At 39.8% G+C, this 60,948-nt stretch overlaps 1 protein-coding gene and 1 long non-coding RNA gene across 2 annotated transcripts; both read left to right on the top strand.

Annotated features, from left to right (window-relative positions):
* Positions 1-9,715: 9,715 nt before the first annotated feature.
* Positions 9,716-12,033, top strand: LOC111948992 (uncharacterized). Its single transcript, XR_002874992.2, has 4 exons — positions 9,716-9,849; positions 11,180-11,244; positions 11,349-11,504; positions 11,611-12,033. It is a non-coding gene; the product is annotated as an uncharacterized LOC111948992 (long non-coding RNA).
* Positions 12,034-34,911: 22,878 nt separating this feature from the next.
* Positions 34,912-39,035, top strand: LOC101172928 (5-hydroxytryptamine receptor 1B). Its single transcript, XM_004078460.5, has 2 exons — positions 34,912-35,050; positions 37,698-39,035. Exon 2 carries the CDS (start codon positions 37,732-37,734, stop codon positions 38,788-38,790), a length of 1,059 nt encoding a protein of 352 aa, XP_004078508.1. The 5' UTR covers positions 34,912-35,050; positions 37,698-37,731; the 3' UTR covers positions 38,791-39,035.
* Positions 39,036-60,948: the final 21,913 nt, after the last annotated feature.

Below are 60,948 nucleotides of genomic sequence, written 5' to 3'. Positions count from 1 at the left end.
TCACTGCACGGCCAAACGTGACTCAAAGCTGTGGTGCCTGCAGATCCTCCCATCTGTCCCCTGAAATTCACAGTGTCGGCCCCAAGCGAAGCTCCTTCAGCCTTACATGGAGTGAACCAGAGAGGTCAAGGGTGTCCTGAGAGTAAGTTGTGAAGGAAGCCTTTAAGACAGGGGGGTTGTAGTGTAAAGAGATGGAAGGAAAGGAAGGGAGGGGGGGCTTATCTTTCCAGACAAGCAAGCATATCTTCGTCAAAGTGAATTAATTCAGCGTTCTGAAGTGGCGTGCTGCTCTGGAATGGGCGCTTCTGCCTGAAGATGGGCTGTGTCATCTTCCCCCACTTGAATTGATATCCATCTCTTTGTAAGATTTTCTCCCCGCTTCCTGTCTTCAGCTTTTGCTCTCAAGCCCTGCCTCAGCGTGGATCTTTTTGAAGTCTGGAAACAGCAGAACACCACAGATACTGAACCTTATCTTGTGTATTTCATAAAAATAAATTCGTTTATCAGATTTTGTATGTTATCTTGGCGTCCTGTAATGAAGGAACTTTAACTTTAAAAAAACATTTTTGTAAAGTATCTATGAGAAAACAATTAAATAAAAAACTGAAAAAGACAAAAAGTAGAAATTGCTTTTTTTTCAACCAAAAAAAATATAAAAAAAATAGAAAATGCATTGGAAATCAAAAATCCTTTATGTAAAAAAAAGTTCATTTTAAATAGTTAAATAAGCTTCACTTCTCAAAAGGCAATCTTTTTAATGAAACACCCAAACGTTCCTGTTCTTTTTCTTTTGTCAGCTATCAGCTTTCAATGTAAACGACAGGGTTCTGTGATTTTTTTTTTTTAACCCAGGTGATTTTTTTTGTTTGGTCCACAAGATTCAAGGCTTCATCTTCTCCTTGTTCCTGCAGCTGCCACTCGTAAGCAAAACACTTGTGTTGTGAGGTTTGACCTTTACAGAGAATGATCTGGTCATAATGAAATGAATGAAATGCTTAAATAAAAGATAAGGAGTGATGAATTTAACATTTTTGGAAAGATTATTTATAGTTTCCTGCATTTTGCCATAAAAATATCTCCATGAGCATGAATTGGACATATTCAAGCAATTTTCTTTGCCTTTTTGGAGTGGATGAAGGGGGACAACAATTAACTGCATTGGAAGGGACATATTTTGATGAGCAAAGAAGAAGAAACCAATTTGCATAGAGTTGATCAGAGAGACCAGTCCTGAGGCACACCAATGCATTTTGCCGAAATCTTTTTGTTCTTGTAGCTTGAAGAATTCTCTGTGTAAAATGTTTTTCATTCATCTTCTGCCGTTTTATCCCTTTCGGGGTCACGGGGCTGCCAAAGCCTATCCTACCCACCTGTCGGCGAAAGCAGGGTACACCCTGGACAGTTCTCTGTGTAAAATACAACATTTAATAAAATAACATCTCGTAAAGATTTTAAGTTCCCAATGGAAGACAAAAAACTCAAGTAGATCGGTGTTTATTCATTTACCAGCGAGCAAGGCCAAGTTGGCTCCATATGGTTTAAAAGTGGGCAGAAAATGTGGGCCCCGAATGGGTTTGTCCGCAGTTTCTGTGGTGGTCCCGTGTTTGCCCACATTGGCAATGCCTGGTGGACAGCATAGCCAGCTTTACCCACTGAGTGCCCTTTAAGCCAATGTGGGCAAACACAGGTGGGACCACCACAACTGCAGACAAACCCATTCAAGGCCCACATTTTTCTGTGCACTCATAACCAAATGGGACCAACTTCTCCTCTTAGAGCCCACTTCTCTACTTGGCTTTGTTGTCTGGTTGGTTGGCTGGTTGGCTGGATGGCTGGCTGGCTGGTTGGTTGGTTGGTTGGTTTATTTATGCCAATGGGTTGAGGCCCAATAAAATATAAAATAAATAGATGTAGTCACCCACTAAAATCACAAAATCTTCATATAAACATACACAATAAAATACAAAAGAGGGATGTGCATCATTCCAAAGTTTTACAAACCTTCGATAAATGCTAAAAGTAAAAATTGAAAAGGGCAGAAGTCAGCAGGGAGGAAGTCATTATAAGGACAAGAAAAAGAGTTTGTTTAAATACAAATGTCACAAAATGTTCCAAATGTAACTGTTAAAACACGAGCAAATGGAACAGCTTGCCGTGTGGTTTGCTGTGGCACACGGATAATTGTAATGCGAAGCATGGTAGTTACATAAAGAGGTTGTCTCTGTGGTTGCTCATTACCCTTTTTGATGTCGGGGATTTAGTTTGGTGACAATTCAAGCTTGCAATCGAATTATGAAGTTATTCAAGGTTTTACATTCTTTATAATTCACCTGAACAGAGGCTTTTATGAGTATGAATTAGTGTGGGTCTGTGTGGGGGTGTGAAATGCAAGATCTTTCCTGAATGATCTTTTTCTTTACAAACATGTTTGCTGCATTCAATCAATGGGAGAAAGAATGCAAAGAATAGGAAGGAAAATCTATAAATTCATCAGTATACAGTCAGAATGGAGGAGGCGTTAAAGGTCAGAAATTCACCAAGAGTGGGATTAAGAAAACACTCAGCAGACTGTGCTGAAGAAAAAAATGTTAGGTCAACTAAAAAAGATTTTCTGTCGATGAGCCTGAAATAATAATCAGAAGGAAGAGGTAACTGAGGGGATGAGTTTGATGAGGGAAAATAAATTTGGATTTTACAAAAAATGTATTAGTGTAGATTATAAAAAAGCTAAAGTTTTAAATGCAAAGAACTAAGAAAAAGTGATATATTAATTCAGATTTTCAAGAAAATAGTATGCATCTATGAGAAAAATGCATGTCAAAATGATTTCTCTCAACATGATGTATTTTAAAGGAAAATTACAGGCAAAATGGGAATGCCTATAAGCTAAGGTTTTGCTTTATGCATTTAATTGTCGTTATTTTTTTTTATTTAGGCATAGGTTTGGCTTTGTGTAAAATATCTTGAATTCAGGTAATTAGGAAACCTGCAAAAACAGCAATACATTTCAGATCTGGCAACATTTTGTGCTGCCAGTCCAACAGCTATTGATATATTTCCGTCTGAACGCAGGTGGAGGCCAAACCCACCAACTGACTGATAGACATCCCTTAGGCTGTGCTGCCCTAATGCTGTTGCTGCTAATGAACTTGCTAAGCATCTCATGTCCTGCTAGTTTTAGAGTTTCTCTGTGAGGTTTCACACTTTATCTTCTGCTTTGTGGTTTCAGGCAGAAAGCTTAATTACTGAATTCTTAAGAAAGATGGCCTTTTTGTTTTTGCAGGAAACTAATTAAGGGGAAATTTGATCCCTAAAGATGTAGACAAAGACAAAAAACAAAGTGAGAAGAAAGGAAATCTGCTGCTTCCTGTTCCTTTCAGGAGGAAGTCCGACCCAGACAGACAGCGAGTAAAAGGTAAAAAGTCTCACACTTTGTTCCACAAAGAGGCTGATTGCTTGTATTTTTCAGACACAATACTTTGGAGTGTGGTAACTTTCTTGAACTAAAGGACAGTCCAATAAAGAAACACTTGATGTCAGTTATTTTTCTCAAACATGCCGCCTCAGCTGGAGCTTTTTACATTGTCCATTTTTCAGTCCATAAATTGATCCAGAAAAGAAAATCACATACTTTAAAGAGAATGTGGTGCTTTTTTCTTTTGGGCTAAAAAATGCTTTTATCCAGAAAGTGCCAGTATTAGACATGAAACAGAAAGTAGTTCGACTGTGTACCCATGTAAAGAGAACATTGGAATACTGCTCTGTTTTACCCAAGAAATACTCATAGGAAATTAAAACCACAATTAACTGAATATAAACAAAAAAACTCAGACATTGCTTTTGAACTTTGGCCTAAGATAATAATTTTAGTAAATACGTTAACGTCCATGTCTGCACATTTGAAGGAAATTATTCTTTTGTTTGTTTTGCTACCTGAGGTTTAGCATTGGAATAGATCATTAAGAGGAAGTATGTGAACTTAAGTGATCAGTCTAACCTTAAATATCAGGCAGAAAAAAAAGAGCCACGAAAGGTCAGAATTGAAAATTAGTATATCATGTCATTTAGCATTTAAAAAACCACAGCCTCAATCTAAAATTGCTTAATGAACATTTTTCTGAATATTTTAAGCTCAGTCCTTGTTTATGACCTAAATACATTTACTCCACCTAACTTTGATATCAGTTTAGAGCCAAGTGACAAAGACTAAGGCTTAATGCTATGCAGTAAATGATCACTAGGTTCAATTAGAACATTTTTAATCACCACTGAGTTATGACTGACTTTTGTGTTGTCTTCATTTGCAAAATGTCTTTACTGTTTTGTACTTAACATCACTGCACACATCTGCCAGTCTCACATACAGTGTTCATATTTAGAATATTATCAACAAATAAACTAACTAGAATGGCAAATTTAATCTCTTAAATTGCAACACACAATATTAACCTTTTTGGAAACAAACATCATAAAAGATGGCAAACAGCACTTCATGAGCGCAAACGCCACCAAAGGTGTGAGGGGTGTGTGCAGAACTCCTGCCTAAAGACATGCCACTGAGGCTTTAGATAGGAGCTAGAAGAAAAGGGATTTGCGCCTTGCAGCTGCAGTTCTCTGAAAAACACATTTTCTCTATTTGGTTTTATGTGGGCATATGCAGTCAGAGAATTTTCACATTCTTTTTTTCATAGCCAACATTTGACTGGAATTCAATAGTTAAAATTGACTTTATTTGTATTTTAAATTTTAAAAATATTTAGGTGCTTCCAAAAGAGGCTTGAATCTGAAAATAACAGGACTACCAGAACATTGCATAGGTTTTAAACACGGTTCAGTAAACTGAAGCTTTTGAGTAGAATTCAGGAAAGGATCTAAAGTGTTTCATTCATGGGACAGAAAAAATTAGAGCTTTCTTTTGCCAAAAAGACTAAATCACACTGGCCTTTAACACACCCCTAGCTCCCAGCCAGCAATGTCACGTGGGCCCCAACTGGGAAAGAGGTGGGCTATGTGGGTACTGACTGGGCATGGGTTTATTTTGGGTAAACTTTGAAGGCCCCATTAGGTTTTGCCTACATTGGCCCCACATTGGCCCCCCACATGGGTTACCTGTTAGGGCCCTACAAAGGAACCATGTGGGCTAGAACCCATGAAGGTCAGCCAAGTAAGGCCCATATGGGTTGCATCTGGGCCATAAAGACTTGGGCTGTAACTGGGACACTGTATGTGGGACCCATATGGTTTGGCCTACATGAGTCCAACGTGTGGAGCCCTCATGGGCTAACCATATAGGCCCGCTAAAGGATCTAGGTGGGCAAAGAAAACCTGGTCTGTAACTGGGCCACTGCATGTAAGACCCATGTGGAATAACTTACATGGGTCCCACATGAGGAGCCCTCATGGGCTAACCATATATGCCTGATAAAGAGCCCGGGTGGGCAAAGAAGACCTGGTCTGTAACTGGGACACTGTATGTGGGACCCATATGGTTTGGCCCACATGAGTCCCAGGTGTGGAGCCCTCATGGGCTAACCATATAGGCCCGCTAAATGATCTAGGTGGTAAAGAAGACCTGGTCTGTAACTGGGCCACTGTATGTAGGACCCATGTGGTATAACTTACATGGGTCCCACATGAGGAGCCCTCATGGGCTAACCATATATGCCTGATAAAGAGCCCGGGTGGGCAAAGAAAACCTGGTCTGTAACTGGGCCACTGTATGTAGGGCCCATGTGGTATAACTTACATGGGTCCCACATGAGGAGCCCTCATGGGCTAACCATATATGCCTGATAAAGAGCCCGGGTGGGCAAAGAAGACCTGGTCTGTAACTGGGACACTGTATGTGGGACCCATATGGTTTGGCCCACATGAGTCCCAGGTGTGGAGCCCTCATGGGCTAACCATATAGGCCCGCTAAATGATCTAGGTGGTAAAGAAGACCTGGTCTGTAACTGGGCCACTGTATGTAGGACCCATGTGGTATAACTTACATGGGTCCCACATGAGGAGCCGTCATGGGCTAACCAAATAGGCCCAATAAAGGGTCTATGTGGGCGAAGAAGACCTACTCTGTAACTGGGCCACTGTATGTAGGGCCCATGTGGTATAAGTTACATGGGTCCTATATGAGGAGCCCTCATGTGCTAACCATATAGGCCTGATAAAGAGCCCGGGTGGGCAAAGAAGACCTGGTCTGTAACTGGGCCACTGTATGTAGGGCCCATGTGGTATAACATACATGGGTCCCACATGAGGAGCCCTCATGGGCTAACCATATAGGCCTGCTAAAGGATCTAGGTGGGGGAAGAAGACCTGGTCTGTAACTGGGCCACTGTATGTAGGACCCATGTGGAATAAGTTACATTGGTCCCACATGAGGAGCCCTCATGGGCTAACCATATAGGCCTGATAAAGAGCCCGGGTGGGCAAAGAAGACCTGCTCTGTAACTGGGACACTGTATGTGGGACCCATATGGTTTGGCCCACATGAGTCCCAGGTGTGGAGCCCTCATGGGCTAACCATATAGGCCCGCTAAAGGATCTAGGTGGGCAAAGAAGACCTGGTCTGTAACTGGGCCACTGTATGTAGGACCAATGTGGTATAACTTACATGGGTCCCACATGAGGAGCCCTCATGGGCTAACCATATATGCCTGATAAAGAGCCCGGGTGGGCAAAGAAAACCTGGTCTGTAACTGGGCCACTGTATGTAGGGCCCATGTGGTATAACTTACATGGGTCCCACATGAGGAGCCCTCATGGGCTAACCATATAGGCCTGATAAAGAGCCCGGGTGGGCAAAGAAGACCTGGTCTGTAACTGGGACACAGTATGTGGGACCCATATGGTTTGGCCCACATGAGTCCCACGTGTGGAGCCCTCATGGACTAACCATATAGGCCCGCTAAAGGATCTAGGTGGGCAAAGAAGACCTGGTCTGTAACTGGGACACTGTATGTGGGACCCATATGGTTTTGCCCACATGAGTCCCAGGTGTGGAGCCCTCATGGGCTAACCATATAGGCCCGCTAAAGGATCTAGGTGGGCAAAGAAGACCTGGTCTGTAACTGGGCCACTGTATGTAGGACCCATGTGGTATAACTTACATGGGTCCCACATGAGGAGCCCTCATGGGCTAACCATATATGCCTGATAAAGAGCCCGGGTGGGCAAAGAAAACCTGGTCTGTAACTGGGCCACTGTATGTAGGGCCCATGTGGTATAACTTACATGGGTCCCACATGAGGAGCCCTCATGGGCTAACCATATAGGCCTGATAAAGAGCCCGGGTGGGCAAAGAAGACCTGGTCTGTAACTGGGCCACTGTATGTAGGGTCCATGTGGTATAACTTACATGGGTCCCACATGAGGAGCCCTCATGGGCTAACCATATAGGCTGAATAAAGGATCTAGGTGGGCGAAGAAGACCTGGTCTGTAAGTGGGCCACTGTATGTAGGACCCACATGGTTTGCTACAAATGAGTACCACAGTAAGAGTGCTAATGGGTTAACCATATAGGCAGGTATTTTAAAAGGTTGTTTTGTATTCTGTTACTAGACATATGCTTAAAATCCAAGAAGATGAGTAAAATGACAGAACCCCTGAAGACTCTTTCCAAATTGAATATGAATCACAGCTTTTCTAATTCTCATCAGTCCAGCTGTTAACACTGGCTAAATTGATGAACCACAAATAGACATACATTTTAATATTTTACCATGTTTTACCCAGACCAACCTGCATTTGCAATATTGGACAATTATGACATTTATTTTTTCCTGTCCAGAGTTTTGGTAGTTTGTAGAGGAAGTGCTGAGATTTTGAGGATGTAGCAGTAAGCAATTAGATACAAGTAGGTTGACCACTTGTCCCAATTTTGGCACCATACAACCATCTAGTCTTCTGTCTGGCTTTCCTATTTATTAAAAATATTTACTTTTTTCATTGGTGCTCAGTGGATCCAACACAGATTCAAGTTTTTAACGACACAGTTTAAGATGAAGTGGTAACTTTGTTTGAACATAACACATTTGTTGTGTTGCTGTCCTATTCAGAACAAGCCTGGCTTCAAGGTTCAAGGTTTTTTTATTGGCCATGTATGCATATGCAGTCAATGCTTAGGGGTGCAAAGGTCTCAAGGTAACGTTTTGAAAAAGAGGAATCATTGTGCTCCGCTCATGTGTCGAAGTGTCCTTGGGCAAGACACTGAACCCCACCTTAACTCTGTTTTTTAAGGTTGACGCAAGTGTTCGGCAGCGGAGCCACCACCAGTCTGTGAATGTGTGTGTGAAAGGGTGAATGGAATTATGACTGTAAAGCACTTTGGGCCTTCAAGGAAGGTAGAAAAGCTCTGTATCCGTGTACGACATTTACCATTTACCAGTATTGTAATTTGTCCTATCACAATCTGACACGTCACCGGACCAACGGACAGCCATTAAAAAAAATGTGACGTCAGCATTAGTCCCAGGACCCTGAAGGACCTCCAACGGTAATTGCAGGCTGAATAGTTTTGGTACCTACACCTACTATACCCTAACTTAAATTCTAAAACACAGAAAACTAATGCTATATACAGTATGTTTTGTGAAACACAGCAGTTTTTAACCTTTTTCAATCCACCCAGTTTTAGTGCATACAAAATGAACCAAGACTTTTATTCCCTGTAACTTGCAATCAACAAACAACACAGATTTAATCTCAGGGCCCTGCAGAAGGGCACTTGCAACCCATCAGTGGGCTCAGGCCAGCTGAATAAGAATTGCAGGCAATTAGATTGCAGATTACAAGTTATTAGACATTTATTTGGATGGTGGTCTTTGGTTGCATTTCAGTTATTAATTTTTGACATTATTTTAACTGTGGCAGTCTAGCTGTGGGAAAGGTGAATGTGTCGTGATGCTGTCCTCTGCGCTGTGTCTCACGCTTTGCAGTGTTTCTGTTTTAACAGAGTGAGCTGGGTGAGGTGAATATCTAATAATTCCCTTAGTTCATCTAATTTAGTGCATGCAATTTTAATTAATGTTTTTTGGAATTATGTTGGAAGTATTTAAATGTGAAATTGGTTGGAACACAGCAGAATATTCCCCTTCGTAGTAACACCATTGCACTAATATGGGGCGGCAGTGGTGCAGCGGTAGGGCAGTCGACCCATGATCGTAAGATTGCAGGTATGATTCCCGCCTTGCATGCCCATGTGTCGCAGTGTCCTTGGGCAAGACCCTGAACCCCACCTTGCCTCTGGTGGGAGGTTGGCGCCAGTGTTTGGCAGCGGAGCCGCCATGTGTGTGTGCATGGGTGAATGGACCTGTGACTGTAAAGCGCTTTGGGCCTTCGAAAGAAGGTAAAAAGTGCTATATAAGTATACGCCATTTACCATTTAATCACAATGAGCATAAAGAGCAATTTGCTATTTTTTCTTTTACTTGTGTTAGCTTACAAAAATAGTTTAACATCTGTCATGCAAACTTACCTGACACTACTACTGAAATAAAATGTGTTCATATGCTGGATTGGTTTAGTCTAGTTTTTATAGAAAATTTTAATATGTAAATAAAATGACTTTTTTATTGGAGTAGAAACCTGCCTTATTACAAAAACCCATTTTGACTGTTGAAAAGTAAAAAAAAAAAATAGAATTAAAGTTTTAATTTTTCTCAAAGGGCAAGCAGGGTGGTTTAAGGAGTTCAAAGTGGTAAGCAGGCGTTGCTGATTGGACGGTTGCTGCGTTTTGAATCTCCCGCTCATTTCCTGATACGGATTCAGTCAGTCGTCCTGGTCCGTCAACGCAAGGAGATTCTGCACTTCTGTCGCACCATTCATCCAGGCCATTTATTGATATCAAGGTAAGATACCTTTTTGGTTTTGTGTTTTGTTTACAGCTCTAACTGGCGATGATAAATGTGGTTCATAAAAGCATGCGCAGCTCGGGAGTGTTGTTCTGTCCTGCAGTTGAATCCATCCACGTTACAGCGGCTTTTGCATTTGAAAGAAGCCGGTGTCACAAACGGGCAGACAACTAGTTTCCACGTGCAGAAGGTTTATTTCCAGACATGATGACAAGTATAGGGTCGCGTCACCGATCATCCAGCCAGTGTGTGTCGGCGTTTCACCGAGGCGTCAAACAAGGAAGCGCATCCTAGTATTACTAGTAGTAACAGAGTTGCCAGATTCGGCGGGTTTCCGTCCAATTTAGTGGTTTCTATTTGGATCTTGCGGGGATAACTTTTTTTGGCCATATATAATTTGGCCAGGTTTTGTGTGAAATGTTTTTTTTAGTTCGTTTTATTATGAGTCTGAATGATCTTATTTTGAAAAATGACCGGAATTTCTCGGTAAAAATGAATGAATACTAATCAGTCCAGCGGCGAGTTTAGATCCATAAAATGCAAAATCTTTTTTGTTTTAGCTTTTTAGTGTATTATAATGTTGATTCCTCACAAAATGACACCTAAGCGGTATTTCGACCCATTCGCGAGTATTCCTCTAAAATCGAGCGGGTTCTTCTCATGAGCTGACGTGAAGAACACATTATTGAGAACGGTCCCGTTCATGAGAGTCTGCGCTGCCGGCACCGCCCACAGACACACACCCACTTTCTCCGCAGAGCAAAAATGTTTGTCAAAAGCGCTTTATTTTTATATGCACAATATGCACATCCATCTTTGCAGAAGTTTGAATGTTTTTTTGTTTTCCTGGGAGAAACGCAGACACGCTGCCGAGGCCGACTCCATCTGCCGAGATTGACGTCACACACACAGAGCGAAAGCCGGTGACTCAGAGGATGAGTCCTGTTATTTCCAGTTTGGAAAAAAACGCAGGATAATAACCAATATTTAATCAAAAAAATCCTTTTGTGTGTGTGCCAAAGGTAATATTATCATATATATGGATGTTGCTTACTATTAAGGGCTTAGAAATAACAGGGTATAGGCCCCTGTATTGAGTTTCTGGAAGTATTTAATAGTTTTAATTATGCTTAATATATATATATATATATATATATATATATATATATATATATATATATATATATATATATATATATATATATATATATATATATATATATATATATAGAGTAAACGTAATTTTATTATCCTAGAGTTACTTGAACACTTGCTTCAGGGAATGGTTATTTCAGAGTTTAGTTGTTTTGTCCCTTGTGTTGGTCAGGTCACCTGCAGCTTCACTCAAGTTGTCGTGACAGACTCGCCGATATAGATTTCATGTCAGCAGTTGTAAGTTTATACTTAAAGTTTTATTTTATTATTTATATATGTAATTAAGCTGTTAACGTTTAACTGCATCTTTCTATCTTGTGATATTTTCTCTATTTAAAAAGGTTGCTGTGGTTGGAGTAATTGGGGACTCTTGGACGATGCAACCAGAAGAATGATGGGCTTCCTCATGTCCAATGAGTTGGCTCTGCAATATAACCTGTTTGGACGTCATGGAGAGAATAAATTCTGCTAACTGCGTCTTTTTGATGTCTTCTATGGTAATTAGAGTTGAATTTATTAATTTATATTCATCACTGACAAATGATTTAGTAAGTTTAATCCCAGGCTAAAATGAATACTTTGTTTTTTGTGATTTCTTTTTAGGGGCAGTGAAGAAAAAATGACATCACCCAACCAGTCCCACTAAAGGAAGTGGAGAAGGGCCTCTCCAAATGGTTTGTTGGAGCTCGTGACAGGGGAGGAAACCGAGCTATAAGGACTCAAAGAGAGCTTGAATATCAAGCCGATGGAGCTTGTTCTCAGGAACCGTCAAGGATGCTATGAGTATTTTGTTTTACTGGATTTATTTATTTTTTCGTCACATAATTGGCACACATTAAGGTTGTTCATATTGTACTGTACCAAGTGAAGTAGTTCTTTATTTTATTAAGTAACTGTTGTATGTTAGATCCTGTGTGTTATCTGTTAAACCTTTGGGTGACCTTGCCATGGTCTTGTATCTCGTTTTCACAATGCAGGATCAGGATAATTTATTTTCTTTTATTAAATTGAAACATTTTAAAAGCATTTTGTTGACGTCATTTGGAAAATTATGTTGTGAAACAGTGGGATTTTACAGAATCTTCTCATTTGGGTTTTAGGAAAGCTAGATGGAAAAGAAGACCCTATAATGGTTCACTGGTATATAGCACTGTAGGAAAACACAGGTGGGACCTCAATGGCAACACTGCACAAACCCACTCATGGCCCACATGGTGGCTTATTTAGGTCCCACATTAACCCAATATGCAATACTAATTGATGCTTAAGTGGGGCCAAAATGGGTCATGGATGATTACCTGATTGGGGCCCATCTTTGCCCTGTTTCAATCATACTTCCAGCCCACAGATGAAGAACTACGAGTTATGGTTAACTATGAGTATGGTTCTAATGCTACTTACCCACTAGGGGCCTACAGGAAACCCACTGACCACCCACTTCAAGCCCATGTGGGCACACACAGTTGGGGCCACCATGGAAACTGCGGACAAACCCACTCATAGCCCACATTATAGCCCATTTAGGTCCCACATAAAACCCATATGCAATACTGATAGACATATTAGTGGGGCCAACGTGGGTCTTGTGTACTTTTCCCAGTTGGGACCCATATGGGTCCTGTTTTAATCCCACTTCTAACCCACAGGGGTGAAAATATGGGCCCAATGTCAGTTCTAATGCTACTTACCCACTTGTGACCTACAGGAAATACACTCAGCACCCACTTCAAGCCCATGTGGGCATACACAGTTGGGGCCACCACGGAAACTGCGGACAAACCCACTTATAGCCCACATTATAGCCCATTTAGGTCCCACATAAAACCCATATAAGATACTGATAGACACATTATTGGGGCCAAAGTGGGTCTTGGGTAGTTTACCCAGTTGGGACCCATATAGGCCCTGTTTCAATCCCACTTCCAGCCCACATGGGCAAAAATATGGGCCCTACATGGGTTCTAATATTATTTACCAACTTGGGGCCTATCTGACACCCACTCAGCACCCACTTCAAGCCTACGTGGGCATACACAGTTGGGGCCACCACGGAAACTGCGGACAAACCCACTTATAGCCCACATTAAAACCCATTTAGGTCCCACATACAACCCATATGTGATACTGATAGACACATTAGTGGGGCCAAAGTGGGTCTTGGGTAGTTTACCCAGTTGGGACCCACATGGGCCCTGTTTTTATCCCACTTCCAGCCCACATGGGCAAATATATGGGCCCTACATGGGTTCTAATATTATTTACCCACTTGGGGCCTAACTGACACCCACTCAGCACCCACTTCAAGCCTATGCGGGCAGACACAGTTGGGGCCACCATGGAAACTGCGGACAAAACCATTTGGGGCCCACATTTTCTGCCCATCTTTAAACCATATGGGGCCCACTTGGCTTTGCTGGCTGGGTATGGCTTAGAATTGAAGAATATAAAGGCTTTTTTTGAGGAGCCTATCTTTTCTGAGAGAATGAAGCACAAGTGTGCAAAGACACTTAAGTTATATGTGCTTTTTGAGTGTCATCATAAATAAAGTATGATGAAACACATCTATTTGTGGTCAACCTGTTGTTGACTTCAAGATCTCTTGTAATTCAATGTCTTTTATTCCTTTAGAAAGGGTGGTGATTTTACAGCTCTTCAAGTTTCTTTCTGCAGGTATTCAAAATGAATTCTGGATTCTGATTCTGAAGAAAGGATCTGTATAAAAGTGGAAAATGATTGAGAATATTAGCATTTCACAATAAAAGCTCCAAAGAAATATCAGCTGAGTCAGTGGGACTTCTTTAACACAGCCTTGATTGTTTGTGAGCCAAGACACTGCCTAAAAGCTATTGTTGGGTTATTGGTTTCCTAGAATGTTTGTGCTCTAAACATTAATGCAAAAATACACACAAAAATAGGTAAATATATAGAACAGAATCAAAATAGATAACATGCCAAGTTCAGTCTTTTGTGACACCTACTTCTCTGCAGATCAAACTGCAACCCAGTCTCATCCCAAAACGTGTAATAGCTATGTTTGCCCCAGTTCCAAAAAAACTCTCTTGAAATTGTGGGATGGCAACCTCTTTTTTTCCCTATTCCTTTTCCCCGAGCCTAGTCAGGATCCCGTGACTAAGCTGAACAAAAAACATGGCAGGTATTTGCAATTTTTTGGTTGGAAAATCCCACAAAGTAAGATATTTTGTGGACTAATCTTTATTTTGATAAGATTTCTAGCAACAAATATACATTTTTAAATTTTTTTATAACATGCAATGAATAAGAAAATGAAACGTAGCCATCCCACAATTTAAAGCCCGTTTTTGTAAATCTGCTATGTTTGTCCCGGTGGACAAGCATAGCTACTACACATTTTGGGATGAGTTTGGGTTGCAAACCAATAACCAGCCAACACTTTGTTCAGTCTCTCTGCCTTTGACCCTCCGGGCCTCATTTCTGTTTCTTGGAATCAAGACAGCATTGCTGCAAATCCAGGGTAGCTTTGCCGGTAGAATCCTCCATCCGGTGTCTGATATTTCAAGATTAAGCTTTCATTGCCTTCTACCGAAGGCGTTCTCAGGGCTAAAAGAGAAAAAGCTTTACTCCAAAAATGTAAAAACACCCAACTAAATGTTGGTTCTGGGAAAATAGATTTAATTCCCATGTATGCAGATTTTTTTTCTTCTCAAACCCAGACTGTGGGCTATTTCTGTGTAATTTCTGCTTAAATTAAAATTATTTTTTGAGATTTTTTTGTATTCTTTAGGAGGCAACAAGTGACTTACTGTATGTGGTTAGATCTCCATCACCAGCTCTGTCTTTATCTCACTCTTTCCAGATTCAAACCAAAACAGAGAATCAAATTGGCCCTTCAATAGTAAGGAGATGTAATCCATCACAGGCAATTTTCAAAATCACACATAATTTCTGGACACTTAAGGTATATTCAGCTGTACTACCAACCTTGTGAAGCCAGGATTTGGTTGAATGAATTTCGGAATTCCTGTAAATGTTTACTACATAACCAATAATAAAAATGCATGTTTTGATAGGAAAACCTGACTAGAAAATCAGTTTTAACTCCCCATTAAAAACACTTGGGATAGGACACTTACAAAGAAGCAGCATTTGGCTAATTTGAATGATTTGAATGATCATATTCTTCTTGAACAAGAAGAATATGAGCTCCATTGAAAAACTCATCTAAAAACCTCTCAAAACATAATTCTGAAACATTTTGTCAAATTTGTTATTTGTATTTTAGGTGTTGCTGGAGAAGTCTGGAACACTGTGAGCTGATTCATAAATCACTCCTTAACTGTGTCTGCATCAGTACTAATACACCCAGGTGAGTTCATGTGATCAGTTTTGGACAAGGGCGGGGTGCAGCTTAGACAAGTTGCCAGTTTCTTTACAAACTGGCAAACGCTGATTTGATGATTACACCCCTAACCTACACAATTGGTGCAACAGAATTACAATATTGGCGATATCCAGCCATCGGTTTGAGCCAGATGCCAGCTCACATGAGAAAAATGAAGACGTACATGGATCTAGTCGTCTGCCAGTGGATGCATCAGAATGGAGTGGAGCAGGGAGCTTGTGGCCCACCCATTATTTTTATCAGTTTATGATGCAACAAATACAATCTTTTTGAAACGACATTGATTTCGACTGCTCCTGATTCAAAGCAATTTATATAAAAATACAAAGAAATGTAAAGTTGAACTTAATTTTTTTTTCATATGTCCTCCATGATGAGAAAAATGTAATAAGACCACATTAAAAGCACTAAAAACACAATTTTCAACAGAAAAAACCTTTAACAAACACTCCCAGTCTCACTAGTTGGTGATAAAAATACAAATGGTTTTTGATGTAACACCTTTCTCTGTGCCTCAAACAGCTCCAAATTCGCAGTAGTGCTAAAGGAGAAAAAACAGCTGACCAAAGATGGTTTTTGATGCAGAAAGCCCAACCTTGATTGCATAAGATGATGGGGTAAAGAAATAAATGGAAAAACCAACAAAGTCATGAAAATAGCTTTCCCCATAGCCTTTCAACTTAAATCACATTTGTTGCACAAAATTCCATTAACTTAAAGCATGAATGGACAGATAAGTTATATTTCGTAATGTCTGTGAAAGATTTTAGGTTTGCAGATTTTTGCCATAGTTTATTTCTTTTTCTTAAGGATGAAAAAAATAAACAAACACTTGCTCTTTTTTATTTTAATCCTTTTGCCTTGAAGACCTCTAGAATCCCTTTATAAGCACTTGTTTACTCTGCTAGTTACAAGTCAGTCTTATTTCACTTGTCCAAAATTCTGTTCAGACTTTTTATGGACATCATTTTCTCAGCACAGATGAGTTACATTTTGGTTTGGGAACTTCAGAATCCTGTCTCAGCTTTTTCCTGGAAAACATACTTCTTCTACTTTGCTAAAGCCATAACCTCCAACTTTTGTGGGAGTCAGGGCAAAAACGTCGCCTCCCAAGTCCAAAGCCACTGTCCTTGGAAAAAGATGGACTTTCCACATTTGGGTATAGGGAATGAGTCACATCTCCTGCTGGAGGTGTAATTTGGACCATTGTGCTTTTTCATAGCATTCACCTTTCTAATTTTAAAAACTTCTATTTCAGCATTGAGCAGAAATTTAAGAAAATTGCTGCTTCTAACTAAACCTGAATGAAGTCCTTGAGTTCTGTGGAAAAACATACCCCAAAAAATGTCATTGTTTTATTGTTGTGGTCTCATGTTTACAACAATGACTGAGAGACAACCCACTCATCAAAAAGCAAAGCTGAAAATAATAGTAATATGCAATTTTAATCAGACAAATTGTTAAAACCACTGTGGCCAGAGTTTGAGCGTTTTTGTTATTGAAAGGGACTACATTTGCTTTTTCTTTCTGAAATGGGTATATTATGTAGTTGGAGGGTCTCACGAAGAATGACAAAAAAAGTCTACTACTGTGTGGAGGCTGCAAGGAATCCCTGAAACCTTTTTATGAAGCAAAAACCAACAATTCTGTGAGTAGAGTCACCCCATCCACTCGTTTTCAACTCTGTCTGCACAATTAAACAACAACCACACTTTTTAATGATGTCTGTGACAAAAATGAAAATATGAAATCAACCTTGCAGAGGGAAGGCGAACAAGATGATTACCCTGGTTCCTATGGAAGTTTCTTTTATATAACTTTTATTTTGTCACCACTTTTGGTTCTTCTGTTAAACTACCTGTCATCCAACCGATTCTGGGCATTTATGATTTGTTCATATGTTGTTCGACTTCTGTGCTCATCATGGTTTTTCCATAACACCATGTTCGAGTCCATCAATATACGTGGCATCAGGACACCCTAGGCAGCTGATGGATGATCGACTTTGTAGTTGTTTCAGGCGATCTTTGGAAGTGTGTCTTGGACAATTGGGTAAAAAGAGGTGCAGAGCTGTCCACCGATGACAGTACTAAATGTAGAAGGGAAGCTAGAATGCTCCTTCTTCCTGCACAGAATCTATATGACAGGCAGCTGGTGGAGAGCAGGAGGGCCCAGGAACATGGAGAGCAACCCCGCACCACCTCCAGAGGCAGTCCAAGGCCACCTTGAAGGCATCAGCATTTCTGCTTCCATAGACTGTGAGATTACAATCAAATGTCTTCAAGTTTGTTAATATTTAATTTGTGATCTATCAACAGTGAAAATATGGGATGGCACTAGATTTCTACTCAGTTCTTTCCTATGGTATTTACAAAATACTGTTGCCTCCTTGGTTGGAGTGGGACAAAAGTGTCTCAACTCAGATGGTTTTCACATACATGAATCCCTCTGAGCTGCTGGAGGTTTAACAAACCACGTCTTTGTGGATTGGCAGGTGATGGGAGTCACTCCATAGAACAACTGTGAGGTTCTCCTTAAGTGCAGTTATTCTCAAAATGTCTGCTTGTTCCCCAAATTCAAACTCCCAACACAGTTCTTTTTTGTTTTTCATTGCCAGTGCTTTCAAATAATCAGACAAAGGTAAGTTATATTAAACGTTTTCAAAACCCCTACTGAGTGTTACATCAGCTGTTTTTTTTTCCAATCATCTTGTGATCCATTTTAAGAGCATTCCCAGTGGTCTTTTAATTATGATTATACCATTTTTAGTCAAAATCTAATAACCTGTGTTGTTTTTTGGTAAACAGTTTCTGCAAAGCAGCAGTAGATCATTAGAAATTAGAAAGTTGGTGCGAAGAAACCCCACCCCCCTTCTCCTCCTTGTTGCTGACAGCTCTCTGTTTGCATGCTCTCTTGCTAGATTACAGACCCTCACACCCCTAACCTGACATTACCAGTGCAACTAAAATTCAGAGCTATCCATTTGTACAGTTTTCAGCCAGATTCCAGCTCAGAGGAGGAAAACCAAGACCCACGTACATGAGTCTAGTCGTCTACAAGTGGCTCCATCAGAAAGCAGCCGAGCAAGGAGCTTGTGGCCCGCTCAGCATATTTTCGACATAACAAATGCACTCGTTTTCCAACAGCATGTTTCATGTATCTCCACTTGATTCACAATGATTTGAATAAAGAAATACTCAGAAATTCAATTTTAAGCTTATTTTCTTCATATATGTCCTCCATCATCAGGAAAATGCTACGATATCATGTTAAAAAAACAACAACTGTAATTTCATCTGAGTGTGGGTCTGTAATATTAGCCCTGATTTTTTCTTCCTTAGTGTAACAATCAAATATGTCCCTGACTTTTAGAGCTTTTCTAATTTTTTTTTTTTTTTTTTGTATTCCAGAGTAATTAAAGTTAACCCAACTGATCACAAATGGTAACACGTCATTGCTTACATTGAAATCAACCCTCTCGAACCGTTCGTGTGCAAAGTTTTTCTTTTCTAGTTTACCTTTGAACCATCAACAAAACAAATGAAAATGACTCAGTGGAGCATAAAGGAAGCCTCCCACTGAAATCCATTATGATGAAAGTCGTGATCTGTGTCATAAAAATAATGGGGCATTCATGTCCGTCTGTCAGAAGGAAATCATTTCCACTACTGGTCCTCAGCTCAACGTGCCGACGAACAGAGTTCAGTTCAAAGCCGTGCTGCTATTACCATACACGGAGCAACTTGGCTAAATTGTCAATGGATACTTTTACATCACAACAGGTCTCTGCTTTTTCTTTGCGCAATTTTGATGCAAGTCTGATGTTAAAGTGAGAATTTTGCTTGAAGAAACCCTGCTGACGGTACACAGCCTTTCTCATGTAGTTAAATACAATTTTTTGGTATGCAGAAGTTACAAAAATGATGACCTGGAAATCTTTGAACACCAGTGAAACAAGCTTTTTATTGGGATACAAACAAACAAACATTTAAGCTCAGCATCCGGGTGAACAAGGATGCTGTTTATCAGCGTGCCCACTCTAGTTTAAATTCAAACGTCTAACAAGCTGATAGAGGAAAGCCTTCTCCATCTGTGTCTGATGAGCCAGCTGGGATGTAGAATTTATTGGCTCGAGGCTTTTCTCGTTTGGAAATGATTAAAGCTACATCAGCTTCAATGTTTGACACACCACAAATTAAGGGAATAAAAAACTTGGCTTGAGGGCAATAGTGGAATAAGTTTTTCTGGTTTGAGGAGAGTGGTTTTTCCTCAACTTGAAGAAGTTGGGGAAAAAAGGGAAAAAAAAAGAAAGACAGAAAATGGTCAGTTAGCAGATTTTTGTTGTTGAAGACATGCAATTTACTAATGAGACTACAAACTGTTCTCAAGTTCACTCATAAGTAGTCAGTGTTTAACTGGGGGGACCCATGGTGTTCCTCCATTCACAATAATTAGACGACTGGGAAGATTTATGAACAAGATTGAAGTCTTTGGATCATGACTGTTTAAACCTTTTGCACAATTTGATGTAGTGAAAATGGAAGAAGCAGCACAGTTTTTACATATCATTCCGACAACTTTGTTCAATACATTTATTTGAAATGATTTTAATTTCTCTATGTTTTACACAAATGTAAACAATTCTGGACACAACCGGGCAATGTTAATTTAAAAATAAATTCAGTCCACTCACAGGTTCATCCACCTGCCAATCAGCAAAAGTGCCTCCAGAAAGCATATATTAGCATGAAAAATGAAAAAGGCCTGTCAGTTGACAAAACAGCCTGTAAAAAAGACGAATCTATCAGTCTAGCTTGACAATAGAAAAGTTTTTTCAACAGCAGCAAAATAACTATTTTGCTTTATCAGCTCCAACTCTTCTCTTCTCACTTGTGGTTTGAAGTCCTGTAGGAGGCAAGGTGTGAAACAAAGTTAGCGAAGAGCAAAAACACATGAGCAAAGAATAAGCTCTAGTGACCAGACTAAGCACCATTAGGGGCAACGAACTGGCGATGAATGCTGGAACTGGATCTCCTTAACCCTTGTGCTATCTTAGGTGATCCCACCCTTACATTGACGTGTTATTCCTTCCATTACAAAGGTGGACAAAGGTGGAAAGATTTCTTGTAATCCATGGACACCAGTGAAGATCACAAATCATTGAAGAAAAAAGGTTCAGCGCACTGTCTACTTGGTCTAGATGACCCAACTCCCAACGTTAAAGTGCCTAGGATAGCACAAGGGTTAGGCAGGGCTGGTGGTTGATGAGGTGAGCGTTCACAGCTGGTTCGAGTCAGGAAGCAGAGCAGAGAGGGGAGGGGGAGGAGAGACTGCCAGATGTAATCTTGACCATTATCATGCGGGCTGCAGTGGCGCAGCGGTCGACCCATGATCTTAATAATGCAGGTTCGACCCCCGTGGGTGTCTTTGACACCCATGTGTCAAAGTGTCCTTGGGCAAGACACTGAACCCCACCTTGCCTCTGGTGGAAGGTTGGCGCCAGTGTTCAGCAGCGGAGCCACCACCAGTGTGTGAATGTGTGTGTGACTGGGTGAATAGGTCTGTGACTGTAAAGCGCTTTGGGCCTTGTAGGTAGAAAAGCGCTGTATAAGTATATGCCATTTACCAATTATCATGATAAAGTATGAGAGCACTGAGTTCTGAATTATACTACTAATATATATATTATATTACTAAAAGAAATATGCTTTGCATCCAAGTAAAGGGAAATACCAAGAGGTTTTTAGGCTTTTTGCCTTCATATCTGTGTTGTGCTGAGTTGTGACTCTCCCATGAAAAAGATACAGTGGTGTGCAAATGTTCACCTGTCTGAAAGGAAAAAATCAAATAATTATATAAAAATGACTGTTTTGAATATGTATCTCTTTGCGATGCCCGGTTATTCCTTTTTTTACTCATGCCATCACAATTCTTTTCATTCTTGGGTGATTTTATTCAAAGAACATGACTTTTTTCTTAGAAGGTTGCTAGATGAATCAAAGTTCATATGTTTTTGTTTTTTAAAGATCAACCTAGTTTAAAGTCTTTTGCATTAAAGCTGTTTCTGCCTTTACTGAGGGTCAATGCTTCTTGGAAATAAACTGAATTTCGCAGCAATTAGCTCATGTAACATTGCCATGACAACATCAACACGTTTTCTACACAAAAAGCAAAGAGTTAGAGGTCAACTGAGCACGAAAATGTCTATTGTACTATTTGTTGGGTTATTTTGTCCTCAAAGCTTAGAATTGACTGCATCAAAAAAACACCTTAAATTACAAAGAATACAGTAAAATCAGAACCACCACTTGTGGTTCTGGATTGCATCTAACAAGACTAAGATCACATCACAGATTTACAAAATGTTTCCTTTAACTGCATCTTCAGCTGTATGATTGTTCAGCTCTTGAACATGATCTCAGACACTGATTTGTAGCTGTAATCCTTTGAGCTCAACCCATTTCATTTGGCTTAAAAAATCATGTGAGCTTCTTCTTCTGTTTGCACGGTATAGTCGATGTCTTGATGATAGCAGGAATTCAAACAATCGCACAAGGACAGAATGCATCAAAAGGGAAAGATCTTTAATTATCACCAAAGTTTTGTCTTTTTTTTCCTTTTTTTCTATTTTTTAAATAAAGCTCAGGAGACAGAGCAGTTCAAATCAGGTCAGAATTGCCCTCCTTGACAGTTAAGTGTTCTGACGTTTTTATTTTTGGCATGAAATAAAGAAAAAATGTGGCATCAACGACGTTCAAAATAACAGAGTAAATGAGCAACTGTCACTAAAACTAGAAGGAATTTATTTCCTGTTCTTTCAAACCTATACTTCCAATACAATAATTAAAATTGAATCCAACCGAAGAGAAAGAATTACTAATTTAGATACAGTATAGCTCGTGAGGATGATCTGGATCAGTGCAAAGACAGTAAAAATGAAGCAGCTGGCAGTTTTCATGAGAAGCTCCTGAGCAAACCCCCATGGTTGTGATCTAAAGCATCGAGCTGAAGCCTCCCGCTGTGACCACTGGATTAAAGATTACCAACAAACCAGAGAAACAGCAGATTACGCTTTTGTTCTGTTGTGTCCTCTGGAGACAGATAGATGATATCGCTGCAGCATGCAGGTGGTGCTTGCTTCTGTGCAGATGGCTGTGTCAGAGGGTTTCTGCTGCTTCCTGAAAGGCAGAATCATTAAAAGCCATTTTGAAGAGTCAGGAGAAAAAGGACTCCAGAGAAAAGAAATGTGAAGCCCAACTATTAAGTCATCTGATGGAGTGGAGTTCACTTTATCAAAACCTCTGATTACGATAAAAAAAATATATAAATATATATTTTAATATTGACTTTTTTTACAACTATAGATTCAAAAAATCTTGATTGCACTGCAGTTTATAGTTAAATTTTAAGGATGTAATCCTAAAGTTCAAAAAACAAGTGACAAGTTAAGATAAGATAAGATATTCCTTTATTAGTCCCACGATGGGGAAATTTCCTTATTACGGCAGCAGTACAGGAACAGAGAGCAGTATATAAAAGAAAAGACTATGGAGTAAGTATAAACACCTATATACACAATATACACATACATTCCAAAATATTGCACAGGATGATCATATGATCGGTTATTGCACAGGGTAGATAAGACAGAGCCGATGATGTTGTTTGAAGTGGTTCACTGGGAGCAGCTAAGGTTGTAAAGTCTGATGGAAGAAGGTAGAAATGACCTGCGGTGTCGCTCCTTCAGACACTTAGGATGTCTCAGTCTGACGCTGAAGGAGCTGCACAGTGAGGACACAGACTCATACATGGGGTGGGCGTCGTTCTCCATCAAGGATGATAGCTTAGCTACCATCCTCCTCTCTCCCACCTCCTGGTATTGAGTCCAAAGGCAGCCCCAGAACGGAGCTGGCCTTCTTCACCAGCTTCTCCAGCCGCTTCCTGTCTGCTGCCGAGATGCCGCTGCACCAGCAGACCGCTCCATAAAAGATGGCTGATGCCACCACAGAGTCGTAAAAGGTCTTTAGGAGTGATCCCTGTACTCCAAAAGACCTCAGTCTCCTCAGCAGATAAAGCCTGCTCTGTCCTTTTTTGTACAGTGCTTCTGTATTGTGTGACCAGTCCAGTTTATTGTTGAGGTGAACACCCAAGTACTTGTATGAATCCACTCTCTCAATGTCCCTTCCTTGGATGTTCACCGGTGCTAATGTAGAGTGAGTGTTACGTTCACAAACGAACAGGTCTAGGGCGGAGGTGTACGTAACATAAACACACACAATGAGGAACTTTTAAAGATTTTATTGGACGTGGAGTTGGGGAGGTAGGGACAAAGGTTGGGCCAAAGGAATGAAATTAATAGAACAAAACTCAGCCTGGCTATCAAAGCGCTAAAACTAAAACAAGAAAAGAAAAGACTCACTGCCTTATCTATAAAGTGATGATAAAACATACAAGGGGTGGCACCAACCAACTTACTTAGTGTGTCTAACAGAACGCAAGCTGCATGAGGTGTACAGGGTACCCTGTCTTACCTGTCCACAAACCTCCCACAATCTCCAACACAGCAAGCTCAAAACATTCATCTGGTAGTGATCCAGGAAGAGCTTCCTCCTCCAGTGGTTCACAGGAGCTTATATGCAGGCCTGGTGGCTGGCTTTGGGGCCTGATTGTGCAGCTGGTCAGGTCTCCACCAGGTGTCTTCACTCAGCTCGTTAAGCACATGCAGAGGAAAGAAACAAAAGAAAGACTTGAAAAACCCCTGCATGTAACACCCCCACCCATACAAGACCAAACATGTTTGGTACAATGCAAGAGGGAAAAAAAAAAAAAAAAAATTCTCATTCCAGGACTGCTCTGGACAAAGCATCAGCCATCACATTTTCAGAGCCCTTTTTATGTTGTATGTCCAAGTTGTAGTCTTGAAAAATTAGGGACCACCTCATAAGACGCTGGTTGTTGTTGTACATTTGGGAGAGAAAAACTAAAGGGTTGTGGTCTGTAAACACCTTTATCGGTACACAACTAGAGCCTAAATACACTTCGAAGTGTTGCAGGGCTAACAACAGTGCAAGTGTCTCCTTTTCTATAGTTGAATAGTGTAGTTGGTGTTTGTTGAACTTGCGGGAGAAGTACGCAACAGGATGGTCAATGTTGTCCTCATCTTCTTGCAATAGGACCGCACCTGCTCCCACAGAACTAGCGTCAACTTCAAGCTTGAAAGGCCTGGAAGAGTCGGGAGCAGACAAGACAGGATTGCAGCACAGGATGCCTTTGAGGTTGTTGAAAGCCTGCTGGCATTCGTTAGACCACACAAAAGGCACAGAAGGACTAGTCATCGATGTTAAGGGTGCAGCAACAGAAGAAAAGTTCCTACAGAACCGACGATAATAACCAGCCATCCCCAGAAAGCGACGGAGTTCTCTCCTGGTGGTAGGTATTGGAAAGTCCTTGATGGCCAGCACCTTAGTATTAGCTGGACATATCTTCCCACTGCCAACCTGTTGTCCAAGGTAAAGGACTGTGCCTTTCCCAAACTCACATTTTGCGAGGTTCAACGTTAATGAGGCTGCTGACAAACGCGTGAAGACTTTCCTCAGAGATGACACATGGCTGTTCCAGTCATCCGAGTACACCACAATGTCATCAAGATATGACCTACAATTTCTAACATCCCCCAGTACTTTACTCACCAGCCTTTGGAAGGTTGCAGGTGCATTGCACATCCCGAAAGGCATGACCGTATACTGGAGAAAGTAGTCAGGTGTAACAAAAGCTGAAATATCAGAAGCACGCTTAGTCAGAGGAACCTGCCAATACCCTTTTAGCATATCCAGCTTGGTCACAAATTTTGCGGGACCGATCTCATCTATACAGTCATCAATAAGTGGTAACGGATGGGCATCTGGTACTGTAATCGCGTTCACTTTACGATAATCGGTACAGAACCGAGGGCTTCCATTTTTTTTAACCTCCAAAAGACAAGGGGAGCTCCAAGGACTACTACTTGGAATGGCTAAACCATGCTGCAAGAGGTACTCCACCTCTTTCCTCATCAGGCTTCTCTTTACCGGGTTAATCCGGTATGCATTCTGCTTGATTGGGGAAGCGGTAGTAAGAACAATGTCATGTTCAATATATGTTGTCTGAGAGGGTACATCACCAAAAAGACATTGAAAGTCCCTAATCAATGCCTCTAAATCTCTAAACTGACTTTCTGATAGGTGAGCTAGGTGGAAAGGCAAGTTAGACATTATGTCACTATTACACAATTTAATCCCCTGAGTTCCAATGTCGGACAACAAAAAGTCATTGTCTTCAGGTGGAGATGCAGTCAAGGCTAAAGCCACAGGCAAACTATCTGTGTTGGCATCTTGAGATTGCTCCTGATTTTGCATCTCACGAGTGTAGTACGGTTTGAGCATGTTAACATGACACACTCTTGTACTGCGACGCCTTTCAGGGGTTCGAATGAGGTAATCTGTTGCACTTAACTTCTTCTCCACAATGTAAGGTCCAGAAAACTTGGTAGACAAGGCTGATCCAGGTTTGGGCAAAAAAACCAATACCTTGTCACCGCACTCAAATGACCTTACTATGGCCTGCCGATCGTAATGTCGCTTCATCTTCTCCTGAGAGAAAACTAAGTTGTTCCTTGCCAGAGAACAAGCCTGCTGGAGTCTGGCCCTTAGTTTGGCAACATACTCTGGAACGCTCTTAAGTTCCTTTGTCTGAGAAACAAGAGTTTCTTTTAACATTTTAAGTGGACCCCTGACGTCATGTCCAAACACCAACTCTGAAGGACTGAATCCAAGAGAGTCTTGTACAGCCTCACGAGCAGCAAACAAAACAAAGGGAATGCTTTCATCCCATGTCTTCTCAGAGTCATAACAGTGCTTCCGTAACATAGCCTTAAGAGTCTGATGAAACCGCTCCAGAGCTCCCTGACTCTCAGGGTGATATGGGCTGGAAGTCACGTGTTTGATCCCAAGACACTCTAATGCTCGGGCAAAGGTTCTTGATTTAAAATTCGTTCCTTGATCCGATTGGATTTCTGTTGGGAGTCCGAACACTGTAAAAAATTTCACCAACGCTTTGGTGATTACTGGGGCTGTAATCTTTCTCAAAGGGATGGCCTCAGGAAACCTAGTAGCAGCACACATTATAGTTAATAGGAATTGGTTCCCCATCTTTGTTTTTGGCAATGGCCCCACACAATCTATTATTACTCTTCCGAATGGCTCTCCTATTGCAGGGATGGGATGGAGTGGAGCAGGTCGTATCACCTGATTTGGTTTACCTGCCACCTGACATTTATGACATGTTTTACAAAACCTTACAACATCTGCCCTGAGGCCAGGCCAGAAAAAATGCCTCAGGATCCTGTTATAGGTCTTGTTAACCCCCAAGTGTCCAGACCAGGGGTGGTCATGGGCCAAGGACAGAACCTTGTTACGGTAATCTGTGGGCACCACAACCTGATACACATCCCTGCCTCCGGTTTCCAATCCATCTGACCATCGTCGCATCAGCAGATTATTGTCAAGGAAGTAAGCAGTTGTTTTTCTCCTAGCCTCCTCCTTCAAGACAACAGAAGACAAACACCTGGAAAGGGTTACATCATATCTTTGAGCCATGATAAAGTCTTTACGACTAGCAGGATTTGGATCGGCAATGCTGGTGAGAGGAGGCACAACTTGTTTCACTTCCTTTGTGCGCTCTTCTCCGTCAGACGACTCATCTGTGGCAAGAAATGAGTCAGACAGGTCAATTTCACCCTTCTTGGATCGGGCCCTGGTCACAACGCATGATGGAAAAAGAACATCATCCATCAATTTATCTGGCACATCATCCATGCTAGGGCTGTCGAGTAACTCAGGGACTGGGGTGACTTTCCCCCCAGCCAAATCATTACCTAAAATGAGGTCAACGCCGTCGATAGGCAGAGCTGAAAGAACTGCTACTTTAACCATTCCGGTTACAAGTGATGACTTCAGGTAGATCGTGTGCAAAGGAGCAGAAACCAGGTTTGCTCCAATTCCCTGAATCATGACAAAGGAACCACACGATGACGCCTCTGTTAAGGGCAGAACACCGTCACGGACTATAGATTGTGACCCTCCAGTGTCTCTTAAGATTCTTACAGGACACTGGACAGCCGTGTCATCAGTAAGAGACACAACACCAGTTGAGACAAATGGCTTGAAACAGGGGTCCATGTTGATACCCTCCTGTTGACGTGGGAGATCAGAACATGTAGCCTGCATCAATCCCATTCCCTTTGGTTGACTAGAAGAGGTTGACTTCTTCTTCAGGGCATAGCAGTCAGCAATAAGATGTCCCCTTTTGTGGCAGTAAAAACATGAGCGAGGGGGTGACAATGGTGGCTTTGGTTTATCTGAATGGCTAAGGCGAGTTAATAGAGGATCAGAGTGGCTTTGAGAGTGAAGTGCCCCAAATACATTTTTGTGTGTCAACACAAACTCGTCAGCTAGGACAGCCGCCTTAGACAGAGAAGACACTTTTTGTTCATTTAAGAACACCACAAGCTTTTCTGGCAAAGCTCTCTTGAAGTCTTCTAGCAAGACCAGCTGACGTAGTGCTTCAAAGTCATCTTTGACATTGCTAGAAGCACACCACTTGTCAAAGAGATTCCCCTTTTCACGTGCAAACTCCACAAAAGTCTGCTCACTGGACTTTTTGTGGTTCCGATACCTCTGCCTGTATGCCTCAGGCACTAGTTCATATGCACGTAGTATAGCTTCTTTGAGGACACTGTAATCCAAGCTTTCCTGTAAAGACAAAGCAGACACAACTTCTTGGGCCTTTCCAACCAATTTGCAATGGAGCAAAATAGGCCACATGTCTTTTGGCCAGTCTAGTGCACTAGCAACCCTTTCAAATGCATTGAAATACGAATCAACTTCTGACTCCCTGAATGCTGGTACAAGTGCAATATTTCTACTGACATCAAAACTGTGCTTTGTTAAAACGTCCCCCGATTTTTCAGATAGTGAGGGTTGAAACTGTCCTGAGGAAATTTTCATGGCTTCGAGTTCTATCTGGCGGAGCCTGATCTCTTTTTCGGCTTCAATTTCTAATTTTTTCACCTGGAGACGTAGGTCGTACTCTGCTTTTCTCACCCTCTCCCTCTCTTCTGCTTCCAAATGGAGTCGAGTTAGCCGTACTTTTAGTTTGGCACCGGAACCAGAAACATGAGGAGAGGATGCATCAAAGCGGGGCAAGGTGACAGGCATTGCAGGAACACCCTCTGGTGGACGAATGGGTGTGATATGGTCCTTCACATCTGAAACAGAAACACCAGGAGAAACAGCCTCTCCCAGAACAGCATGGCCAGCATCCATAGGCTCTCCCAGAACACCAATCTGAATTAACTTCCCCACCACATGGTTTTTAATTTCTCTTTTCAGGCTTTGCTTAGAAACACTAATGCCAAAATGAGCAGCAATAAGCAAAAGATCATCCTTGCGACACAAGTCAACTTTAAGATGACTAGGGTGATCCAGAAAGTCCTGTAAATCAAACATTGTGTGAAAACAAACGTAAATGTCAAACACAGGTTAACAGTATCCCGGACGAGCCCCCAATTATGTTACGTTCACAAACGAACAGGTCTAGGGCGGAGGTGTACGTAACATAAACACACACAATGAGGAACTTTTAAAGATTTTATTGGACGTGGAGTTGGGGAGGTAGGGACAAAGGTTGGGCCAAAGGAATGAAATTAATAGAACAAAACTCAGCCTGGCTATCAAAGCGCTAAAACTAAAACAAGAAAAGAAAAGACTCACTGCCTTATCTATAAAGTGATGATAAAACATACAAGGGGTGGCACCAACCAACTTACTTAGTGTGTCTAACAGAACGCAAGCTGCATGAGGTGTACAGGGTACCCTGTCTTACCTGTCCACAAACCTCCCACAATCTCCAACACAGCAAGCTCAAAACATTCATCTGGTAGTGATCCAGGAAGAGCTTCCTCCTCCAGTGGTTCACAGGAGCTTATATGCAGGCCTGGTGGCTGGCTTTGGGGCCTGATTGTGCAGCTGGTCAGGTCTCCACCAGGTGTCTTCACTCAGCTCGTTAAGCACATGCAGAGGAAAGAAACAAAAGAAAGACTTGAAAAACCCCTGCATGTAACAGTGAGTGTGCCTGCGAAAGTCCACCACCAGCTCCTTGATTTTCCCTGCATTAATCTGGAGGTAGTTCCGCTGGCACCAGTCCACAAAGTTCTGAATCAGCTCTCTATACTCTCTGTCATTGTCATCCGTGATTAGTCCGACGACGGCAGAGTCATCCGAGAACTTCTGCAGGTGACAAGATGCTGAGCTGGACATGAAGTCTGCGGTGTAGACAGTGAACAGGAACGGAGCCAGAACTGTTCCCTGCGGTGCTCCTGTGTTACAGACGATCATATCTGACTCACAGTGGCGAGACCTCACATACTGCCGTCGGTTTGAAAGGTAGTCCAGCATCCATGCAGACAGATGCTGGTCCACGCCCATGTGCACCAACTTGTCCCTCAGCAGCAGCGGTTGAATGGTGTTGAAAGCGCTGGAGAAGTCGAAAAACATGACTCTCTCAGAGCTCCCAGTCTGGTCCAGGTGTGACAGAGCTCTATCCAGGAGGAAGATGACAGCATCCTCAACTCCGATACCGGGCTGGTAGGCGAACTGCAGCGGGTCCATCGACTGGCTGACCATGGGACGAAGATGTGTGAGCACCAGCCTCTCCATCGTCTTCATCAGATGAGAGGTCAGCGCCACCGGTCTGTAGTCCTTAAAGTCAGTCGGCCGGGATGTCTTCGGAACCGGGACCACGCAGGATGTCTTCCACAGCTGTGGCACCTTCCCCAGCTTCAGGCTCAGACTAAACATGTACAGCATACAGTTAGACTGGCACTTATTTATTATTTTGAAAACAGAAATTTAGATTTACGTTCTAAGAAAAAGTGCTGGTTTTTAGATTTTTTGAAGATTCATTAAGATGGGCCAACTTGTTCTAAGATAATTTTCTTATTTTGTTCTAAAATGAGTCATTTCTACTTATTACACTAGTTTTTTGTCACTGCAATTAAAATGAACCACAATTAGGTTCATAAAAAGTAACATTTAATTGGAAGTAAACAGTTAGCTTGCTTGGTTTCTTTTTCCCTTTTTGAATACTTGTGTGGAACTCCTTGTGTCCAGTTTTTGATATCTTATAAGATTTATTGTAAAGGACAAATGTTCTTCTTAAAATAGTATTATTTCCTTTTTTTATGCTACCTCTTTTTGCATTGTACTTATTTGTTCTTTTTTAAAAACAAAAATGGACATAATGTGGTGTTGTGCTGCCAAAAGTTTTTCTTTAATACATTTGTGTGAATGTAGCCAACAGTAATCAAACCATATGTAGTAATTTCTAACCAATTGACCTGAACAGCTGCAGCACTAAAATCTCTAACAATTGAAGTATCACTGTTCATCACCCTGTGCAATTCTCTGCTTTGTTGTTGTCATGCTGTTGGTATTTAGCCCCTTGCTGAACTTTTGATGAGCACAACAAAAGCAGTCTTGCAAAAAACTGATTATAGTTGTTTCTCAATGCTAAGAAAATATTAGAGAAATTGGGAAATTGAGGGAAATTGAGACCGTGTTCTCATTTTTCCTGTCATTGCAGCTCAAACTCCGTCTTACCCACTGGATGTGAACTTATACAAAATGTCAATTTTTTATTTTGTCTCCAGTCTTTCCCTGTTATGGTCAACAAATCTGATATCAGTGTCCCGTTTTCTGACTCCATGTGTCCATACTCTGCTCCTACCTTTTCCCGATTTGGGGTCACTGGGACACTAGAAATGACCCAGCCAGTGACGGGTGAAGGCAGGCTACCTTCTGGGCAGTCCTTAGTCCATTAAAGGACCCTCTCTGACTCATTGAAACTAGACTGAGAACAGTTTGAGACAAGAGCAATGTCACAAACTGTTTTGAGAGAGGACTTTTATTAGGTTTTGTTTAATATTCTTACATCAAATGTTAAAGGTGCTGCAACATATGCTGGTAAATCCCTTTTTTACACAGATTTATCACGATCTTCAATTTAGCTTTTATGTAGATTAAGTAAACATTATCCGACTATGAAACAGGTTCATCCATTTTATTGAACTTTTTAGTAGCTCCTTTAGTGAGCAGAAATGTAACATCAACTTTTTAAGTCAATGAAGATTTTTTTTTAATCTCATGAACTCCAATCAGATCTACAAATTGATCCATTCACAGAGCAAATTAATTACAGAGGCACAAGAATAAAGCTAACGTCTGGTGCTTGGGGACTCTGCGGACTCCACCCATTAACCAGGTTTAATTATAATCTTTTGCCTTCAGTTCCCAAAACTGTGAGTCTAACAAACATCCTAGCAGAAAACATTTCCATTAAAGCAAGGCAAGGAGACTCAAATTAGCAAAAAAATAAAAAAAATAGAAAAAAAATAAAAGAAAAACAATGAAGTGGATAAAAATAAATTTGGTTTAAAGTTTTTAAGTCATGTTCCTGGATGTCCCTCTGTCTTTAAGTTATCCTATGGATCTGTGAGGATCATGTGCTTCGTAGGTCATATTTCATGTCTTTCACAGATGTGCATGTTAGCCATGCCCTGTGCGTTAATGCACCCCCATACCATCACAGATGCTGGAATTTTAAAAGTGTTGCAAAGCAAAGAGCCAGATGGTTACTCCCCCTCAGCCTGGAGGATGGATTTTCACAGTTTCTACTGAAAAAAATAAAATAAAAATCCCTCTTTAAACACTTTGATAACCCTTTCTCAACTTAAATACTGGAAAATGCAGTTTTTGCGGAATTATTATAATTAATTGTATACAGATGATACTTACCTGCTGCATACTTGGGTCATTGTCAGATAAATGCATCTAGACATTAAAGAAAAACACAATTATAAACAACAAACCACAACAAGAATCAAGTTTCTCATGCACGAGGGAGAGGAGCAAATGTGTTGGAAAAGGTCCACCACGTTTCTCTTCTCAAAGGTCTGCCTCTCCTCATGCTGCTTTTATTAAGAACACAAGTGGGAGGTCACAATTTCAAGACAAAGAGAAAAGTTCATTTGGGGTGTCGTATAATGACCCTTTTGGTTGGATTCTAAGTTCAAACAGTATCCCTTATCAGCTAAGGACAGTGTCGTAAACCCCCCTCTCTTGCTGGGATTGGGATGAGAAGCAGATGAACAAACACACAGAACTGTTTTCAGAAAAGGTCAATCTGAGTTAACATTTAAACACACATTTAAACAAATACATTTACACAATGATAATAATAAAACAATTTCCTTCACAGTCATTAACACTAATTAAAGAGCAGTCAATAAGACTTGGTTTATCTTTAATTATGGAAGATCAACTATTTTGAAAGAATATAGGACTGGATTTACAGACATTGATCTTCAAGGGTTTACCGGTTTTACAACTTCTGCACATAAACTTTCTTTTTTTTTTTTACATATTTACCTAAGAGGTGAATGGGATTGTGTATTGCATTTTTTTTCATCGGAATGGGTTTCCGATGAAAAAATGTGTTTTTGGTGTTTTTTTCTAACATTTTCTTATGGCTTTTGTCTTATTATGGGGAAAAAATAAAAGTTTTTCTTTATTCAAGTCTGTGGATCAGGAGCAGATGAAAAAAATGCAGTTTGAAAGAAAATTGTATTGGTCGCAAATACAAGCTCCATTCTGCATCCACTCATAGACAAGTAGGTCCATGAACGTCTTCGTTTTCCTCGGCTGAGCTGGTATCTGGCTAAAAACTATACAGCTGTAAATTGCTCGCTATTTGTGTTGCACCAGTAATGTTAGGTTGGGGTTGTGGGGGTAAGCTAGGGGAGTTGCTTCCTGCCAATGGTCCCGCCCACAACTCAGATGAATTTCTAATAAACTATTGTTGCTTTGCAATAGTGAAATCATTTTCCTCAATAATAATCAGTAAGCATTCTGTTATTATTCCATGACAGCAGCACAAGAGTGGAACTCAGTTCCTCACGTAATTAGAGACCTCACCACATACACTCTGTTTAAAAAGCACCTAAAAAACTGCTTCATATCACAACAAACATGTCTACATTAAACTATATTAATGATTGCCTCTCCTTGTCCGATCTGTCACCTTTGTGTCTTTTATATTTGTTTTTATATTTTTCACTGTGTGCATGTTTTTATGTATTGTAAATGATTGTTCATTTTACATGTATATTTTCTATTAATGTATTAAATTGATGCTTTGAGGTTTTTAGGTAGACGATTTTAACACCTGTCCGGGGACAACAGTTGAAAAATAGCCTTTGGGCTAATTCTGGCGCAATGCAGCCATGCTTTTAATTTGCACTGTCCCCGTTAAATAAATGAATAAATAAAAATAAATAGAACGGATTCAATATAAAAGCAAATGTGTCAATTTGCGTTTAGGAGCCCATATAATGTCAAGAAGATGGCATCATTTTGTTTTTAACCTGACTTTTTCTCCTTCCTCTTTAGTTCCCCTTACACCCCCACCATCTCCAACATCCCACTTTCTTCTGTGTCTTCTTCTTTTCCAAGCGGTCCAACAAAAAAAAAAAAAGTGTACAAACGTAACGAATATAATTAAAGTTTAGCCTCACATACAAAAGGGGTTTATATAAATATACACTCAAAAGATTCATAACCCCTGTTGTAACAGTAAATATGTCCAACAAAAAAGGCCTTCAGATCTTCTCTGTTTGCTCAGCTGCTGGAGGACAAATATTTTGTATTTTATATGATCTGTGTATTTTTTTCATTCTTGTCATCTTTGATGACCATCTCCTCCCTTTATCGCCAAACTCAAGGAACTTAAGCAGATACTGATATCAATAAATTTTAAAAATTTTATTTTGCTTCACTTGACTTGATCTCAAGGACGAAAAAGATTTAGGGTCCTCAGAATCTGCCTCCAAATGTTCTTGGACCTCAGAGTTCTGTGAAAAGCAGCAGGACAGTCCAGCCTTACATCGAAAGTAGAAGCGCAATCATTGTAACGTCATCTTGAGGAACCTTCTTTGAGCCTGTGGCTTGCCTGCTGGGAAGTCATCAGGCAGGTCTCATTTCCATGCTTTAAAACAGCAGTGGACAGCTTATTTGAGCGAGTTCTGGTCTTAGATTAAAAATCAATGAACGTTAATCTCTCAGTTCGATATGAAGCTTCTGGGTTAATGATGAAAAATCACCTGTAGATCAGCGCGTTAATGGAAAAAAACGCCCACCCCTCGCGCGACCCACCTCCCCCCAGTCCTGCGGTGCAGCATCGGTTTGTGAGCCGCGCGTGCAGGGGGCGCAAGAAGTGGGAGGTGGGCTCCCTCTGTCATCACCAGCATCTCCAGCCTATGGAGACACCAGCGGAGGAGACACTTAACGGTGTCTGCAGAGCGGCGCGGATCAGAGCGCAGCGCCTGGCGCAACGCATCCATCCTTACCCGGGAAGTGACTTCCGATGCTCCAGAAGCTTCATGTCCATCTGCTTCTCTGTGGGATTTAAAAAGCTAGTGGACAAGTTTGCGCGTGGATTTTCAATGGGTAAAAAAACATGGAACTTTACAAGCTGCTGGCCTCTTGTGGCATTTTGAATTCCAGACTAAAAGTGAGTAGAGTTGGAATAACAACGAAAGAATATTTTTGAAAACTGTTTAATTTTTGAGTGAACACGTTCATGGATGTTTTAGGACTCATGCGGTTTTTTTTTTTTTAGATTTTTTTGTAATTAAAGCTATTATTGGCTGAGCGGAGTGTTCTGCATGGCTGCGCGCTCCGGATGGATGTACAGTGAAGGAAAACGAGCTTAAAGTGAACAGACAGAACAAGTAACGACAAGGTCGCCCACAGCCGAGGCTTTTTTTTGTTTTTTACATTTTCTGAGCCACTCCAGCAGTTTTTCTTTTACAATAAATGCGACACAAAGACGTCAGTGACGACTTAAATTGCGTTTTTTTTATCCAGCAATGAAGCGCGCGCGTTGCCACGCTGATTTGAGCACCACTTTTTCCACACCAGTGGATCGTTTGAATAACCCCCAACATTTAGCTTTCAATCTCGAAAATGATATTTGGTAGCTTTATTAGATCAGACTGAACGAAATGTGTAAAAAAAATTATCTCTTTGTTTAAAAAAAAAGGAAGCTGCGTGGGAGGATAAAAAGCATCAGCCGTTGTGTTTACTACTACAGCTATTGTTGTTTTTGTTCAGATTATGACGTCACTACTCCGAGAGCTAGAATTAGGGGGAATCCATCCATCTCTCCATCCTCAAGGAGCAAAACTTTCCTGGTCAAACAATCAGAGGTTTTTTACAATAAAATCCATCAGGATGCAAGCTGAGATATTTTACAAAGCTAAATGTTTTTAAGCCTATAAGAGTAATCATGAAGCCATGGCTTAATATTATGTAACTCTTGCATTACTCAGTTGGTTTCCGATCCATCAGCTTTGTTTTTTTCTCCAAAGTTCACCTCCTTCTGTCTTCATCGTTGTGCAGAGTTATCAACATTTAGATGTAATTTTCGAAAAAGGAGCAGCAAAGGTGAAAAGAAAAAAACTTCAAATGGGTAAAGATCGTAGGTGTGTTTTTTTTCTCCTGGAATTTGACAGGAGGGGGCAAAGATAGGACCACATGTAGTCTGATCAGGAGTTTAGCGGGGCTTGTTAATATGCTGAGTGCACTTTCAGCTATGCCCCTGGTGACAGTTTGGCAAATAGGAAAAAAATGGTCATTAACCTGAGGGGTGAAAGACATTTGAGAAAGAGGTGAATGGGAGGATGTGAGAGTCAGGAGGGCAGGGTCAGGTGCTCAGTGATAAATGTGAGAAAAGCACAGAGTAAAAGAAATCCGTTTCTACCTTTTGGCGGGAAAAATAAGCAATTAGGGGAACAATTAAAGGCTGGATGTGTGGGTTACTGTTATGTTTGACAGCACAGACAGCAGGGCGTCACCCACATACCCCCTTGTTAAAAAATATGATGAAAATTCCCAAACATGCTCTCTTACCTGTGGTTGGTTTGTTTCCCATGTGAAAATGACAGCAAATATAGTCACTTAAAATTGATGGATTTCATTTAACAACAAAACCAAATCATAATTCTAAAACATAACTATACAATTTAGACACAATAACTAACAGAAAACTGTGTTTTTATGTAGTAATTCTATTTTATTGAGTTAAATATTTTTTTTATATTTATGTTTTTGCTACTTTGTACCTATTTTTTTTCCCTTTTTCTTTACTTTTGTTGGTATTATTATTTGTCTTTTTATTGCTCTATTATAAAAGTCAATAAATCCTAAATAACTCCTTAAATAGTACAAATTGAGTTATTTATAGCTTTGAATTTGTTGTAAAAACCCTAATGTGAGTGAACATTCATAAGATTTTTGAGATTTGTTCCAAATAAGACCCTTTTCCTTGCTTATTAATGAAGAACAGGGCATACAATCTTAAATAATTGCATAAATGTTATAAATAAATTTGTTTATAGATTTGAAATTGTTGTAAAACCCAAATGTAAGTGAAACAAATATTTTTTTGGATCAATTTTGCAAATAAGACCCTTATTCTTTGCACTTCCAGAAAAGAAAAAGGCACACATTTATCAATATTTGATAAAATATTGCAAATAAAGTTATTTATAGCTTTGCCTTTTTTTAAAGACTCAAATGGAAGAGAAACGAAAAAACATTTTGATAAATGAATCCAAATAAATGTTTTGAGACACTGATTGTGCAAAGTATAAAATTAAGTGACTCCAAGGTCAAAGGTCAGGAGCAGAAAATGTTGACAACCTGGTAGCCAGAGCTGAACATGATTTCTTTGGCTTCTGCCCCAGTTTGAGTATCAATAAAGGTTGTTTACAGGAAGGTTGCATTATTGTTTAACGTCTAATCAAAAAAATAAATAAATAAATAAATAAATAAATAAATAAATAATCCACATATACAGAAAGTCCAGGCTGAAACTTCGTAGAGGCAGGCATCAAAATATGACAAAGCAGTTTAAAAAACATGAATTATATCAGCATGAGCTTCTCCTTCAACAATCTTAACCTAAACTAAAGAGTCAGAAATTATGCATCTTTTTTGACAGATTATCCTGCCCACCAATCAAAAGACGAAAATGACTTCAGGAACACGGAGCAAATTGTTTTGCCATTAATGTTCAAAATTCAGTTTGTACATTCTTGTCCTCGTTTCTTGTGCTGATCTTTCACGCCTGACATGTTTTTCTGCTTGTGTTTAAGGTTACACTGTGAGTGTTCAGATTCTCCTCACCCGATGATTGAGACAAACACCCCCGGCATGCTGGACAGGCCTGACCCAGCGCACTGCACTGTTTGCTGCTGCACCATGGCCAACAGGATCTTTATGGTGGTTTTCATGCTGCTGCTCATATTTGCCACCTTGTTTGGGAATTTTGTGACTCTGGCGGTGGTGTTCGGGACTAAAGTCTTCCACACGCCGCAGGGCTACCTGAAGGCATCCCTGGCTGTGGCTGATTTGGCGGTGGGAATATTCGTTGTGCCACTGTCCGTCTACGCCGAGATCCATCTCATGGTGACTGAGTCCGGCCCAGAGTGGACTTTGTACAATTCCCAATTGGTGAGCTTCCACCCGTGCAACATCATCGGACCCATTTTTGCCGGGTGCACTTTTGTCTCCATCACAACCATCTTCCTGCTCACGATTGAGCGGAGCATCGCTGTGCTGAGGCCATTGCACAAGGACTCTGTCATCACCCGGAAAAGGACAACAATCCTCATAGTCCTCTCCTGGGTGGGGAGTTTCTTCTTGGCGGTGTCTCCCATGGTTTTCAGCAGGGAGATTGCGCTGGAGTACAACTCCTGTAGCCGGATGTGCAACTACGCTTTAGGTGCCATTGGCGAGTTTCCTACCCAGGCCTGGAACATCCTCCTCCTCTTTCCTGCATTTGACTTCACCCTGCTTGGTGGCACCGTTGTCATCAACATCATCTCTCTGTCCAGCATCAGGCAGCACTCAAAACGCAGAAAAACCCTGGCGGAGACGGAATGCCATAACACTAGCAACCCCACGTTCTCAGACATAAAAGCAGCCAAGACCATCGGGACCCTCACTGTGGCCTTCACAGCATCCTTCACCCCCATCGCCGTATTTGTCGTAGGGAACGTTTTGGGGAACGAATGGTGCAACTTCTCTTTTTTTGCTTTCTGGATTTTGGCCACAAACAGCTGCTGGAATGTTATTATTTATAGTGTGAGAGACCAGAAGTTCAGACTACGAGCACACAAACTTTTCCTGCCTGGTCACAGACAAAGCAGCACCACAAGTAAAACACAAAAGACTGAAGAACAATGACAAGCTGAGCTTCAACAACATCTTTTAGTAAATACTGTTCAGAGATGTTCTGTAATTTATCTTCAATTTGTGCTGTTGCCTTTTTCACAACAAAAATGAGCACAGGTTTGTGTGAACTCAAGCTTTGGATGTGAGTATTATTTTCCTCAGTGCGCATTTTGTCTTGTTCTGTAAAGTATATGTAGCCTGCTGGAGTTTGTGGAATAGTTATTAAAGAGTGCAGTTAATTAAAAAAAATTAAATACATTTGTAATTTGTTTCATGGGTGCAGAAATGGAAATTACTATGTGGAAACTGAAAAAAGGAGAGATGTTTTTCTGATGTTTACCCCGCTGAAGAATTTATATTTGTCTTTTTTCAACTAAACATTGAGATTTAAAAAAAGCATTTACTCCTGAAGATCTTTTTACTGCTGCAACTCAACAACTTTAGTTGCAAACTTACAGGAGAGTCCTCACTCCCTAGCACATTAGGGAAAGTTAATGTCAGGAGTCAGTGCACAAAGAGGTCTGCATTTAATTCAGGTACATTTTTTATCCTCCTATCAGAGATGAAAAGAGTTGAAAACTGGAAAAAAATAAAAGCGAGTGAAGGTGACAGCCATTTTACAAACAGTGATGCGTTTGGCTCAGAGCTGACAATTTAACACAACTTTCATCAAAGACGGCGGGTGGCACAGCTGCATCTCATCTAACCTTGAAGCTGAATTTCAATGGTTCTGTCAAAAGGTGTTTTTGACAAAATGATTAGTTTTAAATGTTATTTACCTAAAAAAGGATGTAGTAATTTTCCTTGTTTTTCTTCTCTTTTCATTCAGCAAGCTTTTTTCTCTTATTGCTCGTTTCTCCTTCTGTTTGGAAGGGAAAACATCCTATCATCCTTCTATCTTTTAAATCTACTTAATCCCTTTTTTGGTCACGTGGTTGCTGGAGCCTATCTCAGCAACTGTCGGGTGAAGGATGGGTTGCCAGACTATTGCAGGACCACACAAACACATCCCTTCATACCGAGGGTCAATTTAGAGTAAAAAATTTAGCTATAACGCAAAGGACAGTCAAATCTTTATCAATATGGAAGAACCAAAATTGAAACAAAAGCCAGGCCAAGCTTAAATCAAAACTAGAAGTGAATAGTAACAAGTTACTTTCATGTTTTACTGACAATACGTTTTACTTTAACTAGGTATTATTAAAAAACAGTATTACTCCTAATGTCAGAGGGCAGATCTCTGTCTCCCCCTCTGGTCAACAGCGGAACGCTCTCCAGAGTTCTAAATGGATGTCATCTCCCAGCAACCCCAGTACTCAGTTTCTGGATGCCACACACCTGACTTTCACTTGCGATCAATCACAGCATACTTAAGCACTGCACTGAGCCTCACACAGTGTGAAGTATGGTTTGTGCCACTCTGCCTGGATTACTGAGCGCTGTATCCAGTCTTGATCTTCTGATTTCCTGACCCTGTTTCGTCCTTGACTCAGTTTGCCTGCCCCGACTCTCGCCTTGATCCTGACTATTCTCATTGTTTCTCTGATGCTCCCATGCTCGTTATTGACCCCTGCCTGCCTGACCCTGATTTAGCATTGTGGAGTTTTAGCTGAGCTAATAAACCTGTTCCAACTGGAACCAGCCGTCTGCCTGTTCTTGTGACAGAATTCATCACCAAACATGGATCCAGCAGCAGAAGTTCCTAGCCCAAAAAACCTGGTGGGGTTTGCTACTTCATCGGTGGAGCAGAGTCACCAGTTCCATCATCTAACCTCTGCGACCAAAGCCATAATGTCATGCCTGCAAATCAACCCGCCTGTCAGGGACACATCCACCGCAACTCTTCTGGTTGCTCAGTTATCTTCAACAACCGCTGAAGGCGGCGCGCCTAGCCCACCTCCCACACCGGGACCAAGAATAGCGCTTCCAGACAAGTTCAACAGCTATGCGTGCGGTTCCTTATGCAGTGTGATCTGTCTTTGCGCCAACAACCTGCCTTGGCTGGAGAGGCATGATTCCACTATAAACTGGTCAGAGCACAGACTCATGTTCACCTCTGCTCATCGCCGGCGACACTACCTTCAGGCCGCAGGAAGCTCTGAAACCTGTGCTCCGTTGAGACCGATTGCAGCCACCACACTCAAAGAGATCAGCCAGACAGGGGAGATGGGAGATGGGAAGGGTTGCCGGTTCAATTCGAGGACCTGCGGGAGGCCTTCAATAAGCAGCGTACCACACATCTCCCTCTACATCAGTGCCATCGACCTCCTGCCCGGAGCTTTGCCCACCTGAGGACGGGTGGGCATAGCTGAGGCCATGCAGGCCTTCATCTGAGAGGAGTTGGCAAAGGGTTTCACTCAACCGTCTACATCCCCGGCCTCAGCCGGCTCTTCTTCGTCAAGAAGTATGGTGGTCTGAGGCCGTGTTTTGACTGTATGAAAATGTTTTAAAAAATATGGTTTAAACAAGTTTCATTGTTGCTTTATGACAGATGGTACAAAAAAAGAAAAAAAATGCAACAGTTTTTTCTTAAATCAAAATTTTTAAGTTACATTTTTCAAGAACTACCAAATCTTGTCAAGAACTGCTGGTGTAGGAGCAACTTAAAACTATAACTTCAAACACTACAGAACCATTACCAAAAAGAGCCACAAATGAGACGTGACCCAGTTAAACTGAAAACCAGACACCTAAATATATCTGATTGACTCATGAGGACAGCTGTCGGGGAAAGTTTTCATTTATCCAGGTGACATCTTGAAGTTGATTCATGGCATCTGGATGTAAAAAGAATATTAAGGCCAGATGCCATGATTCCACTTAAAGTTGAAAGATAGCTCTGTATAAATAGCAATTAACGGCTGGTGTGACTGTGACAGGGGGAAAAGCACAAAGCCTGAATAAAAGAGCATATCCTCTACTTGACTACATCCATGTAGCTCCTCTTTGGTGTTCCCATATGTCCTTTTTCTGATAGCTTCAGGCCCAGCATCCTTTTACAAACACAATCACTGTCTTCATGTCCGAACATCTCAATCTCGTCTCACTTCATTTGTGCCCTAAACCAAACTATAGGGAAAAATCATCATAAATCAAGAGTGTTCAGAATTGTCTGCTCATGCCACTCAAACTCTTCTTTGGTTTATTAGGCTCAACCCCTCATTCAGCATTTGCCTTTACATCAAAATAGGAGCAATTCCAGTTTGAAAGCAGCAAATTTGATACAAATTCATTGTTATTAGCTCTAAACAATATACGTTTGGACTCTAAAGAGATACACTGAATGTTTTCTTTAGGTTTGCAAGTTCACACAGTAAGGTCAGTGACAAGATTTGAAATCTTTATACCGGTACTTCAGTAATGGAATTGCCAGGCTTTAATTTAGCCAAGGAACTGGAAGTGCTCAGGGAAGAAAGTCCCAGCTTGATTTTTAAATTGCTTCATGTAAATTCAACCATTTAATGCTCCCATTTCACATCCTGCATGTGAAAACATTTCACCGTATTTTGAAAATAGGGAGGGTGGATGCATAGTGATGTTGTTGAAATATTTAGACTAAAATAACTAAGTCAGAGTTGAGTAAAAAAAAAAAGTAATAAGATTGTAAATACAAAATGGTGTTAGATTTGATCAGAAAACATTTGCTGACTTACTAATATAACTGATGGTAACTTTTTTTTTTTAAGGAGATGGAACTAGAACAGTTGTTGGTATTTGTGCAGATAAATCAAGTTTAAGAACTGGTGTCTCGTTTTTGGAAGTTTCTGCCCTCCATCAGATCTGATTAAAATGACTGCGCCATTATGGGGCTTCTGCAGAGCTCTGAAAAAGTGATAAGCTGAATCATGTGGATTCAGCAGAGGAGATCGGAGCAGAGGAGCATACAAAATTTGTAGGGCGCAGGGGAATCTGGAAGTGATAAACACAAAACCAAGTATTTAAAGGATTCAGGGTCTCACCTGCAGCTGACAGTGCATGGCCACTAATTTCTCATTTTAGCGGACTAAGGGGAATTCTGAGGCTAGAGTCAAGATAAAGACTCAGGTAAATGAGCTTCCTTTAAGAAAAAACCCTTTCAACATAAAAAATCTGGATAAGTGTGCATGCAGAACATGCACAAATGCCGCAGCCAAAATCAGTGTTTGTTACAGATGTAGGAACTGTATTCCTCTCAGGTTGTTTTAAACGTTGTTTTAGACATTTTGACAGCAGATGAAACGCTCATTACTCGGCTGCATACATTTAAATGAATTAAAAAGAACAAAATGTGACCTTACCACTCTGGAAAAAACAAGTTAGTTAGATTATAGAGGATGAAAGCCCAAAGTAACTGTAAAATACTATCCTTTTGTGTGGCGAACACCAGTGTGGCTCCACTGGTGTGTGAATGCGTATGAATGTCCCAGTGATAGTTAGAGGGACCATAGGCGCGAACTGTCAGCCACGCCTCTACCATCACCAAGTATACATGAGGAGTGAATGAATAATTGACACATTGTAAGCGCTTTGAGCGTCTGGAAAAGCGCATATAAATCTAATTTCATTATTATTATTATTATTATTATTATTATTATTATCATTATTACTATTATCACAATTATTGACGTTGACACAGAAGGGTTAAAATCATTTAGAGAACACACAGGTCCTTCAGTCAAAGGATAGAGACACACAAACTTTCAGGAGTCTGAACTATAATTCAGTTGTGAAATCTTCATGCTCAGAGGATCTTTACTATGTGAAACATAATTGATTATAAATAACTTTTTAAAGACAACTGAGAAACTCATCCAACTTCAGAAAAAGAGACGTAATGATTTTTGAGTCTTCAATCAGCCCTGATTTTCTAAGTAAGCCTCATTCTGTTGATGAGCAGGCATTTCCAGCCTTCTTACCACAGTGAAAGTAACAACAATCAGGTGTTTGCATGGACCTAAAGGTTTTCTTTGCTTCAACCTTTTTTTTTTTAATAAATATTTTGTCAAACACATGTTTAGTTAGTCTTGTAATAATTTTAGGTTGATCTGAACCTGGATGATTTTGCTCTCATAACAACACAAGAAATCAAGAAATGTTAGAAAACAAAACACAGTAAGAAACTGGATAAGGTATGGGACATCGCTCATTGGAGGATGACATTTTTGAGTTTTTTCAAATTCGTCTTCAATGTCCACACACTATGTTTTTATTTTTCTAATTATAGTGATAGCTATATGGTGAAAAACATGCAAGTACAATAAACAGAAAAACGCTTTCATTTGTTAATTAATGTTGTTTAAACTAAACACCAAAAGTCAAATGCTTTTTGACAATTTCATATAATGCAAAGAAGTGTTTTTCCCTTTTTAATTGGTTCTTTGTTTGTCAAGCATTTAATCAATGAGAAGTTGAACTGAATATTTGGGTTCCAATTATTATACTTTTATATGTATTTAACAAGCAGAAACCTCTGTTAGTATGCAGAAAAACCATATTTCACCCACACAGTTTGGCTCAGCCTTCTCATTCTGGTCCCAGTCTGGATCCAAACAGCACATCAACACTGATTGTTGCTTTGTCTGATCACATGGACACTGTTTGGGGGTTTTCATCTCACACCATCAGCTCTCCTGTCAGAAATCTACCCCTGGAAACAATTTTTTCCTGATCCCCGAACCTGTTATAGAAACGTCAGATATAACATAAAAAAGAAGTTATCAGAGATAGCAGAGATTAACCTGCAGTTCTTTAAACACATAAATTTACCCAATTAGCATAATGTCACCACACCTTTCTCACACTTACTGACCCTGTTTGCAGTTGGCAGAATTTGGTTGTGCACTAATGAAGCAAGTGATTGTCTGCAGCTGTAGATACTAGATATTGAAAAGTCTAAAGGCATTAGCTGCAAAAATAATAATAATTAAAAAAAGCAGTTTGGCTCTCCCAAGTGATTTAACAGGTTTTACATGAGTGCCGGAAAATCCAAAAAGGGAAATAAAAAGGATTTTCTGACAAAAACAACAAAAGTTCAAGCCATTAGGTTGGTTATAAAATAACCCTATCAAGCTTTAAAGTATTTCCATCCTAGTCTAAGATTAGATGCATACGTAGATGATGGTGAACTGTACCACACAGCGGCTTCGACAGACAAGGGTCATCAACAAAGTGTTGAAAAACAAAGCTGTGGGATGTCAGGCCCACACATACAAAATGAACCAGTCTGACTCAGACCCACACAGGGCAACAGCAGAAAAAACAAGACAACCTAAATTACAGAAGGTGGGCAGATGCTATAATACAGCATTCCAGTCTGACTAACACTAAAGCAAAGGCTATGCATACATCTAAAATATATATAGAATTTGGTAACCCTTTTCTCTGACCAATCAAGTTACCACCAATCCAACCCATGCTGTACCTCTACAATGACATTTTTGGGCTGGAGATGATCCAAGTTGTAAACTTTAGAGTGTGAAAAAAATCATTTGAGTCACATTCTAGATGTCATGCCAGGAATTAGCTCTAGAAAAACTGCTAAGGTAACAGGCTACTTAAAACTCCCGCAGAAAGTCTGACGTGTCTCAGTGTGCAGATGCCTGATGGAACAAATGACTAAGTGCTCAAAGAAAATTGGGTTCTTGATGAGTTTTTTTTTCCCCATGAGTTATCCATCATCCATTTTAGAGGAACAAAAGCACTCACTCGAGCACAGGTGTTAGCTCAGCTTTGCACAAATACTTTGCGTGATTGAATGAAATATTTCATACTAGTTGGTTTGAATGCATAGGTATGCCTGTGTGAACATTATCTGTATTGTGTACATGTTGATATGTATGTTTGTGACATTTTTGTGACATTTGGGTGTGTGTGTGGACAGGCCCTGCCCTTATAGACTTGTATTACATCTGAACCTAACTGAAATGATATAACCATCCAGCAACTTGTTGCTTTATGCTGCTTCATGGTTTTAACCCCCCCTTCTATAATCACCCTGCCATCCCCCATCTAACATCCCTCTCTCTTCTTCCGTCCGGTCCAACACAATAGATTTTCAAATATGATTAAAATGAATAAAGTTTGGCCACTATTACAAAAGGGGTATATTCAGTCATACCTCTGGTTTGTCAGAAGATTCATAACCCCTGTTGTTAAAGTAAAATACGTCCAACACAAGAGGCCTTCAGCTCCCTTCTGTTTGCCCAGCTGTTGGACAGGACAAGTTAAAAAATAAATAAATAAAAAGTAAAATAGGTACACCTTTGTTTGCTGCAGTCCCTTCTTTCTCTGACTGTGATCTGATGCAAACTGAAACTGAGACTGAAAAATGCCTGAATGGGGATAGGTTACATCTGGACCCCCAGTGGCTGATTGGTAAATTTTTCCCTCTCAGTTTAAGTGTAAACCAAATCTAAACACTGCCCCCACAGTCTTAAGCACTGCAAGTGCATCACCTCATCTGTAGTTTTAAGTATCTGAAGAAGGTCTAGAATGAAAGTGACAAGACAGGAGAAGCCAACCAGTTATCCAGAGATGACGGACAGACGGATAGATTGACGCCAGTCACTCTCTGTAACAGTCCACACATCCAGATTCATTAGTCCAAATCAGAAATAAAAAAATTAATTCAGGGACGACTGCAGGATGCAGGACTCCAAATCCAAAACCCGTAACCAAGGTCCAAAACACGCAGGGAAAGAACTGTGGTCACAAGGGTGGGAGGTTGCAGATGATGACAACTCCAGGCAGAGAGTGAAAGAAACAAACTTGAGGACAAAGGTGCAGTAGAATCCTGATACCAAATCTATCACGCCGGAAATGTGGTTGTTTACCAGTTTCTTCTCTCAGGGGACACAATCTAAGACAGATGACAGTGAACAATAATTGCACAAAAACAAATAAATGCAGCATTTTGTCTGTTATTTGAAAACACATCATTTTGCTTATATGGTAGCAAACACTGCAAAATTAAAATCTTTTTAGAAACCATAGACAAAAAAAAGTGAATAAAAAATAAAAAAAATTATTAAAAAATTCAATTAATTTAAAACTGAGCTCCTAAAAAAGTCCCTTTTAAAGGGGGATTACAATAAAGATGTCTCCCTTCACAATAAAAGACTTTTTATCTCAGAGAAAATTTTTTTTAATAAGTTTTCTTGTGAAAAAATAAAACTTTGCAGTTTTATTATGTTAGTGCTTTCAGGTTGTACACCGAAACAAAGATGTCTCAGTGTATACTTTTAGTCTTGTGAGATTTTGGGATCACTCATGCTTGACCATGGGGGCCTTACCCTTCCGGACATTTTTAACTCATCCTGTTCTCTGCCTGCAGCACATCCTGTCAGCCGCAGGCTACTGACACTGGCATTAAACAAGGCCAAAAAGCCTGAGTGCTTTTTAGCTGCTGCATTTGTTTTCTCTGTCAGGGAGACCCTCACCATTAAATATTTAGAAGTCTGGGGCCACAAACTACATCACTTTTTTCTTTGTAAGGCAGGTTTATCTGTGTTTTTATAGACTTGTTACTGCAGGTCCTTACTAAAAAGTAACTGTTTACCAAAACCAGACTTGACAAAAACTAAATAAAAGAAACAAAAAAAACTAATTGTGAAAAACACAGTAGCTCAAATAAAACATGAACAAAGATGTAAAAAACCAAAAATAAAACCAAGGACTACAGGTTTTGTGGAGACTAACTGACAGGAAGTTTTAAATGAACTTAAAAGGAACTGACACGAAGTCAGGTTAAACTCATTGACACTCAAATGGACAATTTAAAATAAAACAAGAAGTAAAAAGAAAAAAAAAATGAAAACTTTAAATTACGAACAGAAAGAGAAAATCAGGTTAAAAAAAGGCTTTGTTCACAAAATAACAAAACCAAATAATCTAAAAATCCTCTGCATGTTCAGAAAAAAAACAATTCTAAGAGAACCTCCCCCAATATACTAACAAAAAATGATATAAAAACTCATGATCTGCCAAAATGTTGTCACTACCTTTTAATAGACATTGCTTTTTAAAAGGAAGACAATTCAGAAAGCAATAGTCATAGAAATATTTATTATAACACTTGCATGTGATCATGACTTTCAGATGGCTCCAAATATATTCAGTGAGAGTCAGCTTGCTGCCCCTCTGGAGGGATTTATTCAAAGCAAATGGAAACTAGTTTAATAATCTAATCAGACATCCAATCAGTCTTGTCAGTCATTTTAAGTAACACACATGTGCCTCTGAAATCAAAAGCAGAAGGGCTTTTTCTATTATGCTGAGCCCACTTCATCTAGATTGCCTCAAGAGGAATATCTTAGGTAAATTAATCATTGGAACCTATAAAGTAGCTGCAAACTTATCATTTCAAGTATGTTTAGAATGACATTAGCATTAACAAATACCTTAAATCTTGACATTTATTTTCTAATCCACGTCCTTACAATTCGATGGTGTTAAGCATAATCTCTGACCACCTCTTCAAAAGCTGTGCGTTCCCATTCGCACTTGAAGCTGATTTTATGACTCAGACATCTGTAATCCTCTTAACATGTAGGTGAAGCACTCATCTGATAAGATCTTAAAAGAAAAAATATCTCACTATTCTGCTGGAGAAGCCTCTATTGTGGCATTTGTCTATAATGGACACTTAAGTAAAGGACTGCAGTGACCTCAGTGATACATCATGGTTGGATTCTACATGAGATGGGCACACACTCAACTTTCCTGGAAGTATGTACCTTTATACATAAATACTTGTCTCAAGGTACCTTGACATTGCATGATAGTTGTATGGTGATGTCATTTTTTTTTAGAAGTAAAAAGTCCCACTTTGATTATCTTTTGATCCATTTTCAAAGTGCTTGCAGTGGACTTTTAGTTATGATTATGCTGTGATTATGCCAAACTCAAAAAAAATCTGTGTAATTTCCTAGAAAATAGTTTCTGCATAGCGGCAGTTTGTAAGGAGGACTATTGGCACAGCGCAAGCCCGCTCCCACTTCCAGTTGCCCGTCTGTTTACATGCGCTCCCGCTAGCTCACAAAAACGTACTACCCTAACCTAACATTACCGGTGCAACTAAAATGGTGAGCAATATCAGTGCTATCCAGATACAGATTTGAGCCAGATGCCAGCTTGGACGTGGAAAACAAAGACCTACGTGTCGTCTGCAAGTGGATTAATTAGAATGGAGCAGAGCAAAGAGCTTGTGGCCTGCCAATTGCATTTTCTTCAAATCACTGTACAATCTCATTGTACATGCAGACAGTGACAATAAAGTCATATCTTATCTTAATTACAAGCTTTTTCAAATGGCATTTTTTTTCGTCTGCACCTGTTTCACAGAGAATTGAACAAAGAAATACTTTGAAACAAAATTTTAAGCCTATTGTTTTTATATACATGTCCTCCATCATGAGAAAAATACCACAAGAAAATGTTAAAAACACCCAAAACACTATTTTCTTAAATGGAAATATTTTTATACATTGATAATTGCTCTTTAAAAGCACGTCTCAAAATTCAAAACTTTGTCTATAAATTTAAAGAGTAAACTCGTTTTATGGTTTACAGGTAATGAAAGCTCTAAAAATTTAAATGCACTATGTTCTTTTTGTAAGTGTGCTTGGAGAATTAACCAAAAGGAAAAATGTCTTTCAGGATTAGCAGTGTAAAGTATGTTGGAGGTTTATACAATTCCGCTCTTTTGCTCCAGAACTGAACTGTATGCACATGAAAAAAAGTAAAAATAAAAACAGAGAAAACTGTCATGGTGCCTCTGTCGGCTCCTCCCCCTCCCCTCTCTGCTTGGCCACTGATTCATCCCAGCTGCGCCCACTCAACTCATCACCCTGCCAGACCTACTTAAGGAGCTCCTGGATCATCATTCATCGCCAGTTCGTTGCCCCTGATGGACCTACATGCCCACGAGTGGACGCCCGAATCAGTTCCTACCCGAGTGGATCATCATTCTGGACCACCTACCTCGTCACGGAGTCTTGCCCAAACGTCACGCCTCAGCTCGAGCCACAGCCGAACCTCCAGCCACGTCACGAGCAGCCGCCGAACCTCAAGTCAGGCTACAGAACCACGACAACTCTCCAGACTCGTTGCCTACCCGCCACAGCAAACTATTACAACACTGGAGCAAATAAAACCCATTAATTTCACTCACCTCCTGTCCTCCTTCCGGGTTCCAGCTTCTGGGTCTGCCTAGCTTCGCTAGCCATGACAAAAACAAAACAAACAAATGACCTCTGATTAGGAATTCGCAGGTTCAGTTTCTGTTCTGCCTATCCATGTGACAAAGTGTCTTTTTTCGCTTTAGGCATTAGTGAATATAGAAAAGCACTGAATCAGTATAACAGTCATTTACCAATCACTTGGTGCACTTTTCTTAAACAATACTCTTCAGGACATCTGACTCTGAACCTCAGCTCAGAGCAAAAAAAAATGAGCTACAAAATAAAAAAGGAAGAAATTTAATAAAACTGTAGTTTGGCAGGTTGATGTACAGGTGTTGTGCTCCCGTGTCTCTAAACAAAGGGAGGTTTTAAAATCGCTTGGTTGGCCTGCATCCTGGATGTCTGGATCATTGCACTGATAGATGAAGGCCACGGAGGAACGGCGCCAGTTGCTGTATTCATTTTCGATGGTTTTGAGTAAAAGCAGCAAATCATTCTCATGGGCCAACGGGAAAGGTAACAGCACGCCGCTTCAATTTCACAGTTTCACATACCACTGTAGTTGAGTGATTTCACCAGTCATGCAGCAGATGGTGTCAAAAAAATGATGTTTGCTCTGCATTCCAGAGAAGATTTAAAACCAAATTTAAAAAGACTTTCCTTTGGGCAATCAAGGGATGTTGAGTTCACAGCCACATCTCATCTTTGCCAAAGTTTAAGAAGATTGAGTGAAAACTTTAAATGCTTCATTTGCATAAATGAAGGACGATTAATCTGTCTTTTGGCTAGCATAGGCTTTTCTCAAAAATCCTATCATTCACTCATCTGGTAATCTAAAGCCTCTCAAAAGTTCTTCGCAGAAAGAAATCAGATGTTAAACTTTGAAAAATAAACACTATTACTGTAATATGTTTTTTTTTTTCACAAAAAGAATAAATTTTGGCTTCCTTTGAATTTAAACAAGTGGCATAGAAGATCGAAACACATTTTAACTGACGCTAAATCTTTCAAAAGATTTACCGAAGTCACACAACAAGACATTAGGGCCGCTCCGTACATTTTGGAGAAAATGTAAGACTTTTATGTTCGCCTTATTGTTGTGAAAGTACTGTATATAGAAACTATGATAAAAGGCAGAGAGCCGCATGCAGCTCAAGAATTAGACATGCAAATTTCGGCCAATCAGATCAACCAGAAAGGTTTCCGCCCCCAAGTGACAAACACACCCCTGAATACCGCCCCCAGAAACATTTTCTTTTTCCAAATGCTGCAAAAATAATTGAGAAGCACTGATGAAGACGAACATGTTTAATGGAAAGCAGCGACTCTGCAATAATTTTGACTTTTGGAAAAACAATGTCTTTTTTCGTCACTCCATCCGAAAACAGGAACAATACCATGCAGGTGATGCTTTTTTCACCACAACTCATATAAAGTTCTTTTTACCTACTTCAGTTTAGTTTTACTTCTGTTTGCTGGTTTAAACTGCTTTGTGTGTTTCGTGTTTTGATTACTTCCTGAGTACACACTTAACCCATTTTCTGCCACATCCTCATGCCACTTTTTGTGGCCACCTGTCGTGTCGTAATGTTAGCTTTTTGGTCGTCTCCTTCACTTCATTTAATAATTAACTTTCCATCACCAGGCTCACCTCCATTTGGCTCCTCCTAACAGCCACTTAGCTTCTGTCCCTCATGTGGATGCACGTTTTCTTTTCCTTTTTAGCTCACTATTTAACATGCTATACAACCTTTACTTCATGATTTTAAGCTTGGTCAACCCTCCATCATTAAAAACACAGCAGGTTAGTGTTAATGGAGCTTTGTCTGAACCTGAGAGACTGATGAGTGCAGAAGGCTGTGCTGTAATTAGATTACTTAATTCTCTGCTGACATTGACAGACCAGGTTTATTTAAAGACAGGAGGATGGTGAATTCTTGTATAGTCAAACAATTAGTTTTAAAGATAAAGAAAACAAAAACAATGGATTTTGATCATTAAATTATGATAATGTACTTTGTATATCCCCTTCTCCTTTCGCCGTGACAATTTTCTTTCTTTCAGTCTCAAAAATGCATTTTAGCCCAAAATAGAGAAGCAGAGCTGATGAGATGAGTGTAATTAGGAGTGGCCACACCCATAGAGTAGGTCCCAGGAGTACTGCAGAGTAAAGAGAAAACAGGAACCTCAGGATGAGGAAGAAAGAAAAGAGGATAGGGAAAAGGGTAGACCCGGAGCACCATGACAATGAAGATATATATACATTTTTGGGAGGATTTTTACCATCGGCGTTGCACAGAATTAGTTTTAATACATAAATCGGAAAACAAAAAAGGTACTTTTTGGAGTCATCTGCTGTAGAGGGCCCCATGGTATTGTTCGCCTGGGGCCCCCAAACTACTAAGTTTGCCATGGAGTCTTGCGTCGCCTCAGCAGCAAATACAATTGTACCTTAAACATGAAGACGGTTGAAGGGACAGGTGCACTTTCAGAGAAAGCAGCTCTATGAATATTGATCTGTCATTATGTGGCATTTAACCCATTAACACAGCAGTTGATTTATTCAGAGATCATGAGCTGAATTGGAGCAAAGAAGAAAAATTAGGTCAAAGGTTTTCTGAGATGTGGCAGTTTAGCTTTTGTGGTCATGGAAAACATAACTTGTTTGCAATTTAATAGATTTAGGAAAAATCATATTTGTTCTGACAGTGGAATTAGGTCAAACCCAATACTTGATTGTTTTTTCAGTATTCTACAACAGCTGATAACTTTTAGTTGCCTATATTTGTAATAATAGCAGCTAGGGGGTTAATGTTTTAAATCAAAATGTTTGTACAGATCATAGATTTAATGAAAGAAGGAGAAACTGGGATCAGAGGAAGAAATTACAGATTCTGAGTTTCGACATATGTCATCAGCAACAAGGAAGAAATAAATAAAAGCAGTTAGTTTGCACATTTTTTTTGTTTCTCGTGGAAATGTCATGTTTAGTCTCAAACTTTCCTTGGATACTGCATCATCACACTTCTATATGTACATATGTGAAAAATACTGTTACAAAAAACATTGCACACTGTTGCAAATATAAAAGGACCAGGACATTTCACTTTGTGACCCTTTTGGCACACCTTAAATAAGGAAGGTCTACATTGCCTGCAGGAACTTGCATTGCTTCAGTCTTGTGCTGCCTGGCAGACTTTACCTTCTTACCTCTGACATTAAACATGTTTACCTGATCTACATTTTTGCAGTTTTTTTAAGAATAAGAGCAGTCAGAAAGAATGAAAGGAAAGGTTTACGTTTTCTGTAGGAGTGATGAGGATGGATGGATGCATCAGGAGTAAATCCATCAGATCATGTTAGATGTTTAGGAAATAAATGCAGGAAAGCAGGTTGAGAAGGTTTAGACACATTTAAAGGAGGATCAGGGATTATGTCACTGAAAGGATGCTGAGGCTTCCTGGAAACAGTCCCAGAGGAAAACCAAAGAGGAAGTTCATGGATGTGATGGAGGAGGACACGAGGGAGGTTTTTATGAGCGAGGAGAATGCAGAGGATTGGATTAGAGGGAGGTCTGCAATCTGCTGTTGTGACTCATAAAGGGAGCAGCCAAAACTCAAAGATTTGACTCCTGAGATAGTTTTGGCTAAATTTGTGAGACACCTTTCTCTACATGCAGACTCATTTTATTTCGAGGTATTGAAACAGCTAGTTATCCTGATCTAATGTGTTGTTGGTTCAATCTACTGGGTGTAGTGCTAAATGCATTAGGCAAGTAAATGAAAACAGAGCTGGAATGCAGTCGATTAAACAATTAACTTCCATTTGATTGAAATTGTCATGAAAATAGTATAAAATGACGAGTTTCATACTAGATTTTTTGCACAAGAAAACATGTCTCCATGGAGCAACATTGGGGTTTTTTTAGGATGGAGGATGACTTTGCTGGAAAAGTGGACCTTAAAATGTAGCATCTCCTACATTTCTTCTGCAATGTAGCCTGATTATTAACCAGAGATCATCGTTTCATCTCTGGAGGTTCAGTTTTTCTCATCATATTGATAAAAAGTTCAGAACAAGTAATCTGTAAAAATGCAATGAACTTTTTACCTTCTGTGAGCCAGTCAGAGTGCATCAAGCTGGACACAGTGTGGACACACACATGAATCTGTCACTTGTCATATAAGCCATAAAACTCCTGAAATTACTACATTAGTTAGGAACTGCTGATTATTATGAGATAATTGATCCAAGTTTTAAACTGACTGAAACCTGCTTGAAGAAAATGAACCGACCCTTGAAATGACTCTGTTTCTGTGGGTTTGAACAGGTTCGATGGTAATTACTAGTTTCACAATTCATTGGACTCTCCGACTGAATTTCAGCATATGCCATATAAAAGCCTGACCCAAAAGTGGAGCTGCAGGTGTGCAATGAATCATGACTTGGAGCCGTCTCTGCAGGCTTTGCAAGTAGCAGGTAAATAAATGAGCTTAAATGACTCAAGCTGTCGAGGTGACAAGATGAAAGAAAAGATTTCCATTCATTTAAGGAGGCCTTATTTCCTATCCAGCTGTCAATTTCACAACAAAAAAACCCTATTCATTAAAGTCCTCCTTGGCTTGCATTTCTCCACAGCTACTAATTGCAGGTTTGTTTTAATTAACTGAACATAAAACAAAAGATTCATTAAATGTTGGTGGCACACAGTTATCTTCATTAAGACTGTCAAATCCAGCAGGGTGATAAAATCTTTCAAAGTGATGCAGTGCAGCAGAAAAAATAGCTACAGCGCAAATAAATCATCATTACATCCAGCAAACTTCTTTGTCTGCATGAAAATTGTAAAACCTTTTAGCAGGAGCAACAAGCTGTCTCTCTGTAAAAGTATACAAAACAAATGAGTGTCATCGAGAAAGCATATGCTCTCTTTTCAGAAAGATTCAGCTCACTCTTGGAAGAAGCAAAGGTCAAGCTTTTTCATCCACTGAATAAAATGATTCCTTCAGTTTAATACACAATCTAAGAGGTAGTCTAATCAGAATTTACTTTGGCTTTTTTATATATATATATATATATATATTTATTTATTTTGTATATATATCTGTGAGTTTCCTCTTAGGCTGAGCCTATGGTTCGACATTTAGCTTTGGCTTTGCTGAGTTTTTTTTGGCTTCAAGCTGCAGTTACTCAAGCTTAAACAAACAAACAAACAAATATGAGTCCATGTTTACTGATGGCCTTAAACTACTCACAACTGGGATTTTTCCTTAAAATGGTTTCATACACAAGTTTGGAGCCCTTTTCTAAGCTTAAAGTGATTAAGGCATTTTCTCATTGTCAAAGTCAACCATTTGTTCATTAATTTGAAGGATTTCAAAAAAAAAAATTTCCGCTTTCAAACGTGGGTATGGACACAAAAAATGCAGGAGAACAGAGATAGACTGAAAAACGTTATTGATTTATTTAAAGTTGTTCAGCTCAGTCGGACTGTATCAATCAATCAATCAATCAATCAATCAATCAATCAATCAATCAATCAATCAATCAATCAATCAATCAATCAATCAATCAATCAATCAATCAATCAATCAATCAATCAATCAATCAATCAATCAATCAATCAATCAAAACTTTAGTTATAAAGCACTTTTCATATAAAAATATAACACAAGGTGCTTTACATTAAAACACAACAAATTATAAAAACAAGCATGACGATTAAAATAAACAAGCACAAAAATAAAAAAATAGGGCCCCCCTCCCCGTACCTAGCCCCCCACTCCTTTCACATCTCCCACCCCCTAACTGATGTGGAAAGACAATGAGAAATAGGCTGAGCACGAAAACAAGATGTTGGAAACGCTGATAATTGGAACCTCCCTCTCTGTGAACAGCCGCATAGACAGCCAAATGCAGCATCACAGGCGCGGACCGCTCCACCACAGCTAAGTGGTGATGCAGTTTCCCATCCAGAGCCGCAGTGGCTGAACAGCAGCCGACCCAGAAGGAGAGGTTCCAGCTGAGGAAGCACCGGAAATAAAAATGAAAATAAAAATGAGAATAAAAAAGTAAACATATTGATAAAAAAAATACAACATTGAAATAAGGTAAATTAAAATCGATCTTTCAAAGTAGTCACTGATGGAATATCAAGCGCCTGTTTCAGATTGCGTTTGATCACGTGACTTTCCAAATGAAGCTTTGAATTCAAAGTGTGGTTATCAAAATGTCTGTTCTTAGACATCACACATCCTTTGTTTGTGGCGTTAAGCAGTGATGAGTCGGTGGTGGATATTTTATTTTCTCTCCATTATCTGCTTACTCGTTTCACTTGCAGCATTCGCACACAGACCGAGCACGAGTAAAGAAAAATGTGACACCAGGGAAAGAAGCAAAACCAGGAACCATTTCCCTTTTGAGGACAAAAAAACAACCTACACCTGAGAGCTGAGAGATTCTTAAAACCAGAGCAGATCATTATTAACTGAAGAAACCGGATCAGCTCCGCAAAGTTGAGAAACATGGTTATTTTAAATAACTTTTACTGTGATTGATTAAATCTTTGTTTTCTTGTTTTGCACTTTTTAAGTTCATGTTATGTGTTGTGGTTGCAGTGTTTTGTGTTCTTTCACTTTAAATTTGGTTAAAATGAAAAATATTTTTAAAAATATATATAGTTGTAAGTAGGATTGAAGTTTTTTGTATTTTATACTTTATCTTTTGCAATTTATGAGCAGTTAACAAATTAAAGCATATTCATATAAAGCACACATTAAGAAAAACATTTTTTTAGCATTGACAATTCATTTTGTGCATTATTTTATATTATTGTTCATAATAATTTAATTAAAGCAATCCAACAACCTGAAGAGCTGATAGTGAGCTGTAAGAGTCAGCTCTTTTTAGTGAGCTGAGCCAGAAGAGACTGTTTTCTATAGGAAGAACCAGAATTCCCATCATCAATATACAGTGCAGGAGTCTTTGCTTGCATTGTTGCTGTGGTTACATTGTGCTATCCTAGGCACTTTAACATTGGGAGTTGGGTCATCTAGACCCATTAGACAGTGCTCTGAACCTTTTTTCTTCAATGATTTGTGAACTTCACTGGTGTCCATGGATTACATGAAATCTTTCCACCTTTGTCATGGTAGTGACAACACATCAATGTAAGGGTGGGGTCATCTAAGATAGCACAAGGGTTACACACAGAGGGGAAATTTTTAAGTCAGTTTAGTAGAACAATTCATTTACTGACATCTGCAAGGATTGCAGGATTTGCTTTACAATATATTTCAAACATGCAATGTCACTATGTGACTACTACATTATGATTATTTTTGAAAGAAACGGATTTTGGAGATCAAACATTTTATTGCTACACATGACGTAAAGCACGCACGCACACACACACACGCACACACACACACACACACACAGGTCTTTTTGTCTTCCATCCTAATGCAGTGTTCTAGTCTGGTCAATAGATGTCACTAGTTTCAATGTGTCAAATGCTTCACAACCCTGAACCATTTCAACAAAATTGATTCATTTTGGTTCAGAAAGTTTTGGCTTCTCCATCACTAGTTCTAAAGCAACTTGAAATACTTAAGTAAACCGAAAGAACCCAACCATGACAAACTGCAAAAAGAAATTCATATACAACAGGGAAACCATAGGAGCAAATCCAACTGTGAGTAACCATGGATTTAAATGCACTGAAGACTAATTAACTGAATGCATAGCAGCTGCTGTGATTAGAAAATCAGATCATGTGTGAAGAAGATATGGGGAAGAGTAAAAAAAAAAAAACAGTAAAAGTATCATTCAAAAGAGCCAAACACACCAAAAAACTCAAGTTTATAACGCTCAAACACTTTGTTAACTGTAGATTAGGCAATGATTTTTTTAAGCAGATAATCAACATATCAATGTCTCTTACTATTTTAAGGCACTTAAGCCTTGATCAGAGCTTGTCTTGTGTGCTTGAAATAGAAAATCAAGAAGCTTTTTGACTCTTATTCTCCATTGTTCAATGTCTGTGCTAAATAAAAAGAGAAAACAATGCTAAACATCTTCTGAATCCCCAGCATTTAAAAATGTGCGTCACAATAAGATACAGTACTTGCAATCACAAAGGACGGTGATTGGCACACGTTTTCCCTCCATGGGAATTAAGATTTTTTTTTAGCACAATGCCACATTTTAACAGTTAAAATAAATATACCTTCGGTAATCCTGTGAGTGCTGTGTGATGTAATTTATGCTCAAAATGTTTGAAAATGCTTTGATAATGAACAAAAGGTAAATAATAAGAACCCAGCAAATATTAACATCTCCGTTGATACCCATAACTTGTTGCAAGCGTGATGCCCATCAAAATGCCCCTCTGAGGTCCACAAATCTGCCCCAAAACAACCTACAAGACCTTCTAAGCAATGTTCTGTGGTTAAGTCCAAACGCGTTGTTTGGCAAAAGCATTACATTATGGCCGAAAAGTTTCTAGAGACTCATTTTACTGTAACGGGACCAGGAAATTGCAGTGTGAGTCAACCACATACTCCTGTTGTGTACCAGAACTCCAGTAGGTATTATCAACTCAGCAATACCAGCACCTGCACTCTGACTCTGGAGATTTTTCATTTTCACGCTCTTTGCCGTTTGGAAAAATGCTGTCTTGCAGAATTTGAAGAATGAAAGGGCATGTTTTTTAAATGTACCTGCAAACTGGGATACATCAATAAATAAAAAGGGGACATAGGTTCAATTTACACAGTGACACCACTGAAATCTGCTCACAGCCTTTGAAAACTTCTGAGTTGGGGTTCATTAAAAGTTCCTCCAGTATTCTCAAGTAAATAAAATTTGTTCTTTTGTATCTTAAATGTTAACAGCTTTACTGTGTTTCAACATGATTGTTTAGACCTTTTTGTTTACATTTTTTCTTTAAACATAATTATACAAATAGGGGTGAAACAATTAATCCCCATTATAAAGAAATCAATTTATACTCCAAAAATACAACCAGATCAATCTGTCTGAGGCAAGTTGTTAATGGAAACAACTCATGCAATTGTAAAATTGGTTCAAAATAAAATAGGTCGATTATATCAATTTTGGAAAATTCAATTTGAATTTAAAATGTATGTGACGTCATAACCAAGTCCTGGCACAGCGAAAAACAGCACAATCGCAATTGCAAAGACATGTGACCCTACAGTGTGGTATAATGTATTGTTTTTAGCAGTAGAGGTAGCAGGTAAATCTACCTTTATTCAACCTGTATTGTTATCAAAAAAAACATGTGGAAAAACAACTTGGGGCTAAATCAAACTGAGCCTTTATCAACTGCTTTCATCTATGAAGAGCACAAGGCGACAGTGGTAAATTTGCCAATCTTGGTGTTCTCTAGAAAATGCCAAACGTTTTGCGTGGTGTTGGGCTGTAAGCACAACTCCCAACTGTGGACGTTGCACCCTGTTACTACCCTCGGGGAGTCTGTTTCTAACAGTTTAAGCAGACACATGGAGGTAATTTTGATGGCCGCTGGCAGTGCTCTCCTGGTGTACTGACCTGTCTTTTAGTAGTGCCTCCTTGCTCTGGAAACTACGCTGACAGACACAACAAACCCTCTTGCCAAGCACCCATTGATTTGTCGTCCTGGACAAGTAGCACTACCTGGGCCACTTATTTGGATTGTAGATGGCGTCTCATGATACAGTTGGAGTGACAGCACTGGTATTTTTTCTCAGTACCAGATGAGTTTAGATCAGCATAACAAAAAGATTATTTTGTTCTCTGTATTATCAAAGTCATGATTTCCTTTCTTGAACTTTTCACGGATGCAGCTACAGTGCATGTCTTTATGGTTCAAAGTTCATTTTCATTATTGCAGAGTCTTTCTTTACTTAAACTTTCTTTAAAATATTCCATTCTAAATAAACTTCATGGAAGTCTCACACGTCTGAATGGCTCAGTAGAAGTGACAGCGGTGCCGTCTTTACTAACACTAAACCAGTCGTGTGCCTCTGCCATTCACTGGTTTATGGAAAGCACCCAAAGGTAAAACACAAAAAACTTCCTTCATCCAAAACAGAAGTATAAAATTATAAAATTTTAAAATTAAAAGCACAAATCCTACCAGGAGGATGCTTTTGCTTACAACATAATATGTAAAGAGTAGGAGAGACAACACATTATTTAGCAAGTGTCCCGCAGACCGGTACCGGTCCGCGGCCCGGTGGTTGGGGACCACTGATCTAGACCCACTAGACAGTGCTCTTTTTTCTTCAATGATTTGTGATCTTCACTGGTGTCCATGAATTACATGAAATCTTTCCACCTTTATCCACCTTTGTCATGGTAGGGAGAACACGTCAATGTAAGGGTGGAGTCATCTAAGATAGCACAAGGGTTAAACAAACTGTTTCTGCAGATTGTAAAATGTAAAAACAAAAAAAAGAGAAACATTTGAAAAATTGGGTCACTGCCTTTAGGAAAGTTACCACACCAGACTTTCTATATTGGCACAGATCATGTTTCTTCTCTTATCGTATTTGCACTACAGATAATACCTTGTAAATTATGTATCTCGCAAACTGCTCCTTGATCATTTAAAGAAGATTATGCACACTAAAAAATCACAAAACATGAATGATGCACGCTGCTTCACATGCCATAATGGAAATTTATCTAAAGACCGCCACTGATCAGATTTTGAGAGTAGTCCAGCAAAAACCCAAGCAAGGTGATCTCGGAGTGTGTTTACCTTCCACTGACACCATACCAACATGAAAAAGGCTTTCATTTTACTCCAACACTGCCTTCTTTGTACACATTGTCAGTTATTAGTGAGCAATGTGGCTTTAATGCTCACTAATGCATGCCATCAACAACAACACTGTTTCTGTGCAGAGAGTTGAAACTGGACCCTGAAGGCAGTGACTCATCTGTGGGATGCAGGGAAATAATGGATTTGTATGTCAGGTGTTACACGCTGGTGTTTTGAGGT

Source organism: Oryzias latipes, chromosome 16 (genome assembly GCF_053564925.1).
Source record: "Oryzias latipes strain Hd-rR chromosome 16, Olatipes_Hd-rR_3.1".
NCBI classification, from domain to species: Eukaryota; Metazoa; Chordata; class Actinopteri; order Beloniformes; family Adrianichthyidae; genus Oryzias; species Oryzias latipes.
This window is presented reverse-complemented; position numbering and strand designations above follow the sequence as displayed.

What these genes read in the sequence shown, in the direction of transcription:
- LOC101172928 (XM_004078460.5), top strand. Translation starts at nt 37,732, where the DNA reads ATGATTGAGACAAACACCCCCGGCATGCTGGACAGGCCTGACCCAGCG.